This window comes from Coregonus lavaretus, assembly GCF_964263955.1.
Source record: "Coregonus lavaretus genome assembly, chromosome: 8".
Lineage (NCBI taxonomy): Eukaryota > Metazoa > Chordata > Actinopteri > Salmoniformes > Salmonidae > Coregonus > Coregonus lavaretus.
Window position 1 is genome coordinate 23,105,373 of NC_139995.1, and position 61,546 is coordinate 23,166,918.

A 61,546-nucleotide genomic window follows, 5' to 3' on the forward strand; every position below is an offset into this window, starting at 1 on the left:
ATTTTCTGGATTTTTGTTTTAGATTCCGTCTCTCACAGTTGAAGTGTACCTATGATAAATATTACAGACCTCTACATGCTTTGTAAGTAGGAAAACCTGCAAAATCGGCAGTGTATCAAATACTTGTTCTCCCCACTGTATGTTTGGTTGCTTATTTATTGATTTACCTGTTGAGGGTGTAGGGAAGGTATGAGGGGGAGTCAAATGAGTGGGCCTTTGTGCTAGACTACTACTTGTAACTAAAGCTATGGTATATAATTTGCTGAACACATTATTTATTTGAAGACTCATTATTAAGAACCAAAACACCTTTTACAGACAATCTCTTTAATGGCTTAGAATAGACAGAAATACCTGTGTTTGTTTACAATAATACTTTATTCAGTATAGTAACTGTGGACTTTACAGACTAACAAATTAATTTAATCACTTGGCTGAACATAACACAGAACATAAGCAACTTTTACTAGTCAGCCTTGAAATGTGTGATATTAGCTGTTTGAATGACAGGATTAGCAACCTTGACCTTTCCATTGTTTACCGTCACACAGCCATGCATGAATGTAACTGTGCATAATGCTGGGCATGAAGGCATGCATAGAGAATATAAATTCCGCAAATACTCTAGAGATTTCTGATTAACTAGGGAACTTCATTGTTTGCCATTGAGCAAGCAGACCATGTCCAATAGAGTATGCACAGGGTGCATTCACAAACATTTGAGCTATGGGGTGGGACGCGCCTGTTTGAGGGTGTGGATCAGGTTGTGTTACCATGAAGCCAGCGAATGACCGCTGACAGCTGGGGTTCCCAGAGTGTTACTAGAGCATTATGGGATGCATGTGTCCTCTCATCACCCGAGGGGCCTGTGTCATATCTGAGGGGAATTTATGGCCGAGTCAGATTAATGGGCATATGTCTGACTCTAATTCATAGAGTATCTATTTATGTGCTATGGTGAAGCCAACCTGGAGTCAACATGTGTTCATGTGAAAGAGCAGGGAAATGAATAGTGAAAAGGTTAGGAAGTTTGTCAAAAGAGAAACACATGACAATATCACCTACACCAGACACCTGCAGGTGCCATTCCTTCATTAATCTAGATTCACTGCAGTTTGCTGCAGATTTTTTTGCATAGCTATGTTTACCATACCATTGTCACCAAGTAAGGGAAAAAGGTACACAAACCACATACAAATAGTCTTATACTGTGATGAAATACAACCTTCATAAGACTAGAATATTTACTCCATAACATTCACAGATCTCAACACAGTGTGACTGTAACTCAACCTTGCCCAACATCACCACCATTTTAACTACAAAGTCCCAATCAGAATTACCCCCATGGATGTTCGGGTGTTATGGCCCAAATGTAGCAAGCATTTTTGTAAACAACGTTATAAGTGAGGCATTAAGAAACATACTCACTCAGTGTTGCGTGCCTCTTTACAGAAGCTAAGGGGGTGTTATAATTAGGAAATTATGCTCTAATTCATTTTTAAAACAATGTTCCTTATTATTTAACGGGTTATGTAACAGAATACAGTTCAGTAGACAACCAGCTGTAACATGATTAATTCAGTCTAATCCTTTTGTTTTGCTCTCTCCCAATTATTTCTCATTGGATGGCTAGGAATTATTTATTTGTGTACATTATTTTGACAGGGAGTCAATGCTGAGACCAAGTTTTCTTTTCCAGATGAGCCCTGTATAGCACCACAATACACATAAAAATACAATAAACACATTAAAGTACACATTCATATACACATCAAAATACACATTATACACAGCAGTACACAAAAAGCAAAACATCATAACAAATGTACACATTCTTCAGTAAAAAAAGTCCCCTAACTGTCTAAAATGCAGCAATTCCTCTAATTGTAATGTGTATTGTAGATCATTCCACACGTAAGGTGGAAAAAAACAAAAAGCAGATCTACCCAACTCAGTGGAGATCGAAGGCTCTCTTAAAGGGTAAATAGTGCCTTCAGAAAGCATTAGTATCCATTGACTTATTCCAAATGTTGTTGTGTTACAGCCTTAATTCAAAATTGATTAAATCGTTTTTTCTCACCCATCTACACACAAAACCCCATAATGACAAAGTGAAAACATGTTTTTAGACATTTTTGCTAATTTATTGAAAATGAAATACAGAAATATTTAATTTACGTAAAGTACCAGTCAAAAGTTTGGACACACCTACTCATTCATGGGTTTTTCTTTATTTTTACTATTTTCTACATTGTAGAATAATAGTGAAGACATCAAAACTATGAAACAACACATATGGAATCATGTAGTAACCAAAAAAGTGTTCAATAAATCAAAATATATTTTATATTTGAGATTCTTCAAAGTAGCCACCCTTTGCCTTGATGACAGCTTTGCACCCTCTTGGCATTCTCTCAACCAGCTTCATGAGGTAGTCACCTGGAATGCATTTAAAGTAACAGATGTGCCTTGTTAAAAGTTAATTTGTGGAATTTCTTTCCTTCTTAATGTGTTTGAGCGAATCAGTTGTGTTCTGACAAGGTAGGGGTGGTATACAGATCATCGAACCCAGCTTTGCCAGCTGAATTTAAGAATTGTATATAGGAGAGGTCGCAATTTACGCGATAAATTGGTTCATGCCAACTGCCAGGCTCTTTTACGCCCTCTTCCGAATGGTAGTTATAAATGCAGAGGTTGCGCACAGTGCAACAATATGATGAAGTGTGAATATTTCTGCCACCTACAGGAAAACGGTTCCAAATAAATGACATTATTATGTGCTCCACCACCTATGTTATCTACATGATTAAATGTCCATGTGGGCTGTGTTATGTAGGTAAAACCTCTCATTCTCTCAAACAGAGAATTACTGAACATAAAAGGTCAATCAGGAGAAACGACAGGGATTATCCAGTCGCAGTACATTTTAATGACCTAAAACATGACATTTCTACCTTTTAGATTTTGTGGCATAGAGAAAGTTAAGATATCAGACAGGGGAGGTGATATAAATAATACTCTGAGCAAAAGAGAATGTTTTTGGATTTTCACCCTCCAGACATTATTTCCTTAATGTCTTAATGATGAAATGCCTATGTGTGTTATGTTGTAAATGTGAATATGAATTAATGCCCCCATTTCAGATTACTCTGACGTTTTTCTTGCGCTGTACCCAATGATTTATGAAAACTTGCTTAGTGGGTCGATGTCCTCATTGTGGTTTAACAGACGTGTTTAATATGTTTCATGTACACACTGTATTAGAATATTTATTTAAATGCACATTGTTATATTTGGTAGCACTTACTTGTTTTCCCTAGACTCCAACCCCATTTGATGCATTGAATGGATGTGGGTGGCGCTATGTCTACATAAGGGTGCTAATTTAAAAAACTCACAAAAGCTCTGATGAAGGCCTTGAGGCCGATACGTGAAGCTTATTAAAGAGCAGTGATACTAGCAAGAGCAGTGTGCGGGTTTCTTCTTTTTTTCTCATCTTATTCAACTGTTACCATGCACCTGCAAAAACGATAGCTCAGATATGCGAGTGCCTTTTGAAGAATCTAAAATCAAAAATATATTTTGATTTGTTTAACACTTTTTTGGTTACTACATTACATTTTACATTTTAGTCATTTAGCAGTTAGTGAGTGCATACATTATATTTTTTATTTTTTCATACTGGCCCCCCGTGGGAATTTACGCCCTCATGATTCCATATGTGTTATTTCATAGTTTTGATGTCTTCACCATTATTCTACAATGTAGAAAATAGTAAAAATAAAGAAAAACCCTTGAATGAGTAGGTGTGTTCAAACTTTTGACTGGTACTGTAAGTATTCACAGCCCTGAGTCAATACTTTGTAGAAGCACCTTTGGCAGTGATTAGACTCTTTATGGGTAAGTCTCTAAGAGCTTTCCACACCTGGATTGTGCAACATTTCCCCATTATTATTTTCAAAATTCTTCAACCTCTGTCAAATTAGGTTGTTGATCAATACTAGACAACCATTTTCAGCTCTTGCCATAGTTTTAGAAGTAGATTTAAGTCAAAACTGTAACTCGCCCACTCAGGAACATTCCAGCGTAGATTTGGCCTTGTGTTTTAGATTATTGTCTTGCTGAAAGGTGAATTCATCTCCCAGTGTCTGGTGGAAAGCAGACTGAACAGGTTTTCCTCCAGGATTTTGCCCGTGCTTAGCTCCATTCCATTTTTTTTTTTATCCTGAAAAATTCCCCAGTCCTTAACGGTTACAATCATACCCATAACATGATGCAGCCACCACTATGCTTGAAAATATGGAGAGTGGTACTTAGTAATGTGTTGTATTGGATTTGCCCCAAACATAACATTTTGTATTCAGGACAAAACGTTATTTGCTTTGCCACATGTTTTGCAGTATTACTTTAGTGCCTTGTTGCAAACAGGATGCATGTACAAGCTTTTCACTCTGTCAATTAGGTTAATGTTGTGGAGTCACTACAATGTTTTGATCCATCCTCAGTCTTTTCCTATCAAAGCCATTAATAAACTCTGTAACTGTTTTAAAGTCACCATTGGCCTCATTGTGAAATCCCTGAATGGTTTCCTTCCTCTCCGGCAACTGAGTTAGGAAGGACATCTGTATCTTTGTAGTGACTGGGTGTATTGATACACCATCCAAAGTGTAATTAATACCTTCACCATGCTCAAAGGGATATTCAATGTCTTCTTTTTAAATTTGTACCCATCTACCAATAGGTGCCCTTCTTTGCGAGGCATTGGAAAAAATCCCTGGTCCTTGTGGTTGAATCTGTGTTTGAAATTCACTGCTCGACTGAGGGACCTTGTATGTGTGGGGTACAGAGATGAGGTAGTCATTCAAAATGAATGTTAAACACTATTATTGCACAAAGTGAGTCCATGCAACTTATTTTGGCTTGCCATAACAAAGGGGTTGAATACTTGTTGACTCAAGACATTTCAGCTTTTCGTTTTTAATTCATTTGTAAAACTTTTGAAAACATAATTCCACTTTGACATTATGGGGTATTGTGTGTAGGCCAGCGACAACAAAATCTAAATTTAATCCATTTTAAATTCTGGCTATAACACAACAAAATGTGGAAAAATACTTTCTGAAGGCACTGTAGATTGATCAAACTGTCTCAGGTTACATTTACATTACATTTACGTCATTTAGCAGACGCTCTTATCCAGAGCGACTTACAGGAGCAATTAGGGTTAAGTGCCTTGCTTAAGGGCACATCGACAGATTTTTCACCTAGTCGGCTCAGGGATTAGAACCAGTGACCTTCCGGTTACTGGCACAACGCTCTTACCCACTAAGCTACCTGCCGCCCGGCAGGTTGACCATACTAAACTCCTATTAGTCATAGAGGGGAAGAGATGCATGTAACACCAGGTACTTTTATTTGGCTGCACCCACAATGAGAGAGCAGCCTGGATATGGCTCTCAGTTTCTGCACTGATAGCAGTAGGGAACATGCAGTACTATCTGGGACATCAAGTAGAGTTAAATCTGTCTTGTGCCAAAAACCCATTGAGGCAGATTAAGGCAATCAGAGAAAATCCCTGTCCACATTACCCAACGGACAGGCTAAAAATACTGGCTACCTCTTTAGAAAGAGTTTAACTGTTGAAGTACCTGGTGTTATGGACTCAGGCACGTAGAGAAAGTATTAGTGTTTTGTTTTCTCACAGGTCTAAAGTTACCCTAAAGCTTGACATATTTTTTCAGACTTTATTGGTAAGCAATGTATGGTGTTGGTCCCATGTTTCATGAGCTGAAATAAAAAATCCCTGAATTTTTCCCATACGCACAAAAAGCTTATTTCTCTCAAATGTTGTGCACTAATTTGTTTACATCCTTGTTAGTGAGTATTTCTCCTTTGCCACCTTGTGCTGGGTTACAATAAAAGGCCACTCTACAATGTGCAGTTTTGTCACACAACACAATGCCACAGATGTCTCAAGTTTTGATGGAGCATGCAATTCGCATGCTGACTGCAGGAATGTCCATCAGAGCTGTTGCCAGAGAATTCAATGTTTATTTCTCTACCATAAGCCTCTTCCAACGTCATTTTAGAGAATTTGGCATTATGTCCAAGCGGCCTCACAACCGCACACCACGTGTATGTCGTCCTGTGGGCTAGTGGTTTGCTGTGTCAAAGTTGTGAGCAGAGTGCCCCATGGTGACGGTGGAGTTATGGTATGGGCAGGCATAAGCTACGGACAATGAACACATTTTATCGATGGCAATTTGAATGCACAGAGATACCGTGACGAGATTAATCCGCCACCATCACCTCATGTTTCAGCATGATAATGCAGGGCCCCATGTCGCAAGGATCTGCACACAATTCCTGGAAGCTGAAAATGTCCTAGTTCTTCCATGGCCTGCATACTCACCAGACATGTCACCCATTGAGCATGTTTGGGATGCTATGGATCGACGAGTACGACAGCGTGTTCCAGTTCCCGTCAACATCTAGCAACTTCGCACAGCCATTGAAGAGGAGTGGGACAACATTCCACAGGCCACAATCAACAGCCTGATCAACTCTATGCAAAGGAGATGTGTCGCGTTGCATGAGGTAAATGGTGGTCACACCAGGGACTGACTGGTTTTCTGATCCACGCCCCTACCTTTTTTTTAAAGGTATCTGTGACCAACAGATGCATATCTGTATTCCCAGTCATGTGAAATCCAAAGATTAGGGCTTAATTAATTTATTTCAATTGACTGATTTCCTTATATGAACTGTAACTCAGTAAAATTAATATTTTGGTTCAGTGTATTTGATAGAACAGCACTGTAAGAATTCTGCTTAGCAACCATTCATCTGTTACCTACAAACCCAGAGTATCTGTGTAGGTATTTGTTACATCATTGTTTAATTAAACTTTCAGACATAAGAACAGACCCATGCAGCTATTTGGAATGCTTTTCTGTTCAACTGTCTGACTCTTCGAAGGGGCTCTTTAGTCACTATTGTCTGTGGCCACCAATAGTGTCTAAATCAGGGAAAGAAGAGAGAGATGGTGGACGAAGGTGGGACTACAAGGTGGTGGGGTTGTCCTCAAAGTGCTGGTTCAATTAGGTGCTAAGAGTGTTCAAAAAGGGAAAGCATTCTGAATCCCCAAACAGTTTACAGTCAACCCACTGGGCACAGACATCAATTCAACATCTATTCTATGTTGGTTCAACGTAATTTAATTGAAATGACGTGGAAACCACGTTGATTCAACCCATGTGTGCCCAATGGGAATGCACAATGGAACTGGAGTGCACTGGGGTACAAAAGAAAGCATTAACAACCTATTTTGAAATGTACTCAATACTCTTTTTGTTATTTTCCATAACTACCATTAGACCAGTTGTGGAGCTTTGAGTAAACAGTCATACCCTTCTCCTTTAGAGTTTTTGGGAGTAAATAAGGACATGGTTGAGGTGAGGCACGGTAGGTCTAACATCTGTATTGATATGGCTGTAGTGAGAGGTTGAGTGTAGGGTATATTAGGTAGATGGCTACATTGAAAAAGGAAACATCCATTAGCTAAGTTTGTTGATGATTTGTGGGCCCGATGCTAAACCAGATGTACTGCTTACTTATTAATCACACAGAGGTGGTAATGATAGTACTTCTGACTAAACCCCTTAAGACCGACAATAAACTCAGAATCTGTAATGTAATGGTTTACTGTAACACCCTAATGTTCAAGATGCTCCAAAGAACAAGCTCTGGGCAGGACAGACTCCATGCTTGAAAACCAAGTCTCATGAGCTACACTACCAGTCAAAAGTTTGGACACACCTACTCATTCAAGGGTTTTCTTTATTTTTACATTGTAGAATAATAGTGAAAACATCAAAACTATGAACTAACACATATGGAATCATGTAGTAACCAAAAAAGTGTTAAACAAATTAAAATACATTTTATATTTGAGATTCTTCAAATAATCACCCTTTGCCTTGATGAGAGCTTTGCACACTCTTGGCATTCTCTCAACCAGCTTCATGAGGTAGTCACCTGGAATACATTTCAATTAACAGGTGTGCCTTGTTAAAAGTTAATTTGTGGAACTTCTTTCCTTCTTAATGCGTTTGAGCCAATCAGTTGTGTTGTGACAAGGTAGGGGGGGTATACATAAGATAGCCCTATTTAGTAAAAGAACAAGTCCATATGATGGCAAGAACAGCTCAAATAAGCAAAGAGAAACCACAGTCCATCATTACTTTAAGACATGAAGGTCAGTCAATACGGAAAATGTCAAGAACTTTGAAAGTTTCTTCAAGTGCAGTCACAAAAACCATCAAGCGCTATGATGAAACTGGCTCTCATGAGGACCGCCACAGGAATGGAAGACCAAGAGTTACCTCTGCTGCAGAGGATAAGTTCCTTCGAGTTACCAGCCTCAGAAATTGCAGCACAAATAAATGCTTCACAGAGTTCAAGTCACAGACACATCTCAACATTCAGAGGGGATTGTGTGAATCAGGCCTTCATGGTCGAATTGCTGCAAAGAAACCACTACTAAAGGACACCAATAATAAGAAGAGACCTGTTTGGGCCAAGAAACACGAGCAATGGACCTTAGACTGGTGGAAATTTGTCCTTTGGTCTGGAGTCCAAATTTGAGATTTTTGGTTCCAACCGCCGTGTCTTTATGAGATGCGGTGTGGGTGAACGGATGTTCTCTGAATGTGTAGTTCCCACCGTAAAGGATGGAGGAGGTGGTGTTATGGTGTGGGGGTGCTTTGCTGGTGACACTGTCAGTCATTTATTTAGAATTCAAGGCACACTTAACCAGCATGGCTACCACAGCAGTCTGCAGCGATACGCCATCCCATCTGGTTTGGGTTTAGTGGGACTATCACTTGTTTTTCAACAGGTCAATGACCCAACACACCTCCAGGCTGTGTAAGAGCTATTTTACCAAGAAGGAGAGTGATGGAATGCTGCATCAGATTACTTGGCCTCCACAATCCCCCGACCTCAACCCAATTGAGATTATTTGGGATGAGTTGGACCGCAGAGTGAGGGAAAAGCAGCCAACATGTGCTCAGCATATGTGGGAACTCCTTCAAGACTGTTGGAAAAGCATTCCAGGTGAAGCTGGTTGAGAGAATGCCAAGAGTGTGCAAAGCTGTCATCAAGGCAAAGGGTGGCTATTTGAAGAATCTCAAATATAAAATATATTTTGATTTGTTTAACACTTTTTTGGTTACTACATGATTCCATACGTGTTATTTCATAGTGTTGACGTCTTCACTATTATCCTACAATGTAGAAAATTGTAAAAATAAAGAAAAACTATTGAATGAGTAGGTGTGTCCAAACTTTTGACTGGTACTGTATATGTTTATAACTGTGAGACAGAAGATTAGCACTTGCTATTTAAACTGAACAAAAGCCAAAAAGGCCTCTCAAGATTAAAGTTAAAGAGTAAGCCACACACCAATATTTTCCTGACCCTCTGCAAATGCTTACTTAAATGCCCCCACCAGAGGGCAACTGTAAATCCTGTCCTAGAGCGGATATTCTCGTTTAGGTTCCACCTCTGAACAATGACACAGGCTGTTAATATATATTCAAGAATTGAGGGTTGTAACGTTGTGGTGATTTCCACGTGGAGTGGAGAAATAACAACAAGTAGGGTATTGACATGCTGTCAGTGTAGATAGCTAGCATGCTGAGCATATCTAGCTAGCTAATGATATCTGTTGTTGCTGCGTTTTTTTACTACGCCGTATTCAAAAGATTAGCCAGCTGGCTAGGCTATCCCACATGAAAAAATACTATAGTGTATACTATGTTAGGAATACTATAGTTCACTGTAGTGTTTTGCGGACTGAAGTGCGGTATACTGTAGTATTTACTATAGTGTTTTTGCAGACTGTAGTGTGCTGTAGTATTTACTGTAGTGTTTTTTTATTATCTTTGACATAAGTGGGGTGCTTTCTCCTTGAAGAAACCTACTGGAGAAATATTAAAATAACAAATGTTCCATTACCTGTAGGAAGGAAGGCAGGAAGGACTGGGGTCTGACGTTCAGTGCTTCAGCTCTCTTTTATAACCATAGGGAACACTACAGTGAGGGAAAAAAGTATTTGATCCCCTGCTGATTTTGTACGTTTGCCCACTGACAAAGAAATGATCAGTCTATCATTTTAATGGTAGGTTTATTTGAACAGTGAGAGACAGAATAACAACAACAAAATCCAGAAAAACGCATGTCAAAAATGTTATAAATTGATTTGCATTTTAATGAGGGAAATAAGTATTTGACCCCTTCTCTCAATCAGAAAGATTTCTGGCTCCCAGGTGTCTTTTATACAGGTAACGAGCTGAGATTAGGAGCACAGTCTTCAAGGGAGTGCTCCTAATCTCAGCTTGTTACCTGTATAAAAGACACCTGTCCACAGAAGCAATCAATCAATCAGATTCCAAACTCTCCACCATGGCCAAGACCAAAGAGCTCTCCAAGGATGTCAGGGACAAGATTGCAGACCTACACAAGGCTGGAATGGGCTACAAGACCATCGCCAAGCAGCTTGGTGAGAAGGTGACAACAGTTGGTGCGATTATTCGCAAATGGAATTAAAACAAAATAACTGTGGCCTAGCCAGTCTCCAGACCTTAATCCCATAGAAAATCTGTGGAGGGAGCTGAAGGTTTGAGTTGCCAAACGTCAGCCTCGAAACCTTAATGACTTGGAGAAGATCTGCAATGAGGAGTGGGACAAAATCCCTCCTGAGATGTGTGCAAACCTGGTGGCCAACTACAAGAAACGTCTGACCTCTGTGATTGCCAACAAGGGTTTTGCCACCAAGTACTAAGTCATGTTTTGCAGAGTGGTCAAATACTTATTTCCCTCATTAAAATGCAAATCAATTTATAACATTTTTGACATGGATTTTTCTGAATTTTTTTGTTGTTATTCTGTCTCTCACTGTTCAAATAAACATATCATTAAAATTATAGACTGATCATGTTTTTGTCAGTGGGCAAATGTACACAATCAGCAGTGGATCAAATACTTTTTTCCCTCACTGTATATATGGTCTATCCTTGGCATGTCAGTTTCTCACTTACGGGTGGCACAAATTGGGATATGGAGGACGGGAATGGGTAGGATATATGCAAATTGTATAATGTAGTATTTACTATAGTTAACATAAATGTGTTTTTGAGGACTGAATTATTCTGAATTATTTAGTGTTTTTTTGTGTGGATAATACTTTAGTATTTACTATAGTATTCTACAGTGTATTACAAAATTCTATACTAAGTACTACACATGATCGAGGGATAGCCTACTACAGTGTGTAGTATAGTATTTTACTTAGGTGATAATGCCCGATAAGCCAGTGTTTGGAGGATATATTGGCACAGGTGTTGTTAGGCCGGAGACGAAGTCGACGAGTTACCAACACATTCAAATAATGATTGACACATTTTCATTAAAAACGTTATTTTGATGAATTTATTAATACTATTTCATCCTTCCACAAGATATAGTCCCGACACAAATCGTTCGTTCTATCGTTTCAGTTGCCAGAGACGCGACCCAGTCGTTCAGTCTTTTTGTTCTGTATCTATGGACGCGACCCAGTCGTTCGTTCTAAATGTTCCATTGCCATACTGGCTGGCAACGTTCTTATCCCTTGCTTAATAGCAAGCCAACTACAGCTAACTTACAGTCACGTCAAACAGTAGCTGCATTTGCATTTGTTTAAGCTGTTTTCTAGTGACATTTATTTGGATACATCCAAAACAATGAGCTAATGAGGCGCGATTTCCCCTGGCACAGAAAATGTGCTCTCTCGTCAGGACACTGTTGTTCAGAGGAGCTAGCCATCAACACAGCTAACACATTCACTTCAAACTGAAGCTGGAAAGACTGCAAACTAGCTGAACTTTGTTTTGTTTTACCTTTTTTCAATTGACATTGAAAAAATGATGACAGCTGATTCATGATTTCGACTGGCTGAGAAACGCTGCCTGCCTGTCTGTCTCGTCCCGACATGTTCATTACTATGGGACAGCTGGAGATCGAATTTGAATATTGAAACAATGTTGCAGATGTCGGAGAGACAGACAGCAAGGTTTATACAAATTGCCGCTGTTGAAAACAAAATGTTAGTCTAAAAGAAATGTGAGATAATGTCTAGATGCTTTTTATAGTGGAGACCAAGTTTATGAATTACCTGGCTGTGCTGATGAGACAGTGGATTGCACAGTCAGATGGAACAGAGTAAATAGGCATTTTAACGTCATAGATTTAGCTGGTGGTAACTTGTGGAATAGACACCGGCTGGAATGCGGGTTTAACCAATCAGCATTCATGATTAGAACCACCCGTTGTATAAAGTATACTACAGTTTACTATAGAATTCTATAGTAAGTACTGTATTATTCTATAGTAAACTGTACTATTTTTTATGTGGGATAGCTGGTTCTGGAGCAGGATTTGTCATATGCATTTAGGGAAAACTTTGCCACATATGGATAAGGGAAACCAGCATCTATTGCATATATTGTGGCTGCAAATATGCCATAGAAATAGAAAGTATCAGATGAAGCTCCTGTAATATGCATAGTCTAACTACTGAACGGTTTGAACTAGTGGAATCTTCTTTCACGGGTGCCTTTCTATTATAGGATACACACTTGTGGTTTCTAGATGAACCAATCAAAGCAGTGGGCATCGTCTTTCAGCAACAACAAAAAAAAGTTAATTCCGCTCTTGTCTGTGTTTAAAGGTTCCTTACATATCAACAGGTGCTCGGGGAGTATCCATGACCCTTTGTGATACAACAGGGGGGCAAGACACATGAGAATGCATGTGTGTGTTAAAACCTCTTTAGGGAATCTACAGTACTCAGCCACCTTGATGGTTTGCACATGGTGTTGAGTGTGTGCTGTTGGACGTGTTGTGGTGAGGAAGGAAAGGGTTGAGAGCACCTCAGACACCAGCCTGGCCTCAGAGCCATACGAAATATACTTTAGATATTTCTGAGCACCTCCAAGACGTATGACACCTACTAATGGTCTAGTTACTTTAGCCATAAACGAAAGTAGGGAGGTTGGTCAGGGAAGATGGGTGGGCGTAATCCGCAATGGTCTAGCAATCCAAAGGTTGAATGTTCGAGTCGCGTCGGGGACAAATGTATCATTTTAGCTAACCCTTCTCCTAACTCTTATTCTAAACTTAACCCAATTCACCTAACCTGCTATGTAAATTGCCCTAACCTTTGTCATTTTAGTTCCCCTAACCGCCAACGTAAATTCTCCCCTTAATTCTCCTTTGTTGTTATGACGCAACAAACAACCTGGTCTCAGATAAAGATGTGCAATACTATACGTTCGCCAAGATGAATGATAAGTTACTTCATCCAATTCGTATGCTATTGTACGACCGGGTAAGACGTATGATACTATACGTCCTCTGATTCGTATGATATTGTACAACCGGGATTCCATTCATAATGTAACCTAACCTAACGTAACTTAACATATCATACTAAATGGAGTGTCACATATTTACATAAAGAATAATATGAATTGTGAGACCACGATGCAGACATAGCTTGCCCTGGCAGTATCCGTAAGACTTCATTAAACAGGAGGAATTCAGGATCAGTCTCAGTGAGCTACAGATATGTCTGTGGATAATGGGTTTAAATATGCAACCAAAACAGCAATTTGTGTCCCTGTGAATTTCTTTATAAAGCAATGTGGAAAAGAAAATTATACATTAGTATACACTTGCCAAAAGTGAATGAGGAGCGCTGTGGATGTCTGTATCTGTTGTTATTGTTAAAACTTCACTGAATGTTTAAAAGGAGGGATTTACCTTTGCTCTCTGGTCCCTGACATTTGGCCAGATGCCTTTGATATATTTTGAGCTGTAACCAACCCAGGGCATCCAATCATCCGATCACCAGTCAGTCCCTCAACCATGAAGCGAGTGTGATGCTGTATTAAGACAAAAAAAGATACACTCCAAGCAGGAGAGATAACATGAATAATACTTATCACAGGGAGAGAAAACAGAGAGGACCTTAATGTAGCTTTATTCCCCTATCTGAGAAGAACTGGGCTGGACGGATTGTGCTGTAGCTATGTCTTTCTATTACATATTTTAAAACTGCAGAGGGTAATATAACCAAAGCTCCTCTAACTACATACTTCTTCAATAAACTATTATGACTATTATTGTTATCAAGAAAACTGACATCATCCATGTTTTGTAATGAACTAAATGAAACTCTACAATATGTTATGGAAATAGTACTGTAATTATGACAGTCCAGCTGATTAAAACATATTTCACATATAAACATTACAATGGCGGTTTGTCCTTGAGAACATTTCAGTCATTCTATTATTTGAAATATGCACCAACAGCAGCAGAAAGAGAAGTTGACACAATAATGTCTGTATCATGGCAATAATGATAAGATATCAAAACAAATCACAAATTCCAATTCTGAATCCACTTGAGCCCAACCCTGCTGGACAGGCAATCGATAACAAGCTGGCAGAGCAGCAAACCCAGACACAACATTGTACCAGCCAGGCCTGGTTTCCCACATTTCGATCCCAGGCCATGCCAGGCTGACGCTGGTGTCAGTGCAGCCTATGATGGAACTACAACCTGCCCTGTGACATGCTGTCAGACATCTGTCCCTGTTGCTGGCATGTGACCTACAGTCGCCCAGCTGCAGATCCATATGACCAGATGGTGTTTGTGTTTACCTGTATGGTCCTGTCCTCATTACAAGCTCTTCTGGCTCCACCATATAGGACATTATACTGAAAATGCTATACCATCCAACATTTCAAATCCCTCAGATATCGCTTTATTCACCAAAGCTGCAACATGATTAGTGCTAGACAAGTGCATGACCTGAAATGATACTGTAGCTGTAATTAGAATAGAGGGCCTCATTTGGACTAGCTCTGAAAGTGCTGCTACCACAATCAGTTGTGGCACATATACACTGAATATACAAAACATTAAGAACACCTTCCTACTATTGAGTTAGCCCTCAGAACAGACTACATTTGTAGGGGCATGGACTCTATAAGGTGTTGAAAGCATTCCACAGCGATGTTGGCCCATGTTGACTCCAATGCGTCCCACAGTTGTGTCAAGTTGGCTGGATGACCTCTGGGTGGTGGACCATTCTTGATACACACAGGAAACTGTTAAGAGTGAAAACCCCAGCAGCGTTGCAGTTCTTGACACAAACCGGTGCGCCTTGGAACCTACAACCAAACCCTGTTCAAAGGTACTTAATCTTTTGTCTTGCCCATTCACACTCTGAAAGGCACACATACACAATCCATGTCTCAATTGTCTCAAGGCTTAAAAAAAGTGAAATCTATAAGGGATCATAACTTTCACCTGGTCAGTCTATGTCATGGAAAGAGCAGGTGTTCTTAATGTTTTGTACACTCAGTGTACAGTAGATGTGTTTCTCCACTAGGTGGCAGAATCAGCTGTCTCAACACAGTTCAATCTGATCATGCATAAATCTGAATCAGTATGACCATTGCATGTTGTGTAGTGTTGTTGTTGTTGTTGCTATGTGTGTGCGCACGTACATGTGTGCGTGCATGTGGGTGCATGTTACAGCCTGTCGCTGGAAAGTGAACACGTTGTAGTTTACAAGGCATCCCAGGTCTGAATGTTAAGTCTTAAAATTGTCTGTAAAAATGTTGTCCTGCCTGAGTACATTAGTTTTCCTTCTGAAGGGGAGCTGGCTTAGTGAAAAAGGGCTCATGTTGAGCTGTGATGACTTGTGGTGCAGAATCTACCTTAATGGGATCACAGAGAGGGGGAGGTGAGAGTAACACTAACGTACTGGGCTGAGGTGTACACTGCCCCTAAGCACTGATCTAGGATCAGCTTCATGGAGTGGTTCTCATCTTTGTTAACTTTCAGTAAACAAAAACAACTGTCTAGTCAGGATCCTAACTTACCAAGGAACTAGCTCAACTTTTCCAACTCCTCAAGGGAGTCAACAGCAACACTGACCGTGTCTCTACCCATTATCAAGGGGCAATGCTGAAGGGCCTGTCACCAGCAAGTGTCTGTCCTACTACAGGTGTCAGGTTCTAAATCAGCATTACAGGTTCTAAATCAGCATACTCTCTTGGGTAGTTCCCACTGTCTCTCCTAATGAACTTGTCCTGAATACCTCTGACAATCTCTCTGTGTTTTTACTGCTCTTTCATCTTATCAGGAGAGCAGTGTGTTAAGGGACTCCATATGACTCAGGGGGATCATGTAGGATATTGTACTGAGGCAAAGTGTCAGCCACAAGATTGATTGTGTAAGTAGAGAAATATATATTTATATTTATATCCATGGTTGAAATGGCCAATGTTGACACTGCATCCTTTCAATATTGAAATATTTAGTAAGACTATTCAAAGGGTATAATGCAAACATAATTACAACGTTGTGTAATTATCATGATATACTCACATTGTGGGTGTTGACGTGTTTAACAAAAACACAACAAACAAAAATTTGACCAACTGGTGACATTTTGTTAGTCCCCACAAGGTCAAATACTATTTCTAGGGGGTTTAGGGTTAAGGTTAGATTTAGTGTTAGGGTTAGAATTAGGTTTAGGGTTAGGAGCTCAGGTTAGGTTTAGGGTTAAGGTTAGGTTTTCGGGTTAAAGTTAGGGTTAGGGTTAGAGTTAGGGTTAGGGGTTAGGGAAAATAGGATATTGAATGGGACTGAATTGTGTGTCCCCACAAGGTTAATTATACAGGACTGTGTGTGTGTGCATGTGTGTGTGTAACTGAGTGCATAACACTGATCTCTACTGGGCCTGAGCGGGTAACCAGTCCTGCTCCTGGCGATATCAACCAGGCAATATCAAAGTTAGGGGTAAGGTTAGGGTTAAAGTTAGAGTTAGTGGTAGGAAGGTGCCATGGTTGTGTACTTCCTAGCAACCCTGCTCTCCCGTACAGAGCCTCTGCTAACAGCTTGTGTCGTCTGGGTAACCTGAGCACCCTGAGGTGTGAAACCAGAGCACCAGATCACCGGACCATGGTCCAAATCGATTTGACCAATAAAGTCCAACCTCTTTGACTCACCCCTTATTATGGGGTTAGAGGCATATATTCACTTTCTCAGGATGCTTAATAAAATCTGAGGAAAATCAAACAGGACTCTGAATGGAAAGGTCAAATGACCACTGGTGGTAATGAGACACTGGGCCAGGGCAAAACACAACAGAACATTCTAAACCCAGGTCAGCCAGCCTGTAGGCATACAGTATGGGCTAGGTCCAGTGCTTCCAGAAGGGATTTGGCCCAGGAATCCTCCAACTGGGATTTTTGGGAATTTTGGGAAAGTTACCAGAAGTTTGCAACCCTTGTACTGAGACCTGAGACCTGAGACCTGTTATAAGACAGGTTGAGCCTGTTTGGATTTGATTGTCCACTTATAGAAGCAAGGCATGAACCTCGATACACTCCTGGGGCAGGAATATTAAGAGGATAAAGTGATGGACACTCATAAGCACTGGAGATCAATACAGAGCTTACTGTTCGTTATTCAGACAGTATGAGTTGACTCATCAATGAGAGAGGGGCTTATGCAGTGTGTGGCTGTAAATATAGAGGGATTTTTATTCCACGCTAAGCTCATTTAAAACTTGACTCTATTGTTATTAGCACAGGCTTTTCTTCTTATACCATCTTAGGGAGCCCCCTAGTAATTGTAATACTGCTTAGAGCAACTCTGTTGTACTTCAAAGCAACGAGAGGGAGCAATGTGTTGTAGAAAAGTGATTATTTTCTATTATAACTATTCAATTTTACAAAAATGTATTCCATTTACCATTTAAAAAAAGAAACGTCTTTAAACATTATCATGACTGATGCCTCTATTTTGATCACGTCATGAAAAAAATATGTGTATCATAGTACATGATACAATCAACAGACATTATGTATTTTCCATGTGAGGTCACGTATTATTTGTTCAAATGTTTCATATTCACAGAACATTTTAGAGTTGGGAGTACATGAGGAACACCCTGTCCCAATACAGTGACAGAAGCAGATTTAGGAGAAAGAGATCATTTATTAAAGCACGGCCCTCCCAAAACCTCCATCCCCCTAACTCTCCATTTCCATGCAAGACACAGAATTCACCCCATACCCTACCAGTGGATTAACAGAAATGCCCCCACCCCAGTAATGCCAGGGAGGTAGTGGGTAGGTGGGGGGGACTCAAGACAGTAAGGGCCTTGTCACCACACCAAGCCTGAGAAGGCCTCTCCTAGCAACCATAGACGGCAACACAATAACCTTTCACACAGCCGACAGGGCGTCCAAAAGGCCCTTTGAATGGAGCTCAGCTCACCCCTGTGAAGAGGCTGTGCTGCAATGCTTCATTATGGACAACCAGGCCTCTGGAGCCCTGCCAGAGAGAGAGAGAGGGATAAGGAGGATGGAAGGGAGGGAGGAGAGGAGTAATAGGAGGGGATGTGGGGAGGAGAAGGATTAAGTGGAGGAGAAGCAATGAAGCAGTTACAGGATGGAGTAGAGGTATGGGGAAGAGGAGGGATAAAGGTGAGGAGGATGAAGGAGGAAGATGAGGAGAGGACTGGATATGAGTAAAAGGAGTAAGAGAATTAGAAGTGAGAGGGATGGAGGAGGAATGGAGGGGAGAGACAGACAGGACACCAATGGGAGAGTGTTTAATGTCTGCTGTCACTGTGCCAGTGGCCTTCGACTGTTTATAGACCCCAGACCGGTAATGTCCATTTAAAATCTATGAGGAGACACTAATGACGTCACAAGCATGGTGGGCAGATGTGAGCAAATGATCAGGGTCTGATGTATCGTCTGAACTGATCTCTGTCGTCCCCCCCCCCCCCTCTCTCCCTCTCTCTGCAGAAGGCATACAACATCAACCAACAGCAGCAGTGTGTGAAAAATGGAAAGCACCGGAATGGCACAGGTACGTCTGGCCCTCTAAGTGTTATGAAACAATAACAGGCCTGGGAAGTAAAGCCAAGCACCTCTGAGTTACCATTCTGTGTTATCACAGCCTTTCCATGTACATAGAGGAGTAATGGACCTGGCCCTCCACTCACCTGTCTTCTGCACACTTGGCACGTTTGACTGTTTACTGGTCTGGTTACAGTGTTTGTGTTATGCATGAAAACGTGTTTTAAGGGTCCAAATCATCAAGCAAGAACCTTAAGAGTCTTACAAGGGTCTTACAATTCAGTACCTGTGCTAAGATGATAAACCCTGATTATGTCGACTTCGTGAAATACGATGGATTTTGTGGTACTCGACAGAGACTTCAGAGTCCAACATTAAGTCAACATGTCTTCGAGAGTTTTCTTCAGTACTAAAGAGATTTTAAATGTTTCCTAATCCCATGTCTCATTTTGTTGACAAACTAAGGATATGTTTAATGAAAAGCAATATTTATAACTGTAACAAATAAGTCAGTGAACAACTTTTCTATAGTGGTAAGTAACCCTCTCTTTGTCAGGAGAAAAATATCACAATGACACTGATAACCCTATGGGTGATGGTAGGCTAGCTCATAATCTCTATGTAGCCTGGCTAATACTGTATACATTTTACATCCCCTTAAAGTAGAGGCAATGGGAAAGCCATGTGGAGATGAACAGCCCAGCGTGCTCTTTCGCATTACAGCCAGCCTGGCTACTGTACTACAATCTGCTGAGTATGAAAGCACCCGGATGACTTATGGTTAATGTGAGCATTGGGCCAAAGAGCTTAAACTCTCTGCTAATCCTACCAGCTATAGACCACTGAGGATCAGAGAGAGGAGGAGAGATGGGGGGGGGGGGGGGAGAAATAGAGAGAGAGAGAAATAGAGAGAGAGAGAGCGAGGGGGGGATAGTATAAGAGAAAGACAGAAAATAGTGAGAATGAAAGAATTGAGAAGAGAGAGAGAGTAGGGGGGAGGGAAAGGAAACAAGAGAGAGGATAGAGGAAAGAGAGAGAGAGACAGAAGAGAAAAAAATTGTAAGAGAGAGCATGAGACAGAGAGCGTGAGAGGGGGAGAGAGAGCATCTAACAGCAGGTTAGAGAGGGAAGGGAGAGGCAATAGAGAGAGTAATAATATTAGAGGGAGAGAGAGATCACAGAGTGGGAGGGAGGGAGGGATGGAGGGAGGGGCAGGGCAGTGGAATGCCCAGGGTCATGTGACTGTTTACGCTAGCCTGGGCACAGAAGTTTAAAGGAGTGCTGCAGCAGCCCTGCCTCTGACGGGCTTCTACACAGAGACATGTAGGTTTGAGAGACAGGACACACAGATACACCTGGACACAGATAGAGAGAGAGAGAGACACAGAGAGAGGCATGGCACAGAGAGTCACCCACAGCCACAGCCTGTTCCCTCCTGGCCAGTCTGGGAGGCCCAGGGACGTGCTGGTCAAGTCAGGTAAGACCCATGCAGAGCCAGACTCCACTCTGTCACTATGGCAGAACAACAGGTCTGACACAGAGTCTTCAGCAGAAGCCAGATTTTGTTATATGTTATAGACTTTGTTTATTTATGGGAAAGGGAAATTGTGCAAGTACAGAGAAGGTAGTGAGATCTGTACAGTATGTTGATAAAACAACATGGTTTTGCAAGGACACTGGGATGTATTACTGAGGTTAGCTGGAGGGAACTTTGTAGATACTATATAGATGTTGTTGTCAGTTTCTATTTATGGGGGAGAACGTGTTTCAGACAAATCTAGGAGGGTTCATTGGCAGTGCCTGGAACAGACAAACATGGAGTGAAATATACTCGATGTGAGACACAAAGAGCATCAGATCAGTTTCACAGCAAATCAGCTGTGGACAGCTAGCTATGTCTATGACTGATGAATTGGCACAGCAGCACAGATTGTCATAGTAACAGTTTGGGAACGATGTGCTGGACACACCAAGGTGTCACTAGGCTCTCTGACTTCACATGGCAAGATGATGACAGCATAGCAATTGTAAATACCTAATTTGATTATTTGAATAGAGTGTTTATTTCAGAGAGATTCATTCAGATTATTTCCAAGCAGAATTTTCATGTTTTGTACCCTTGAGAGTCTTGGGACATTAACATGTGCTCTGGGCAGAAAAGCCTTACGTCCACTGTCCATCAATTGGACAGTGCAGGACCTCCTATGTGCACTTTAAACTGATCGATGGCTGCTCTGTTGTCATATATTGCTCAAACTGTTTGAGACTTCCACCTTTCGCAACCTATTTTTCTGTGTTTCACTTGCAGTATCTGGATGTCTTGTTTATTTAAGTAGAAGAACACTGGGTTCACCTCTGTGGTATAATGGCTGAGTTGTGATCAAGTCAAATAAACTGTGCTGCCTGCCGGGCATGTTATCAGAGGGTGTGTGACTGACTGCCCTGCATGAGTATGACAACAGTAACATACTCTACTTAAACATACACACCATGTACTTGGGTCCCTTATTCAAGCAGCATGTCTGTACCATTCTGTCTGTATCACTAATTAATCTACAGTGACCCTGAGTGAATAATTAGCTTAATTCAACTCTACAGTCACAATTCTAAGAATCGTACTGTATGATTCTGATGGCCTGTCTGGTTAGGCCTAACATCTGTCTTCCTTGGCTGCTGCTGATATGAGGTTAGAGCCCTGCCTTTTTAATGATAATGACTTCATGGAGCCTCAGTCTGCATTTCATGGTGTGTCATCAATCTGTATTCACAGTGTATTCTGGGAAAACAACTCTCCCGCCCTGTCCCGTGGGAGCCTGCGTTGCCACGACGACAACCAGTGTTCTGTTTGTATACAATCTGAGAACTCTTTCACTCTGATTTTTCCTCCCAAGGTGCATAGCGTCAGAAGTAATAATTTCCCTACCCAAGCCATCTGCGTGCACTTCCTGGAATACCAGGGAAGTAAAACTCACTGAAAAACATTAGAATGTGCCTTGGTTGAAAGTCATAAGGAAATAGTTGGTGACAGGCCAAGCCATTTCACCTTAATTTCCCAAAGTAATTTATAATCAAACAATGTGTAGCCTGCTTTGACTCCAATAACCACTTACTGGGCGGCAGGTAGTTTAGTGGTTAAGAGCGTTGTGCCAGTAACCGAAAGGTCGCTGGTTCTAATCCCCTAGCCGACTAGGTGAAAAACCTGTCGATGTGCCCTTGAGCAAGGCACTTAACCCTAATTGCTCCTGTAAGTCGCTCTGGATAAGAGCGTCTGCTAAATGACGTAAATGTAAATGTACTCAGGATATGCAGACATAACCTAATAGTGGCAAAATAAAGCATTTAAAAGAACAAACAGCGACTCAAACTACATTGCCATAAAATGGTTTGCTGCAGATTGTGGGAGGATGGGGACTGAAAGGGCTCATGTTTCTCTAGCCACTGTAGCCTGAGCCTGCTCTCCTGCCACAGACACCCAGAGGAACATATGATTTCCCATGCTCCTCGAGGGTTATCAGAGAACCCTCTAAATGCATTGTCCCAATGCAACTGGATGATGGACTCAGTGCACAGAGGTACTATTAACTTACCCAGGGTGCATTGAGATGACATCTAGCTTGGTCTAAATGTCAAATCAATTCAACCACAGTCAGGATTATATGACTGAAGAGCTACTGAATTCACCTATGTGTCCGTCTCCTACGTGACACTCTGCATCTCTTGATCTTTTGAGAGAGTCTTGTCTATTTTTATGAAAGATAAGTAAACATTCCATACTGAGGATTGTGGACGTATATTGCATAACAAATGATACACACAGGAACACAAAGCCAGCACAAAATGTTGCACATACAGATGTGAATGTACACCCAAACATGCACACACACAGTACATACACAGTATACCCATAAAGACCACATTCCTGTCACTGTATGAGTGGTTGTGTAGAGATCCAGCAGAGAACTGGAGTACAGTAAGCTGCTTTAGACATCGCTGCTGCTTTAGAAACTGCCAGAGGTCGGACCAAGTCACTATTTTTCGAGTCACAAGCAAGTCTCAAGTCACAAGGTCCGAGTCTCAAATCGAGTCCCAAGTAGAACAGATCAAGACTCGAGTCAAGTCCAAGTCATGCATTCTAAGAGCAAGTCGAGTCACAAGTTTTCAAGTCAAGTCTTAGGTCAAGTTTTAAAAAGTCTATACATGCAATGACTTGGTCAACTACCAATCTTTGTCTATTTATTGACGCTACCAGATAACCCTGTTCATTATTTTGTCTATAACACATTTTCATTAGCCTAATTAGGGATATGGATCTTGTAGCAGTCGTAAGGGCATGAAATCAGCAGAAGGCAAGGCAGGTTGACATGTTCAGAGTGTAGATTTATTTACAAGTCTTGGTGATCCAATGGTGAAAGTGCCATATCATACAAAATATACAAGTAGATTTACCAAATATACACTGGCAATAGCCAAAAAGAAATAGCCTCTGTATCAGGCTTAACCTGTCCTATCTGAACAGACACAGGTAGAGGGCAAGACTGTACAGCCTCCCCTTGAGAAACCAAATCGAAACAGGTAGGCCTACATAATATAAGCACTTGGCCCAAGGGCCATACAATTTCAACCAATAAACTGGTATACAATGTAAAAGGCAATTTCCACATCCATTGTTACATTCATCTTAATCAGACATAATGATTATTAATGATATGTCAACACCATGCATACATGGAACAATCATTTTCTCTTATTCAACGTTCTGACTCCAAAGCGTGGTGCGCAGGCCGTGTAGCCTATTTCTATGCGCACTGAGGCATGCACGCTCTTATTACGCACAACCATGGATGACAGAGACATAGGACACAGACACACGGAATGTCTTGTTTTGCACGCTTTGTACAAAATAATAAAATGCAGTACGACAGGATCTTTCTAAAAGTAGCTCTTTATTAGCTATTTGTAACTGGCATGTTCACGTGTCTGCGGCCATGATCAACTGAAAATGACCTCACGATCTAGGTGGTCTTAACCAATCATAGCGCAGTATGATACGACGGTAGAATGCAACCAATTACAATTCAGTATGTTTACACATATGAATATTACACCGAACTCCGAAAATATGAACAAAGGAAACCATACATTGAATTAAATAACCAGAACTTCTACCTCATGAGTCTTGTGAACGTTCATGTGCACAATAAATATTGCGCCCACTCAGCGGGTAAGAAATGGTTGGCTAAATGAAAATGTATTGTAGGCCTATCAAACATGAAACAGAAATGTCTACCTGTTGCAACACACAGTAAGGGATGGAATTATGAAATGCTAGCAATTACTGTAATATTAGATGGAATATATAGATTTATCACATAGGGCCTATGCATTTAAATGCGTGAAAGCAAGAACAAACATTTCAACAAGAGAATAAACCACTCTCAGAGTAATAATTCATTTGTAACAAATTCCAAATGCAAGCTTCATAAGTAAATTATACATTTCAAGCAATTATTACATAACAAAATACCAGTAGGCCTATGCTAGTAATTGTTGCCCCATTGCTGATGAGCTTGCAAAGTAAACAGTTAATATTCTCTATGAATTGCATTTTCCCTGTGCTCTCCCTCTCATCTCTCTGTAGACTGACAGGCCCACTCTGATCAGCGATTAATAATGCCCTTATAATCCTCAGACAAACAAGACCTCCTGGGTCATATAGTTCTGCTGTTGTTCCTTTCAAGTTACGGCAGGTTACTGCACTGTACACAGCTAAAATGCAAGACTGGCACTGTATTTGTCAATCTGCTGTTAGTGGCATTCTGTTCAAATGAGAATTAGGCAGATGAACAAAATAGCATTTCAAGCAATGGCCTGAATTCAATCACCTGTATTTGCTAAGGCAACCCAAGAGACATATTTATTTCTCCATCTAAAATGAGTTGATGCATGTCTTACTGTTTTCAATGCCCAACATCATCTCCTGTTGGTCCCAGCCCATCAACATCCTGTCACTAGCCCTGATTGGGAAGTACTGAGACAAGACAACCACAGCTCATTTCAATTTTCTGAAATATTAAGTAGCAGAGATGGTGTCTGGTTGCACTTGAGAAAGAGAGTCATTGTTCTGAGCTAGCCTGCATGCGTATGACACCTGATCTCTCTCCAGAAAGACTCTGGCACGGATCAGGTGCCTCTTAATCTGTCTGTTCTGATGGAACAAAAAATATGTGGAAAATACAAAGGGCTGGGACATTAGGTACAGACAGTATAAAACCATGTCTTTGCTTTATGTACACTGTATATGTACAAAAGTATGTGGACACCCCTTCAAATTAGTGGATTCGGATATTTCAGCCACACCCATTGCTGACAGGTGTATAAAATCGAGCACACAGCCATGCAATCTCCATAGACAAACATTGGCAGTAGAATGGCCTTACTGAAGAGCTCAGTGACTTTCAACGTGGCACCGTCATAGGATGCCACCTTTCCAACAAGTCAGTTCTTCAAATTTCTGCCCTGCTACAGCTGCCCCGGTCAACTGTAAGTGCTGTTATTGTGAAGTGGAAACGTCTAGAAGCAAAACTGGCTTAGCCACGAAGTGGTAGGCTACACAAGCTCACAGAACGGGACCGCCAAGTGCTGAAGCGCATAGCACATAAAATGTGTCTGTCCTCAGATCCAAACTGCCTCTGGAAGCATTGTCAGCACAAGAGCTGTTCGTCGGGAGCTTCATGAAATGGGTTTCCATGGCCGAGCAGCTGTACACAAGCCTAAGATCACCATGAGCAATGCCAAGCGTCTGCTGGAGTGGTGTAACGCTCACCACCATTGGACTCTGGAAAAGTGGAAACGCGTTCTCTGGAGTGATGAATCACACTTCACCATCTGGCAGTCTGATGGACAAATCTGTGTTTGGCGGATGCCAGGTGAACGCTACCTGCCCCAATGCATAGTGGCAACTTTAAAGTTTGGTGGAGGAGGAATAATGGTCTGGGGCTGTTTTTCATGGTTCGGGATAGGCCCCTTAGTTCCAGTGAAGGGAAATCTTAACCCTGCAGCATACAATTACATTCTAGACGATTATGTGCTTCCAACTTTGTGTCAACAGTTTGGGGAAGGTCCTTTCCTGTTTCAGCATCACAATGTCCCCGTGCACAAAGTGAGATCCATACAGAAATGGTTTGACGAGATCGGTGTGGAAGAACTTGACTGGCCTGCACAGAGCCCTGACCTCAACCCCATCGAACACCTTTGCAATGAATTGGAACGCCGACTGAGAGCAAGGCCTAATTGCCCAACATCAGTGCCGACCTCACTAATGCTCTTGTGGCTGAATGGAAGCAAGTCCCCGCGTAAAAATCGTCTATCCTCGGTTTCAACACTCACTACCGAGTTCCAAACTGCCTCTGGAAGCATTGTCAGAACAATAACTGTTTGTCGGAAGCTTCATGAAATGGGTTTCCATTGCCGAGCAAAGATCACCATGCGCAACCTCACTAATGCTCTTGTGGCTGAATGGAAGCAAGTCCCCGCATCAACGTTCAAACATCTAGTGGAAAGCCTTCCCAGAGGAGTGGAGGCTGTTATAGCAGCAAAGGGGGGACTAACACCATATTAATGCCCATGATTTTGGAATGAGATGTTTGACGACCAGGTTTCCACATACTTTTGGTAATTTAGTGTATCTGTGTATGTTCTGACTGGACCATTTACATCCTAACAATGGAACCAACATTTTATGAATGAATCTATTACTTCCATTGAGAGCACTGGGGAGTGACTAAATCCCATGTGCTTCACAGATGTCACTCAGAGATTGAGTTATAGTCGCCCCACATTTATTAATTAATTTGAAATAAAAAGAAAGTCAAAGTTCGGTGAACCTGGCATTCCCAATGGGGTTTGCTTGTGTGTATGGTTTACAGTGAGCAAAGAGGGTGTAACCTAGCGTGTCAGCATCTCAACCACAGCAGAGAGGGGGAAAAGGGGGATATGGAATTACCTCGAGCTCCAAAGAGCCCAAACAGAGCCAAGTGCCTTGCGGATCACCTGCCATTGCTCAGCTGTTGCCCGGCTAATGTGTGCAAATGAGCAGGAATGTTTCCCCATCTCCTGTTCTGTGGATCCAGTGGCTCTTGCCCCTTTATGTGGAACCTATGGCCACCTTCCTGTTTCCCTCACTCAAGCCTCAATTGCTAGTATATGTTTACCCTATTTTCCTTCACAATCACTAACACTGGTATCTTTCTCTGTTCATTCATCCTGTCCCACCCTCTCTTCTCCTCTCTGCCCTACAGCATCGGCCTATGCGGACCTGCAGTGGGAGCAGCAGCCCAGGCAGGATGGGAGCCACCCACCTCAGGACTACCCTCACAGGGACCAGCCCCCATTGGCTGGCTACATCCCCCAGCCCGATTACATGGAGGGAGATGATGATCTCATCAAGCCCAAAAAGCTCCTTAATCCAGTGAAAGCCTCCAAAAGCCACCAGGACCTCCAACGAGAGTTGCTCATGAGCCAGAAAAGGTAGAACTCCCACCCAACAGAGTCCCATACAAAATATTGTTAAACTAACAGCTGATTGAGGTTATTATCCAGCAATCTAGCTATCAGTGTTTTCCAGTTATTACATGCTGTGCTTGTTTCCATGTGTATGCATCTGTGTGTGCACACAGGTCAACCTGACAAGGCATTCAGCATTCTAAGCCAAGCCCTCTGTAGTGTTTTGCATCACTAATACTCATATTGTATGAGAGGATGGATATTCCTACAGTAATGCCCCATTACAGATCCATATGATATGACATTAAAGGCACATACCATATCATGGCATTACAAAAATAAACAGATCCAGGATTACTCATAATCACAAAGTACCTAAACATGTATGGATTTACATAAAAGGAGAAGTACATTCTAAAACATACAGTGGGGAAAAAAAGTATTTAGTCAGCCACCAATTGTGCAAGTTCTCCCACTTAAAAAGATGAGAGAGGCCTGTAATTTTCATCATAGGTACACGTCAACTATGACAGACAAAATGAGAAAAAAAATTCCAGAAAATCACATTGTAGGATTTTTAATGAATTTATTTGCAAATTATGGTGGAAAATAAGTATTTGGTCAATAACAAAAGTTTCTCAATACTTTGTTATATACCCTTTGTTGGCAATGACACAGGTCAAACGTTTTCTGTAAGTCTTCACAAGGTTTTCACACACTGTTGCTGGTATTTTGGCCCATTCCTCCATCAATATCTCCTCTAGAGCAGTGATGTTTTGGGGCTGTCGCTGGGCAACACGGACTTTCAACTCCCTCCAACGATTTTCTATGGGGTTGAGATCTGGAGACTGGCTAGGCCACTCCAGGACCTTGAAATGCTTCTTACGAAGCCACTCCTTCGTTGCCCGGGCGGTGTGTTTGGGATCATTGTCATGCTGAAAGACCCAGCCACGTTTCATCTTCAATGCCCTTGCTGGTGGAAGGAGGTTTTCACTCAAAATCTCACGATACATGGCCCCATTCATTCTTTCCTTTACACGGATCAGTCGTCCTGGTCCCTTTGCAGAAAAACAGCCCCAAAGCATGATGTTTCCACCCCCATGCTTCACAGTAGGTATGGTGTTCTTTGGATGCAACTCAGCATTCTTTGTCCTCCAAACACGACGAGTTGAGTTTTTACCAAAAAGTTATATTTTGGTTTCATTTGACCATATGACATTCTCCCAATCCTCTTCTGGATCATCCAAATGCACTCTAGCAAACTTCAGACGGGCCTGGACATGTACTGGCTTAAGCAGGGGGACACGTCTGGTACTGCAGGATTTGAGTCCCTAGCGGCGTAGTGTGTTACTGATGGTAGGCTTTGTTACTTTGGTCCCAGCTCTCTGCAGGTCATTCACTATGTCCCCCGTGTGGTTCTGGGATTTTTGCTCACCGTTCTTGTGATCATTTTGACCCCAAGGGGTGAGATCTTGCATGGAGCCCCAGATCGAGGGATATTATCAGTGGTCTTGTATGTCTTCCATTACCTAATAATTGCTCCCACAGTTGATTTCTTTAAACCAAGCTGCTTACCTACTGCAGATTCAGTCATCCCAGCCTGGTGCAGGTCTACAATTTTGTTTCTGGTGTCCTTTGACAGCTCTTTGGTCTTGGCCATAGTGGAGTTTGGAGTGTGACTGTTTGAGGTTGTGGACAGGTGTCTTTTATACTGATAACAAGTACAAACAGGTGCCATTAATACAGGTAACGAGTGGAGGACAGAGGAGCCTCTTAAAGAAGAAGTTACAGGTCTGTGAGAGCCAGAAATCTTGCTTGTTTGTAGGTGACCAAATACTTATTTTCCACCATAATTTGCAAATAAATTCATTAAAAATCCTACAATGTGATTTTCTGGATTTTTTTTCCTCAATTTGTCTGTCATAGTTGACGTGTACCTATGATGAAAATTACAGGCCTCTCTCATCTTTTTAAGTGGGAGAACTTGCACAATTGGTGGCTGACTAAATACTTTTTTTCCCCACTGTAGATATCATTAGTCACGAAAGGTCAGATGACAACTGATCATATTGCTACAATGGTGTAATCCCACTTCTCAATTATATAAACCAAAGGTACTTTATTGTAACAACATAACAAACAGAAAGGATTGGGTTTAAAAAGGGTCATAATGATTTAAACAAAGTGTAACAGCATAGGCAACATTCCCATTTCTCCTCTCTCCCTCTCCTGACCAGAACCTCATACACTGCCCCTCCAAAATGCTTTCTGAAAGGGGTCTTGGTGATCCACTCACAACATAGGCTAGTAACTACACTTAAAAGTTGCCAAAATATTTAGTTCCTATGAAGCAGGATATTTTCAACATGCCAGGTTGGGTACACTCTTATAAAAAAGGTTTCCAAAAGGGTTCTTCGGCTGTCCCAATAGGATAACCCTTTTTGATTCAAGGTAGAACCCTTTTTGGTTCCATGTAAACCCTCTGTAGAAAGGGTTCAACATGGAACCCAAAAGGGTTAATCAAAGGGTTCTCCTATGGGGACAGTCGAATAACCCTTTAAGGTTCTAGGTAGCACCTTTTGAAGAACCCTTTTTTGTTCCAGGTAGACCCTTTTGCATAAAAACAAGTCGTCTATCGTTGAATGACAACACACACTTCATTGAAGAATCCCTAATGTTGACCAATGACCGACAAAGGAGCAAGGACAATATTTGTGGGCACGAACAGCTGTAAAAACCCTTGCCGAAGACCAAAACGAACAAAAACATCACAACATTTTCCAAACTGTTTCAGATGGGAAGCTTGTGGATGCCTTAAGGCATATAAAATAGCAACTACCCAAACAGGGCAGTGTTTTCTCTCCATTGAAACCTGTCGTCTGTCTGTCTCTCTCTCTTTCTCTCTCTCAACATTCAGATCTCTTTAATTAACAGGCCCATTAGAAGCCAGCTGTTGCTAGGTGACAACCCACCAAGATACTGTCCGTATCGCTGAGTTGTTGGGAACTGGGAAAATCCCCATGGCTCAAGCACTCCAACCCTCCTTGAGGGGACAGTGGGAACTCAAACCTTTAGGAGAGTGGGCAACAGAGGGCCTTTTATGCCCCTCCAGCCCTGCTGTTTTCTAGTGTTCCTCTTGTTTGTTTCATTATGCAGTTGGATTTTTATTTATAGTCATGGTTTTCAGTGATCATAAACATGAATCCAAATCTTCTCCAACATGCAAGAAGAATGTCATTATATAATGCCATAGAATGTCATAGAATGGGAACCCCATTCCCAGGAAGATAGAATGGGGCGCATGATGGTGAAATACCTCCGTTATCTGCTCTTCCCTTTCTGTAAACACTCTACAGTATGTTCATTTGTATGGTGTGTCTGACCTGTATCTGAACATGCTTACACTGTAGTGTTAGTCAGTTAATCAATTAGGTGCTAAATAGGTTATAATAACAACATCATCATACAGGAGAGCCAGACCAATCGGTCATAGCCCACTAGTCTAGCAGTACATAATTCACTGTAAAGCAAATCTGTTAAAAAAAGGACATGCATGTCTCACCTGCAGCCTCTCTTCTAGTAATATGACCCTTATTAAATATGTCCACCTTCCAGTGTTGATATGACAGAGAGTGGAAGAACCAGTACACTAAACCTGGAGTGTTCCTAGTGTGAGAAATGGGAAGAATATAAAAACATCTTTCCTCTGGGCTATGTAAGGTTATCTTTCACTGAACCTGCCTTTGGTGCTTCTGTCAATGTTCATCTAGAACAAACAGACCACCACATTGAGGGCCCATTTGTCCGTGATCAGCAGATTATTATATTTCTCTTGAGATGCACACATATGCATTAGCTTCTGCTTTTCTACAGGCAGGCAGGCAGATACTCAGAGGTTAGCTGGCATGGCACCATGCTTTCAATTAAGCATTTATCTGCAGGGCTTGGGTTGGCACTGCTACTGGTGCTAAGAGGGGTATGGCTGTGAGAGTCAAAGACCAGAAGAGGCAATCTGTGTTGGGCACCATGACAGAGAGAGCCCTAACAACGCTGGGAGATAAGCCACACCACTGAGGTGGGGGGTGCAGGAATTAGGTCATCAAACTGAACAGTCTCTCTCTCTAACTGATTGGTCTCCACTCTCTTTTCTCTAATTGCTTTTTCTCTCCTTCTCTCGTTCGCTCTCTTACTGTAGATAAGGCTTTTTGTATCATTGAGTGGCATTGATGGCTGGGAGATCTGAGGGGGTGGATGGAAGAGAAAAGAGGGACCAAAAAGCATGGACAACAACACACAGAGAGAGAAAACATGTTTGGGTTCAAATGTCACTCCAGTTCACAATGCTGTGTAGTTAGAAAGGAAACAGGAACCTATCTATGGATTTCTAAGCAGTGAGGAGGTATAGAGGAGTCAGTGGTCCCAGGGTCATGAGTATGGACGACAGAAACCAGAAAGTAATATAGTGGGCTCAGATATCAGCCCTTTTAATGTGCTATTCTTGCCCTGTGGTTGGCCAGCAAACTATACCTTCTATAGATTTCTTGTGGAAAATAGATTGTAGTCAATACTGGTAGTGTGTTTCTTTCATAAACAGGCTGCTGCTATTTACAGCAGTCTAGTAGTGTGTGTGTGTGTGTGCGTGTGAGAGTGTGCGTGTGCATGTGTGTGTCTGTGTGTGTGAGTGTGCATGTGCATGAGCGAGTGTGCGTGTACATGTGCATTTGTGCAGAGAAGAGGGTGAATGCTGATGAACACAGAATCACTCTATTTTAATCACCTCCATGTTTGTTTGTGTACACCTCCCTGACTTATTCGATGAGCACAGACAAAATTAATGAAAACACTAATCACACCTCCCATAGCAGCCCTCCCTCTCTCTGTCACATAATAAAAACCTGTGACTGCACCTCCCTAAGGAACAAGAAGGCACTACATTGATTTAATTAACAGTCTCACAGAGAAGAGGTGAGAGGAGGATTACGAAGAGACCCACTGTTTTGATTTATATTTGGTTGAGTTGTCAACGTGAAATCATCCAAAAATGTCACTGTGTCATTGGATTTAGTTTAAATGTTAAATCCACCTAGAAGTTGGATTTAGGTGAAAAAAAGACACAATTCCCTTATGTTGATGACTTTTTGCAAATCCAATAAGTTTTCCACGTTGATTCAACGTAATCACATTGAATTATTTGAGGTGAAATGACGTGGAAACAACATTGATTCAACCACTTTTTGCCCAGTGGAGAGTTCAACACCTATCTTATCCTGAGTGTAATAGCTTGTCACTCTGAAGATAGCTGATGTGGGATATCGAGGGTAGATATTGAATGAATTCTTTATCAGTTTTAGAGGCCACGTGCAGTGATTGAATGAATTCAAAGTAGATTAACAATTGAGAAGGATGGTATTCTTCCATCCTGATAGAACAAAAGTCCCACCACCAAGCCTCAGTCAGCAGTGTGATTCCTGCTGACTTTTTCTATCTAATTAGAAAAGAGGCTGCCAATTAATCTGAATGGATTGGCATCACCATAGAGATTCAGAGACACACACAGAAACACAGCTCGTGGATCACCAGTCCATAGCCCACTCATGTTAGGACTACAGGAGCATGTATCAGCAGGGAAATTAGCTTTAGGCTACTTCTATGTCTGCTAAACTGCAACATAATCTTTTCGTTATTTTTGTCATATTATTATAATAGAATCGTGAAAAAAATAAATGGTTGAGGATAGGATATCGCATGACAGAGCAAAATCTGAATTTAGCATTTAGCATGATAAGAGTGACATCTACTGGAAAAAAAAGAGGAAAACATTGAAGTTAAATTCAAATGCAGACGACCTTAGTAAATATCTTCTCTCCCTCGGGCTCAAAGGGGTTGTGTTGTTGGTGTGGAGTCTAAGCCGGAGCTGCAGCGCGTGTTGGAGGCCAGGAAGAGGGAAAAAATGATCAAGCAGAGGAAGGAAGAAGATGAGGCCAGAAAGAAGATCTCTCCTCTGGAACAAGAGCTCCTCAAGAGGAAGGAGAAGCTAGAAGAGGTAGGAGGAATCATCAAATCAAATCAAATCAAATGTTATTGGTCACATGCGCCGAATACAACAGGTGCAGACATTACAGTGAAATGCTTACTTACAGCCCTTAACCAACAGTGCATTTATTTTAAACAAAAAAAGTAAAAATAAAACAACAACAAAAAAAGTGTTGAGAAAAAAAAGAGCAGAAGTAAAATAAAATAACAGTAGGGAGGCTATATATACAGGGGGGTACCGTTGCAGAGTCAATGTGCGGGGGCCAGGGGCGGTGTGTTCATTAGGGCGATATGGGCGACGCACTGCCAAACGGGAAAAGGAAGGGATTTTTTTTCTAATCAATTATATCACGGCAACAGTAGTTATCAGTGTTCTAATCTAGACGTCTGATCTGCCACTAAATGTCCAATCAGGCTAAAGTCGTGCTTCAAATGGCCCCGCCCCTTTTGGGCCGATTTCAGTCAGGTTGAAAATCGCCCCAGAAGTCTCTTTTTTTTTTCAAATATCAGAGCTTTCAATACAATCTCTATGGGTTCCGGGAGGGCTTGCACTTACGCGCTTTCGTCATACGTAACATAACCATGAACGTAACTAAGAAAAGAGCGGGTAGCAGCGTCAATCAATTCACGTACTACTGTCAAGATGGCTAGCGTTCAGTGCAACTCGATTGTCTCTTTGAAAGAAGTTCCTTTTTGTCGGCGAACAAATCAAGATAAATTGGCAACGAAACAATTAGGACCTCCCAGACCAAATTTAATAATTCAACAGGTTTCTACTAAAGGGGGAAAGTCCTACACCCGAGGATTTTCCAAAAATTGGTACGAACGAAAAACCTGGCTAGCAGGCTGCGATGTAGCTAATGTAGTCTTCTGCTACCCCTGCTTACTCTTTCACCCTGAAGGCGGCACGGCAGACAGCACCGCTTGGACAGCGACTGGTGTAACGGACATGCACCATCTTTCAGAAAAGATTAAGAAACATGAGCTGTCAAAGACCCACATGGATAGCTGTTTGAGATTGTCTGCTTTGGGGAGAGTGAACATTGCCACTCAACTGGATGAGGGATACAGGCTAGCTGTCCGCCGCCACAACGATGAGGTTAGCAAGAACCGCCACATCCTCAGCCGGCTAATCCAGTGTGTGAAGTTTTGCGGAGTGTTTGAGTTAGCTTTGCGAGGCAAAGATGAAACTGAGGGCTCCACCAACCCTGGTATTTTTCTTGGACTTGTCAACTTTGTGGCACAATTAGATGAGGTGTTTTATGGAAATGCATATTGTTTATGCAGTGTTGAGGAATGTGAAAAAACACCCTTGATTATTTTTACTGTGATAACTTATTTTGCTTTTGTAAGCCAACACTTTTGAGATCAGTCAATAAATGCTTCTGGTATTGACTTATATGCTGCCCCTGTCTTCATGTTGTTGCTGGACATATCTTTTTTTTTAAAATGTGTGTAGGTCACCTAAATCATCAGAAAAATTGCCCCCCCTGAGAATTTTTTCAGGAGCCGCCACTGGCGGGGGCACCGGCTAGTTGAGGTAGTTGAGGTAATATGTACATGTGGGTAGAGTTAAAGTGACTATGCATAAATAATTAACAGAGTAGCAGCAGCGTAAAAAGGATGGGGTGGGGGGGCAGTGCAAATAGTCCGGGTAGCCATGATTAGCTGTTCAGGAGTCTTATGGCTTGGGGGTAGAAGCTGTTGAGAAGTCTTTTGGACCTAGACTTGGCACTCCGGTACCGCTTGCCGTGCGGTAGCAGAGAGAACAGTCTATGACTAGGGTGGCTGGAGTCTTTGACAATTTTGAGGGCAATACAATTATATTGCTATAGAGCATTTTATAAATGCTTCAGTCATAAATTGATTGAATAAACTCCCTTTTGTTTCTGATTCAGTTGGAGAAGGAGCAGGAAAAACAAGAGGAGGAGACAGTGAAAGCCCCAGAGTTTGTCAAGGTCAAGGAGAACTTGAGACGGACGTCCTTTCACAGTAATGGAGAGAAAGAGGTGTAGCGACAAACCGGTCCAGGTATACCATTGAGTTGGAATCTGCTGCTGGAGTTTGTGTATTATGCACGTGAGTGGACACAGAACTGCTGTGATGTGTTGCTCTGACTGCACAACTCAAGACCATAGCAAGGAACTTCTACCTGTTACAAGGACTAGTCGACAAGCCATGACACAATGCCTTCACTATCCTACTCAGAGCAGAAACACAGAGAGAGAGAGAGACAGAGAAGGAAGGTTGACTCTGCATTGGGCTACTGTTACAGTCAGTAACATAGGCCAAACTACAGCTGTGACATCTCAATCCAGAGTAACTGACATGATAGTGTGAGGGTCAAAGAGGGGTGCAGCTATTCACTAGTGGACGTACTGTTCCGTACTGCAAGGACTCTAGAAATGAAGCCAAGGTGGGTGTTCTTCGCCAATGTGTCACAGCAGTGGTTACTTTTCATCTTAAGCTGTGTATTTCCAAGAGTCATTCTCTAGGATACAGTATAAGAAGCACACTGTACCGGTACATACAATCAATCCAGATTGTTAACAGGAAACAATCCAATTTGCCTAATGGCACATTCATAATCTACTCATGCAATTTAAGGTCACGTATCTCAATGTGAAATCTCTCACTGAGAAAGTTCCTATCTCTAACAGTGCCTTCCTAGTTCTAGTTGCATGTCATCCTAATCAAAAAGTTCAAACCAAGGAACGCATCATTATGAAACTGTATACTATGAATAATTTAATGTAATCTGAGGCATCATATAGAGTATTTGTACAGTAAGTGTGAGTACATGTTGCAGAGACACAAGAGGCACAGATATTTATATTATCTCCAACCCTATCTAACCTTTTTTTTTCATAACATTTACATGTTTTGGAAAGTGAAATTTACGTTTTGTGCTGAAGGTGTGAGACCAGGTAGATATTCTCACATTTGTAATTGTTTCACAGCTCTTTTTAAATAGTATTATGTAGCGATACACAATTAAATGCAATCAGTTGAATAATTTTATTTAAATAAGGCACTTTAGAAATTGAAAATATGTATCTGAATATGATTTATAGTGATCAATTATGAATTAGTCATTTTTTAAATACTGTCTTTTTTAAATCCAATGATTAAGTTTTAATATGTTTTTATCCAGATTGCGTATAGATGACCATTTGTATTTTGGTGTTTTTTTGCACCACATATTGTTCTCTGCCTTTACTGACTCCTGAAGCCACTCATGATGTTTAATGGTATAAAACTGTATATGTTATAAACATGAAGACATTACTTCTCATTTATTTTTCAATCTTTTCATTGCATAAAAGCATGACCATATTAATGTACGATTATTTCAATAGCTTTTAAAATAGGACTTTTGATTGTTATTATCTGACAAGGGAGGTACAAACACCTGAAGTAAGATTGCTTTTCTTTCTAAGAAAATAAATAAAGGACTAACACTGCATTAATAGTAGCACTGTGACCATTCATTTGGTCTGAGAATGTCTAGACTCATTGGTAGTTTATTGAATGCTGTTGAAGAACACATTCATATTTGGTGAGCTACAGTGCCTTGCAAAAGTATTCATCCCCCTTGGCGTTTTTCCTATTTTGTTGCATTACAACCTGTAATTTAAATTGATTTTTATTTGGATTTCATGTAATGGACATACACAAAACAGTCCAAATTGGTGAAGTGAAATGAAAAGAATAACTTGTTTCAAAAAAATATAAAAAATAAATAACGGAAAAGTGGTGTGTGCATATGCATTCACCCCCTTTGCAATGAAGCCCCTAATAAGATCTGGTGCAACCAATTATCTTCAGAAGTCACATAATTAGTTAAATAAAGTCCACCTGTCTGCAATCTAAGTGTCACATGATCTGTCACATGATCTCAGTATATATACACCAGTTCTGAAAGGCCCCAGAGTCTGCAACACCACTAAGCAAGGGGCACCTCCAAGCAAGCGGCACCATAAAGACCAAGGAGCTCTCCACAACAAACCTGCCAAGAGAGGGCCACCCACCAAAACTCACGGACCAGGCAAGGAGGGCATTAATCAGAGAGGCAACAAAGAGACCAAAGATAACCCTGAAGGAGCTCCACAGCGGAGATTGGAGTATCTGTCCATAGGACCACTTTAAGCCGTATACTCCACAGAGCTGGGCTTTAAAGAAGAGTGGCCGCCAGAAAAAAGCAATTTCTTGAAAATAAATAAATAAGCAAACACGTTTGGTGTTCGCCAAAAGGTATGTGGGAGACTCCCCAAACATATGGAAGAAGGTACTCTGGTCAGATAAGACTAAAATTGAGCTTTTTGGCCATCAAGGAAAATGCGCAAACCCAACACCTCTCATCACCCCGAGAACAAACCAGTGAAGCATGGTGGTGGCAGCATCATGCTGTGGGGATGTTTTTCATCGACAGGGACTGGGAAACTCGTCAGAATTGAAGGAATGATGAATGGCGTTAAATACAGGGAAATTCTTGAGGGAAACCTGTTTCAGTCTTCCAGAGATTTGAGACTGGGACGGAGGTTCACCTTCCAACAGGACAATGACACTAAGCATACTGCTAAAGCAACACTCGAGTGGTTTAAGGGGAAACATTTAAATGTCTTGGAATGGCCTAGTCAAAGCTCAGACCTCAATCCAATTGAGAATCTGTGTTATGACTTAAAGATTAAACAGCTGAACCCATCCAACTTGAAGGAGCTGCAGAAATTTTGCCTTGAAGAATGGGTAAAAATCCCAGTGGCTAGATATGCCAAGCTTATAGAGACATACCCCCAAGAAACGTGCAGCTGTAATTGCTGCAAAAGGTGGCTCTACAAAGTATTGACTTTGGGGGGGGTGAATAGTTATGCACGCTCATGTTTTCTGTTTTTATGTCTTATTTGTTGTTTGTTTCACAAGAAAAAATATTTTGCATCTTCAAAGTGGTAGGCATGTTGTGTAAATCAAATGATACAAACCCCGAAAAAATAGGAACAAGGCAACAAAATAGGAAAAATGCCAAGGGGGGTGAATACTTTCGCAAGCCACTGTAAGTTACATAAACAAACACACCACTGATCCAGCCTTCTAACATCATGGCTGAAAGTTCTAGAAAACAAAGTTCCATTAGTATGCATCAGTAAGTTTGCAACAGCGTATCGAGTTTAGTGTCCCTATTGGGTCCATTTAGGGAGAGCCAGGAAGCTGTCTATTGTGCCAAACAACCAGAACAAAGTGCACTCACTACAGTGCCACTTCCCATGGAATGTTACAAACCAGAAAGTGAGATGCTGAGCAACATGGTCAAGGCTGGAATTCTGGATCGGTGACACCTGAACAGGTAAACAAACCAAAGCCTGGGAGTTAGTAGCTAAGCCTTCATTAAGATAGGAAGATGGTGGCTGTACCAAGTACATTGTCACTGAAATTCTAAAGATGTGTAAGTCTGTGACATTTCAGTTTGGGTTTGGAGCTGTCAATGTAATCAAATCAAATCAAATCAGGTGTAGACCTTAATGTGAAATGCTTACTTACAAGCCCTTAACCAACAATGCAGTTTCAAGAAAAAAAGTGTTAAGTAAAAAATTGATAAGTAAAAAATAAAAAATAAAAATAATTAAAGAGCAGCAGTAAAATAAAATAACAGTAGGGAGGCTATATACAGGGGGTACCGGTACAGAGTCAATGTGCGGGGGCACCGGTTAGTCGAGGTAATATGTACATGTGGGTAGAGTTAAAGTGACTATGCATAGATAATAAAAAGAGTATCAGCAGCGTAAAAGAGGGGGGCAACGCAAATAGTCTGGGTAGCCATGATTAGCTGTTCAAAAGTCTTATGGCTTGGGGGTAGAAGCTGTTAAGAAGCCTTTTGGACCTAGACTTGGCGCTCCGGTACCGCTTGCCATGCGGTAGCAGAGAGAACAGTCTATGACTAGGGTGGCTGGAGTCCTTGACAATTTTTAGGGCCTTCCTCTGACACCGCCTGGTATAGAGGTCCTGGATGGCAGGAAGCTTGGCCCCAGTGATGTACTGGGCCGTACGCACTACCCTCTTTAGTGCCTTGCGGTCGAAGGCCAAGCAGTTGCCATACCAGGCGGTGAGGCAACCAGTCAGGATGCTCTCGATGGTGCAGTTGTAGAGCTTTCTGAGGATCTGAGGACCCATGCCAAATCTTTTCAGTCTCCTGAGAGGGAATAGGCTTTGTCGTGCTCTCTTCACGACTGTCTTGGTGTGTTTGGACCATGATAGTTTGTTGGTGATGTGGACACCAAGGAACTTGAAGCTCTCAACGTGTTCCACCACAGCCCCGTCGATGAGAATGGGGGCGTGCTCAGTCCTCAGTCCTTTTCCTGTAGTCCACAATCATCTCCTTTGTCTTGATTACGTTGAGGGAGAGGTTGTTACCCTGGCACCACACAGCCAGGTCTCTGACCTCTTCCCTATAGGCTGTCTCATTGTTGTCTGTGATCAGGCCTACCACTGTTCTGTCGTCGGCAAACTTAATGATGGTGTTGGAGTCGTGCCTGGCCATGCAGTCATAGATGAACAGGGAGTACAGGAGGGGACAGAGGACGCACCCCTGAGGGGCCCCCGTGTTGAGGATCAGCGTGGCAGATGTGCTGTTACCTACCCTTACCACCTGGGAGCGGCCCGTCAGGAAGTCCAGGATCCAGTTGCAGAGGGAGGTGTTTAGTCCCAGGGTCCTTAGCTTAGTGATGAGCTTTGATTATCTTAGTGTTCTTGGGCACAGGGAATATGGTGGTCTGCTTGAAACATGTTGGTATTACAGACTCAGTCAGGGACATGTTGAAAATGTCAGTGAAGACACTTGCCAGTTGGTCAGCGCATGCTCGGAGTACACGTCCTGGTAATCCATCTGGCCTGCAGCCTTGTGAATGTTGACTTGCTTAAAAGTCTTACTCACATCGGCTACGGAGAGTATGATCACATAGTCATCCGGAACAGCGGATGCTCTCATGCATGCTTCAGTGTTACTTGCCTCGAAGCGAGCATAGAAGTGATTTAGCTCGTCTGGTAAGCTCCTGTCCTGGGCATCTCGCGGCTGTGCTTCCCTTTGTAGTCTGTAATAGTTTGCAAGCCCTGCCACATCCGACGAGCTTCGGAGCCGGTGTAGTACGATTCAATCTTAGTCCTGTATTGACTCTTTGTCTGTTTGATGGTTCGTCGGAGGGCATAGCGGGATTTCTTATAAGCGTCCGGGTTAGAGTCCCGCTCCTTGAAAGCGGCAGCTCTACCCTTTAGCTCAGTGCGGATGTTGCCTGTAATCCATGGCTTCTGGTTGGGGTATATACGTACAGTCACTGTGGGGATGACGTCATCGATGCACTTATTGATGAAGCCAGTGACTGATGTGGTGTACTCCTCAATGCCATCGGAAGAATCCCGGAACATATTCCAGTTTGTGGTAGCAATACAGTCCTGTAACTTAGCATCTGTGTCATCTGACCACTTCCTTATTAACCGAGTCACTGGTGCTTCCTTCTTTAGTGTTTGCTTATAAGCAGGAATCAGGAGGATAGAATTATGGTCAGATTTGCCAAATGGAAGGCGAAGGAGAACTTTGTGTGTGGAGTAGAGTTTATTTTCCTCTGGTTGCACATTTAACATGCTGGTAGAAATTAGGTAGAACGGATTTAAGTTTCCCTGCATTTAAGTCCCCAGCTACTAGTAAGCGCTGCTTCTGGATGAGCGTTTTCCTGTTTGCTTATGGCCTTAAACAGCTCATTGAGTGCAATCTTAGTGCCAGCATTGGTTTGTGGTGGTAAATAAACATCTATGAAAAATATAGAAGTAAACTCTCTTGGTAAATAGTGTGGTCTACATCTTATCATGAGATACTCTACCTCAGGCGAGCAAAACCTTGAGACTTCCTTAGAATTAGATTTTATTCACCAGCTGTTGTTTACAAATATACACAGACCGCCACCCCTTGTCTTACCGGTGTCAGCCGTTCTATCCTGCCGATGTAACGTTCACCCACGACTCGGTGAAACATAAGATATTACCGATTTTAATGTCCCGTTGGTAGGATATCCTTGATTTTAGGTCATCCATTTTTGTTTTCAAATGATTGTACGTTGGCTAATAGGATTGATGGAAGAGGCAGATTACTTGCTCGCCGTCGGATCGTTACAAGGCACCCCGACCTATGTCCATGATATCTCTGTCTCTTTCTCATGCGAATGACAGGGATTTGGGCCTTGTCGGGTGTCTGTAGAATATCCTTTGCGTCCGACTCGTTGAAGAAAACATCTTTGTCCAATACGAGGTGAGTAATCTCTGTCCTGATATCCAGAAGCTCTTTTTGGTCATAAGAGACGGTGGCAGAAACATTATGTACAGAATAAATTACAAATAACGCGAAAAAACACACATAATAGCACAATTGGTTAGAGGGCCGTAAAATGGCAGCCATCTCCTCCAGCGCCATCTTGACCAACTTTGACCAACCATGCAAATTCTCCAAGGTATCAAATAGAATGGTTTCATGAGAGTAGGATTTTTGCCCTGAGAGAATAGTGAAATGCACGAGAGAATGATTCAGACTCAGTCCCTGACCTAAGAATACTCGATGGCTATGAGTAATGGTTTTGTTAACACAGAGTCTAAGGCCTGTCTAAGCCGGGGGGAATTGTTTTAAGAAAGTCACATCAAGGATCAACTAGCTATTCTATCTCAAGGCAATCAGACTGTTAAATAGCCATCACTAGCACATTAGAGGCTGCTGTTGCTTATTGAAATCACTGGCCACTTTAAGAAATAGAACACTAGTCACTTTAATAATGTTTACATATCTTGCACTACTCATCTCATATGTATATACTGTATTCTATAATATTTTACTGTATCTTAGTCCATGCAGCTCTGTCATTGCTTGTCCATATTTGTATATATTCTTAAATTCCATTCCTTACTTAGATTTGTGTGTATTGGGTATATGTTGTGAAATTTTTAGATATTACTTGTTAGATATTACTGCACTGTCGGAGCTAGAAGCACAAGCATTTTGCTACACCCGCAATAACATCTGCTAAAACACGTGTATGTGACAAATACAATTTGATTTGATTTGATTTGGAATTTTAAGACCTCTTGAAGTATAAAAAACATATATACAAAATTATTTGATTAACATTTTTATTTGGCCTTACTGCTATTAGCCCATTCAAACACATTGAATAACAGATTTACTACATGGAACAACAGATAGTCCCCCAAAAAAATCAAAAGGAAGTATCTGTCCTATATCTGAGAGATACAAGAAAGATTAGGAAACATTTGTTATGTTTTTTTTTTCGTATTCTTTTTCTTTACATGTATTTAACCCCTTATTTTTGGCACTAAACAGTCTCCATGTATACTTCCATTAATATTTTCAACTTATACCAGGGGACCTTCAGATGAATCTTGTGAGGCCTGTGGGCATCCTAGTGACATGTACGTGGGCGTCCAACTGATATGTACGTGTTCGTGAGATTCTCACCTTTCCATAGAGGGGTCATAATAGTTTGGATGCTACAGACAATTTTGTGAGAAGACCGATTTTCGAGATGTCTCATGGTCTGACAAACACTGCTCTAGCTCTGTCACCTTTCACCGCAGATGCGGAAGTGCGATATCGGCGGATGCGGTTGATTAAGATGCATCCAATGCAAAAAAACATATCTCTAGCGTAAACTGACAGATTTTTCTGGGGATTTTTTTATTATGCTAATTATATCGACTAGGGGGTTTGTTAAGCATTGCGAGACACCATTAGACATAGTCCCCTGTGCCCTCACTAAATTCTTTGGCCCCTTAATTATGGGGGTAGAGTAATGCAACACTGCAGCACAAGAAGACTCTTTGTCCTCAAACCACTATCAACCTCCCGTGTGCTTAATCCTAAAGAATCTTCAGGATCCAATTTGTAGTGCTCCGCTACACAGGAGCCAAATTGTTTCAATGTTGCCTTGGTGAAGCTGAACTGAAGGGTACAGCGAACGGAAGACCTATAATGAAAGTGCCCACATTCAGTCCTGACTCCAGTCCTGAGTAATAGCTGAGTAATAGAAATCAACTTGCTATTCTTTACAAAGCGGCTAAATACAGCAGTGGAAGTATCCTATTTTATATTATACTGTAGAAACCGATAACTACCGATAAGCTCAGCCAGATAAGCAAGTTCTACTTTTTAAATGCAAAGACAGAAATATGCTACTTACAACTAGCCGATAACTAACGATAAGCTCAACCAGAAAAGCAAATTCTACTTTTTAAATGCAACGACAGAAATAAGTTACTTACAACTAGCCTGTGTCATAACTGGTATGGCGATGGAGATTTGCATGGATACACACCATGTTACATTTGTGTCTGCTCTTCAGTTTGTTTAGTGCAGTATTGTGTGATTGTTTAAATATATTTTTCCTTATTAAACAAGCTAATTTGACCTGAAACTAAGCTGCTCGTGGCACATCCACAGGTAAATGCTTAGAAATAGAGCACCCTCTTTGGCCCTGTTCCACCTGTCTAGAGTCTACACAGACACACACACACACACACACACACACACACACACACACACACACACACACACAATGAACGGTGTTGTTGAGGTGCTTGGGGGGCGTGGTGTTTTCTCAGGTAACATACAAATAGCTAGGGCTTTTAGAGGCATTGCACTTTGCTTGTTGAGAGGCAATGGGGCTGCGAATGGATATTGCTGTGCCACTGCTGGCTATGGTACTCATGACCTACATCTGTGAAGCAGGTAAGAGTCCATATATTATGTGTATTATAAGTATCTTTAAACCCCTAAACTGGAGGCAGCTCAGTTGCAGGTGTTTCAAGAGCACTCAGGTAGTACTGAATAGAAAAAAAATAATGGAATTTGTAATTGGATTGCCACAAAGCACTTTATAATGGCTATACAAGTATGTTATTTTAACATCTGTCTCTCTGTAAGACTCAAAGCTGGTGATCCATATCAAAGTGATGGTGTTGCAAGGATTTAAAAAAAACAAAGAAATGCTGTGGAGTAAAAATTGACTCATATTTGATTTAATATTTTTTGACTTGGTTCTATCACTATTATCACTATTGTCATCAGGTATTACATTTGACATTGCTATTTTAGTTACTTAGGACATTATTCCTATGTGTGTTAGTGCAAATATTCCTCTGTGGGTTTTTTGTTGTTTTTGTAGCTCTGCTGAGGAAATCCACAGCAGCTAACTTCCTGAGACCAGTGAGAGAGAAGCGTGCTGCAGAGTGTTTCCCTGCAGGCTGCAGCATGGAGGACAGTGAGGCTGAGGAGCTACTGGAGGCCAACTCACACTACGTGAGTTCAAACTGGCAGACACACACTGGAGTATAGACAGAACATATGGGTCAGTCATACTTATAGTATTACTCAAATTCACGTTACAGTGTTCCTCCTTTTAGGATGGCTAAGTCAAAGCTAGAACTGATTCAATCTGTTTCAACGAACTTGGTCTCTCCTAAAAAAAAGTATCACTATATATGGGCCATAGACTGTGAAACACTGCTCTGTAAGTTGATCCTCCAGGGCAGTGGTGCATCTACCACTACCGCACTCTGGCATACAAGGGAACAAAGACAGGTCAGGACATTGACCCTGACGTTGTTATCTGTTTCATTTGCACCAACCTGAAATATCACATTTCTAGTATGAGAACTGTTGCTAGTCCTGAACTTGAACAACTGTGGCTAACTCACCAACAGACAGAAATAATATGCAGTACTTTATATTTTGTAAAACAGTAAAGCCATCTACGTGTAACACAATTGGTGAGGATTACATGACTTTCTGAATTCGCAGAAGGACAGTTCAAAGATGCTGTTGAATGTCGGCACTGGGGCAGGGGTGAACTCGGTAAGTTCCAAGTTTTCCAAGTGTTTATGGAAAACAAGGTGCACAGTCCATAATATTTTCTTTTCTGTGTCTTGTTTTCAGAGCCCTGGTAGTGAGGCTACGGTGGAGGAAGGCTCAGGGATGTAGCCCTGGGATGTACTGTAGCATCATCAGGCCAACGCCAGGAGAGCTGGAGCAGACAGACAGGAGAAGCCTGGGTCTTATCTATAATGAATGACAAAATGCAAGGCCAGATATTATTAATCATTATCTCATGGGGTGGGGGGAATTATAAAAACTTTAAATACTGGAAATATAGAATTCCAAGGTCTTTGTGAAAGAAGGATTTTATTATAATATTGTTATTCTCTCTGCTTTGTCAAACCATTTGATTTATGATTTGTGAGTCTTCCTAAGATTTGTTTCACAGTATTTCTTGATTTTTAACAAAAAAACGTCTAACACTTATTCTATTAGTTAAAGGATAATATAATTGCCTACATTCTTATTGGTGCTTTGTAAGAATGGTGCTCAGTATTTCATTTAGCTAATTATCTTCGTAGCATCATAGATCTTAAACTGCATAGGTACAGTACTTTATAAGCCATGAATTGTCCAAAGGAAATATTTCCCACTTTGACAGTTAACAGTGGTAAAACTTGAACTATGAGAGGTCATTTAAGTTGATATACTAAATGATATTATGTGGTGCAATGGAAAATATTTGTATAATATTTTGACAATGTACTTTTTGAAGATTTGCAAACAACTCATTTTACAATATTTATTTGTAATGTGCCTACTCCCAAGTCAAATAGTATAGGGAATTATCCCTGACCTGTATTACCTGTATTTAAATATCCAACTTACTGATTTAGAAATATATAGGCAGGCCTACTTTTTAAATGTCTGTGTAAATATCTAAATAAATGCATATTTTAATCAATTGTTGTTAGATATCATTTGTATACGTGGTGTCCAAGCCATTACCAAAGTAGATTGGGGGAATTAAATTGTGTGCTATTAAGTGTGAGGCAATATTATTTCACATGAAGAGATCAATGGAAACAGCTATGAAAGCCTGTAAAGAGGATACATAAACAGATATCTGCAATATAGAATGAACCATCAGTACACCTGGGAAGACAAAATGTTGTTTTGACAAATGTGTAAATCTGAACAATCTGTGTATATCAAGACTCTGCTTCCCTCCTAAGGCAAAAGATGAAACCATGCTTAGAACCATGACCCAGAAAAGAACCTCACAGATTACTGATTAGATAGAATTACTATCCAAAACAACATATGCATGTAATCTTCATGTAAGAGATCACTCATTCACAGTGGAAATTCCTTTTCCTACCAGGAGAGAGAAACTGCATGTGAATCTAATTATATCTGCACCTGTCCATTGTCATCCCCAGCTCTGGCATCTCAGTGAGAGCATGTTGACAAGGGGTGGCTGGGCTGGGCCATACAAGGCTATCAGGGAGAACTACGGTATGGACACCTGACACTGTGTTCTGACACTGTTCCTACCTGTCCCTGGTGAGATGTTGTTAGGAGAAGCCAAGCAGGGAAGTATGGAGGCCTGTCAGCTGTACCGTGGGAGAAGAAACGCTCCAGCGAGTCGGAAAATTGATCAAGTCCAGAGCTGGGCTGGGGAAAGGAATGGGAGAGGGGTTGTAAGGAACACCAGAAAAACAAACAGGACACACAAAAGGTACTTTGATTTTCTATAATGTAAACTGCTGGAACTATTGTTAGCCCTCTGCTTTAGTGAGTTAGGGTATTAGTCCCATGAGATAAACATTTAAAATACAGTAATATGGACCGGAGCACTAAAAAGGACGTTGTACAATCGTTTTCTAAGTACTCTTATTGTTCTGCAAGATCTTTTCATGCTCAATGTCATAAAGCAAAAGTAAACTTTATTTTGCTATGGCTCCAGAAGAACCAATGGATGAATGTGACTGACTGGGTTCAAACCAAGGTCTCCTATGCACAACAAACATTGGGCTCGTTTGAGTGGTAAGGCTGAAGCAACCGACTGCAGACGAAAGTCGAAGAGTAAAGTTGGGGGAGGTGCATCTGCAACAGGAAAAATGCAACATGGCAGTGTTGCCGTTGTTTATAAATGTTTTTCTTTGTAATGTCAAAACCCCCATATTACACACTCACAAACTGTTAATATATGTGTGTACATTGTACTATGAATTCAATTGGTGAGCGAGCCTCAAATATCACATAAAGTTGTACATTGAAGTCAACACATGAATTGCGGCAAAGTTGGTTACCGTTTCAGTCATGTCTTTGGTCACGCTCGCGTGGGTCAAACAAAAACAACCTGTATAGAGCCTCCCATAGTTAATGAATAGCAACTGCAGAAACTTGCAGTCAACTGCAGTCAAAACTTCATGACCTTAGATCACATGGTTTTTGTAAAGTTTATGCAGTCATCATGTAGACAGAAGTTGACCATTTTTATCCCCATAATGCAACACACTTTGGAAGGCAGTGACCGACTTGACAAAAGTGATCCACTTGAACGCGCCCTTTGTTAGACTGCTGAGCAAAAGTCTAGGGCCTAGATTCAATCAGATTAAGCGGTGTTGGTGGTGGAACTGCATTGGAGCAGTCAAATCGGTGAGCAGCTGCTCTTGTGATCGTTGTCACAAAGCCACACCTGCCCCACTCGCATTAGAAGTTCAGAACGAGAAAGTGTAGGCTATATAGAAATAAATATGCTCAAATTAAAAAATCAGTAGAACTAAATAATGAGGATTTCTATCATCTTAATCGAGGTGTACATTACATCTCTCATTCCAGTGTTCAAACTTGTAAACAAGGCTGCATGGGATTTCTGTTAATGTGACTCCGTGCAGCAAATGGCAATGTCTGCTTTAGGTATAATGCCGGTAGCCACTTGTGGATTTGACAGCTCTAATGCAGTTCCACCTCTGACACCGCCAAAACAACTGCTATGCGGATGTTGGCTAAAGCGGATCTGATTGAATCAAGCCCTAGCCCTAACTGTGGGTGTGTTCGAGCGGTAAGCCTAACGAAGCCGACTGTAAACGAAAGTCAGCGAGTGAAGTCGGGGGAGTTGCATCTGCGATCAACATGGCAGTGTCAACATAGCTGCTAATGTTATAAAAGTTTTTCTTCATAAATGTCAAAATTAACTTTTCTGTACTCGCCTATATCACAAACTGAAAACATAACGTGTTATATAACATTTTATATATTTTTTCCTCCTGATATTGTATGATCTGTGTGTCGCTCCATTGGCCTGGGCTATTGTTCCACAACGTTGACATCAGCAAAACGCTCGCCCACACGACGCCATATACGCTGTCTGCCATCTGCCCGGTACAGTTGAAACCGGGATTAATTCGTGAAGAGCACACTTCTCCAGCATGCCATTGGCCATTGAAGGTGAGCATTTGCCCAATGAAGTTGATTTCAATGCCAAACTGCAGTCAGGTCAAGACCCTTGTGAGGACGACGTGCACGCAGATGAGCTTCCCTGAGACGGTTTATGACAGATTGTGCAGAAATTCTACGGTTATGCAAACCCACCGTTTCATCAGCTGTCCGGGTGGTTGGTCTCAGACGATCCCGCAGGTGAAGAAGCCGAATGTGGAGGTCCTGGGTTGGCGTGGATACATGTGGTCTGCGGTTGTGAGGCCGGTTGGACGTACTACCAAATTCTCTAAAATGTTGTTGGAGGCGGCATATGGTAGAGAAATGAACATTAAATTATCTGGCAACAGATCTGGTGGACATTCGTGCAGTTAGCATGTCAATTGCATGCTCCCTCAAAACTTCATCTGTGGCATTGTGTTGTGTGACAAAAGTGCAAATTTTAGGGTGGCCACCTATTGTCCCCAGCACAAGGTGCACCTGTGTAAAGATCATGCTGTTTAATCAGCTTCTTGATCTGCCACACCTGTCAGGTGGATGGATTATCTTGGCAAAGGAGAAATGCTCACTAACAGGGATGTAAACTAATTTGTGCACAACATTTGAGAGAAATAAGCTTTTTGTGCGTATGGAAAATGTCAGGGATTTTTTTATTTCAGCTCATGAAACATGTGACCAACACTTTACATGTTGCGTTTCTATTGTTGTTCAGTAAATTAATTCATGGTTAGATCAGAATCACTGTCATAAGCATTGGCCTGTACAGAGAATTAAGTGAAAACCACAAGTCTAAATCCCCATCTCCATCCATGGCTTAGGAAAGGGTCGATTTAGCAAGCTAGCTACTGCAGGACCTCAACACAAGCAGACCAGAAAGAGACGTTTCTCTGATGATTACATTTTGCCCAGGATTATATTTGATTGGTGTGAAGCCAAATCCAAACTGGCCTCCCTTGGGAGGTGTTTTGCTGCTGCAACCCATATATATTTTTTATTTTTTATCAAGGGAGGCCAAATGCTTGCTGGCATCAATCAATCAAATGCTAGGGCGGCAACATGCCATACTGTTTTGTTCCAGACAGCAACAGAGACATGGGCAACACATACTGAGACAGAGGGGCGCTGTTTCCCTCGCTCTGATTATTTCTCTGGTGAGATTCAGCCACTTGAGAATTGACAGAAAATTATGATAACACAGAGAAATGAAAGATAATGATTATATACTTTTTATTTTCGTATTGGTAAAATATTTGGGGAAGCCTGGCTTCCCTTGGCATCAATGATACACGCCACTGATGCCACATCGCAAATGTTATTGTGGCTTTATTATAAAGGGCCTTTTTCTTCAACAGTAAATTTAACACGCACTAAATTGCATCTTTGTGCATCGATTTGTTTACAGAAAATGAAGGTGTGCTGGGAAGGGCGGAATCCTATGAAAACCCAGAGCCCTGGCACCTATGATTTCTTAATCCAGCCCTGGTCAGGTGTTAGTAAAATTATCAATGCCCCTGCCCCTGAGAGAAATAAGGAGCAGAGGCTATCCTGGCGGTGCTCTGTTTTTACCACTAAATTACATCCTTAAGAAAATATTGTAATGCTGGCATTCTCCAGTGTGAGAAGGTGCAGAGGAATTGTTCACTCCTATAAGAATAGGCCGAACACGACTGGTTTCTTCTCTCTATCATTGGTGTTCTCCGTTTTTGACCTCTGAACAGAATGAGCCTTGTGGCGTGAGGATCTCCCCAGGACCAGCACACTCTTTTTGTGAGTCGTGACAAAGTGGAACTGACAGCGTTTTAAGTACTTTGCAGATATGAAACAAACAAACAATCATAATATCAGTTTAAAATGTGAAATTCCCAGTTTATGCCACAAAACAAACTTTATACGAGGTTTTAAAAATAAGTTACATTTGACTCAAAATTCATGATGTACAGGAAGGCATTGTTGGCAGAATAGATGGATGCAGTTCAATGCATGCTTAATATAATTCAACAATACATTTCTTGGTAGTCCAAAAAATATTGCTATCAGGTTGTAAATCACATAAGCCTGGTACATTGTTTGCTACCTCCACCCATTTGGGATGCACTGTTTCAGTTTCAATTACTCAATATTTTGGACAAAAACTAATGTAACTAAGACTGGGAATGTCAATACAATCAAACTAGCAAGGGCAATGATTACAAGTCAGTCATAATGTGGCTAATAGGCTAACGTATCTATTTATGTAGCTATTTATTTAGCAAGCTAAAAACACAGAGCCTATGTTAGCTAGCTGCTGGGAAGTTCTGAGACTTATTTCCGGAGTGGAGCACACGGCTTAGCATGTCTCTCTAAAAATAGATTGTGGCTTGGAAAAGTTGAATATTTTCAGGAGTCGGGTAATTGTTTAATTAGGGGGATTGTAGGAAAGAGAGAGGAGGTTGAAAAGACTGAGGGAGGCAGAGGATAGGTTTGAATCTGTTGAAGCTAGAAATATGTTGAGGAAGATTGGTGTCAAGTTTAAACAGAGTGACCCGGACGCCAGTTGAAGTTCTGGGGTTGAATGGAAGGGGTAGAAGGTGTTGTGAGGAGCTCGGAGCCGGAGCCTTGCATTGATGGACATGGTTATGATAAAGATACATTTAGTCCAGTGGGAGGGATATTTGTGAGGGTGGAACCAGGCCTTTTGGCTGATCCGTGGGTGGTTTCAGGTTGGGTGGAAAAGATGGTGGGTGCTGTTGAGTCGGTGAAGGCAACCCGAAGTGGACTTGTGATGTTTGTTTGTGTTTCTTCAGATCAGAGGGAGTAGGCGCTCCGTGCGACGCAACTTGGGGAAAGACCTGTATCTTGCTTTGTGCTTAGGTACAGGGAACCATTGACGGGAGAGATTTCAGGGGTAGCATTAAGTGTGGAGGTTGGAGCAATTTAGGTTGAAAATTCCTGGTGTTTGTGACGCTCTCCTTTTAGTGCGACGCAGATCCGGTGGGGAGAGTGGTGAAACAGAGATGACACAGTCTGTTCATTTGAGCTTTGATTCAGAGTCTTTACCTGACAAAGTAATGTTAGGATATATGAGTTATGCTGTTAGAGCGTTTGTGCCGAATACACTGCAGTGTTATGGGTGTCACGTTTATGGGCATGTCGCAGCAGTGTGTAGGAGGGAGATTCCAAGATGTGGGAAGTGTGCAGGAGGACAATGGACAGAGGAATGTGTAGTTTCGGTGGAACAAGTTGTGTGTGTGTCAACTGTAGGGGTGCCGATGTTGCTGGGGATCGGAGTTGTCCGGTGCGAGAGAGGCAGGTTGAGCTGGCCAGGGTCAGAGTAGTGCAAAAGATGTCATATGCTGAGGCAGTTAATAAAGTAGAGGAGGGTGGATCAGGGGTGAGGGATTCTGAGACGATCTGTTGTGGTGGCAGCTGCAGAGAAGTACTTGGGGATACAACATTTTACTTCTGAAGATTTGCAGGGTGTGTTGAATGGTAGTGTCCCGTCCTCTCAGTTCGTTGACCTGGCGTAGGATCAGATAGGGTTAAAGTAGTGGAATAATGTAGTGGGGATAGTTGGTAGGGTAATTAAACATATTTTTTATTTGATTAAGGTTTTTCCTGTTTGCCCTTTTCCCATTTTGTATCACAAAGTGTAATGGATTTATACTATAAATAAAATAAAATGTTATTGATCACATACACATTTTTAGCAGATGTTATTGCGGGTGTAGCGAAATGCTTGTGTTCCTAGTTCCAACAGTGCAGTAGTATCTAACAATTCACAACAATACACACAAATCTAAAAGTAAAATAATGGAATTAAGAAATATATAAATATTAGGACGAGCAATGTCGGAGTAGCATTGACTAAAATACAGTAGAATAGGATACAGTATATACATATGAGATGAGTAAAGCAGTATGTAAACATTATTAAAGTGGCCAGTGATTCCATGTCTACAGTGAGGGAAAAAAGTATTTGATCCCCTGCTGATTTTGTACGTTTGCCCACTGACAAAAAAATTATCAGTCTATAATTTTAATGGTAGGTTTATTTGAACAGTGCGAGACAGAATAACAACAAAAAAATCCAGAAAAACGCATGTCAAAAATGTTATAAATTGATTTGCATTTTAATGAGGGAAATAAGTATTTGACCCCCTCTCAATCAGAAAGATTTCTGGCTCCCAGGTGTCTTTTATACAGGTAACGAGCTGAGATTAGGAGCACACTCTTAAAGGGAGTGCTCCTAACCTCAGCTTGTTACCTGTATAAAAGACACCTGTCCACAGAAGCAATCAATCAATCAGATTCCAAACTCTCCACCATGGCCAAGACCAAAGAGCTCTCCAAGGATGTCAGGGACAAGATTGTAGACCTAAAGAAGGCTGGAATGGGCTACAAGACCATCGCCAAGCAGCTTGGTGAGAAGGTGACAACAGTTGGTGCGATATTTCGCAAATGGAAGAAACACAAAAGAACTGTCAATCTCCCTCGGCCTGGGGCTCCACGCAAGATCTCACCTCGTGGAGTTGCAATGATCATGAGAACGGTGAGGAATCAGCCCAGAACTACACGGGAGGATCTTGTCAATGAGCTCAAGGCAGCTGGGACCATAGTCACCAAGAAAACAATTGGTAACACCCTACACCGTGAAGGACTGAAATCCTGCAGCGCCCGCAAGGTCCCCCTGCTCAAGAAAGCACATATACAGGCCCGTCTGAAGTTTGCCAATGAACATCTGAATGATTCAGAGGAGAACTGGGTGAAAGTGTTGTGGTCAGATGAGACCAAAATCGAGCTCTTTGGCATCAACTCAACTCGCCGTGTTTGGAGGAGGAGGAATGCTGCCTATGACCCCAAGAACACCATCCCCACCGTTAAACATGGAGGTGGAAACATTATGCTTTGGGGGTGTTTTTCTGCTAAGGGGACAGGACAACTTCACTGCATCAAAGGGACGATGGACGGGGCCATGTACCGTCAAATCTTGGGTGAGAACCTCCTTCCCTCAGCCAGGGCATTGAAAATGGGTCGTGGATGGGTATTCCAGCATGACAATGACCTAAAACACACGGCCAAGGCAACAAAGGAGTGGCTCAAGAAGAAGCACATTAAGGTCCTGGGGTGGCCTATCCAGTCTCCAGACCTTAATCCCATAGAACATCTGTGGAGGGAGCTGAAGGTTCGAGTTGCCAAACTTCAGCCTCGAAACCTTAATGACTTGGAGAAGATCTGCAAAAAGGAGTGGGACAAAATCCCTCCTGAGATGTGTGCAAACCTGGTGGCCAACTACAAGAAACGTCTGACCTCTATGACTGCCAACAAGGGTTTTGCCACCAAGTACTAAGTCATGTTTTGCAGAGGGGTCAAATACTTATTTCCCTCATTAAAATGCAAATCAATTTATAACATTTTTGACATGCGTTTTTCTGGATTTTTTGTTGTTGTTATTCTGTCTCTCACTGTTCAAATAAACCTACCATTAAAATTATAGACTGATCATGTCTTTGTCAGTGGGCAAACGTACAAAATCAGCAGGGGATCAAATACTTTTTTCCCTCAATGTATTTATTTAGGGCAGCAGCCTCTAAGGTGCAGAGTTGAGTAACTGGGTGGTAGCCGGCTATTGATGGCTATTTAACAGTCTGAATGCCTTTAGATAGAAGTTGTTTTTCAGTCTCTCTGTCCCAGATTTGATGCACCTGTACTGATCTCGCCTTCTGGATGATAGTGGGGTGAACAGGCCGTGGCTCGGGTGGTTGATGTCCTTGATGATCTTTTTGAATTCCTGTGACATCGGGTGCTGTAGGTGTCCTGGAGGGCAGGCAGTGTGCCCCCGGTGATGCGTTGGGCAGACCGCACCACCCTCTGGAGAGCCCTGCGGTTGCGGGCAGTGCAGTTGCTGTACCAGGCGGTGATACAGCCTGACAAGATGCTCTCAATTGTGCATCTGTAAAAGTTTGTGAGGGTCATAGGGGCCAAGCCACATTTCTTCAGCCTCCTGAGGCTGAAGAAATCACCATACCATACATACCATACATACCATACACCATACTTTCTGTGTGGGTGGACCTTTTCAGATTGTCACTGATGTGTACGCTGAGAAACCTGAAGCTTTCCACCTTCTCCACTGCAGTCCCTTCAATGTGGATAGGGGTGTGCTCCCTCTGCTGTTTCCTGAAGTCCACGATCAGCTCCTTCGTTTTGTTGACGTTGAGGGAGAGGGAGAGATTATTTTCCTGGCGCCAGTCCGCCAAGGCCCTCACCTCCTCCCTGTAGGCTGTCTCGTCATTGTTGGTAATCAGGCCTACTACTGTTGTGTCTTCTGCAAACTTGATGATTGAGTTGGAGGCGTGCTTGGCCACGCAGTAATGGGTGAACAGGGAGTACAGGAGGGGGCTGAGCACGCACCCTTGTGGCGCCCCTGTGTTGAGGATCAGCGATGTGGAGGTGTTGTTTCCTACCTTCACCACCTGGGAGCGTCAGGAAGTCCAGGACCCAGTTGCACAGGGTGGGGTTCAGACCCAGGGCCACGAGCTTAATGATGAGCTTGGAGGGTACTATGGTGTTGAAGGCTGAGCTATAGTCAATGAACAGCATTCTTACGTAGGTATTCCTCTTGTCCAGATGGAATAGGACAGTGTGCAGTGCAACGGTGATTGCATCGTCTGTGGATCTATTGGAGCGGTAAGCAAATTGAAGTGGGTCTAGGGTGTCAGGTAAGGTAAGGTAGAGGTGATATGATCCTTAACTAGCCTCTAAAAGCACTTCATGATGACAAAAATTAGTGCTATGGGGTGATAGTCATTTAGTTCAGTTACCTTTGCTTTCCCATGAGAGCCATGATTCCGTGAAACAGAGTATGTTACAGTCCCTGATGCCTGTCTGGAAGGAGATCCTCACCCTGAGCTTGTCTACTTTATCGTCCAGAGACTGAACATAGCGAGTAATATACTCGGAAGCGGTGGATGGTGTGCACGCCTCCTGAGTCAGACTAGAAGTCCACTCTGAATACCTCTTCTCCGCCGGCAGCGTCTTGAAGCAGCCTCTGGGATCAATTAAATTGCCCTGGGGGGTACGAACAAAGGATCCTATTCGGGAAAGTCGTATTCCTGGCGTAATGTTGGTGAGTTACCGCTGCTCTGATATCCAAATGTTCTTTCCGGCTGTATATAATAACAGAAAAAACGTTCTAGGCTAATAATGTAAGAAATAACACATACATTTTTTTTTTTTAATACTGCAAAGTATACTGCAAAGTTGCTTAGGAGCTAGAAGCAGAGCTGCAATGTCTGTCAGCACCATCTTGATCTTCAGTTGGGGGCGGTAATGCAACACATTGGATGCTAACCGCCGTTAAACTCCACCGAAGAAGAAGCTAACTGCTGGGAGGATGTTATTGGAGGAGTGGGTGAGTGAACGACTTTTTCGCCATATCGTTTTTCGGAGGCTACAGCTAGCGATGCAGGTGTCATTTGGTTAGCTAGCAAGAAATGTGAATTGCTTTGCTAGCTAGCTATGCTGAACTTGAACGACTGTTATCCAGTTAGCATATCTCTTGCATTCATAAATTCACTCCGATTTCAGAGCACTCTTCTCTGAGTGTGCCAGAGTGCAGAATAACTAATGAATTATGAACACGCAACATCCACTGAATATGACCGGTGCCAGTAAACATCGGCAAATTGTTTTATTAAATTGTTGCCAGCAGCATAGTTAGTCACTAACACTAGATAACAAGTAAAACAGCCTAACCAGCTCTGCTAGGGCGAGTAAAATGGTCAGAGGTGTTCTCTCATTTGTGTCTAGAAGTAGTTAGCAATCGAGACAACTTCAGCCAGTTAGCTTGGGTGCTTGATTGCCTTTGGGAAGAATGCTCGGATCAACCCTACTCCTCGGCCAGCACGTCCAGTGTCAATAGTTTAGTGTGCGCTCTGAATTTACAAACAGACAATCTGACAAAGCTCTGAATTTATTAACAACCCAGAGCGCACTGTGACACACTGGAGTCAATTTACGAATGCACCCTTAGTTGTCAATCAAATGTATTTGGCATTTATCAAATGGGCGGGCAGGTTGGCTCCCATTAAATTGTTAAAACGTGGGTTGGGACAAGCATGCATTAGCAGGCAAGCTGCAGAAGGATGAGCAGGCAGGCAATTATTCCCCATTGTTTGTTGCAACCTTGTCTCAGAGCATTTTGTATTATTCTGTATGTTTATCGGAGACACTCCATTTAGTATGATACAGTGCATTCGGAAAGTAATCAGACCCCTTGATTTTTTCCCACATTTTGTTACGTTACAGCCTTCTTCTGAAATGGATTAAATTGTTTTTTTTTTCCCTCATCAATCTACACACGATACCCCATTATGACAAAGCAAAAACTGATTTGTAGAAATGTTTTCCCATTTATAAAACAAAAAAACGGAAATATCACATTTACATACTGTATATATTCAGACCCTTTACTCAGTACTTTGTTGAAGCACCTTTGGCAGCGGTTACAGCCTCAAGTCTTCTTGGGTATGATGCTACAAGCTTGGCACACCTGTATTTGGGGAGTTTCTCCCACTCTTCTCTGCAGATCCTCTCAAGCTCTGTCAGGTTGGATGGGGAGCGCCGCTGCACAGCTATTTTCAGGTCTCTCCAGAGATGTTAGATCGCGTTCAAATCCGGTCTCTGGCCGGGTCACTCGAGGACATTCAAAGACTTGTCCCGAAGCCACTCCTGCGTTGTCTTGGCTGTGTGCTTAGGGTTGTTGTCCTGTTGGAAGGTGAACCTTCGCCGCAGTCTAAGGTTCTGGAGCAGGTTTTCATCAAGGATCTCTCTGTGTTTTGCTCCGTTCATCTTTCCCTCGATCCTGACTAGTTTCCCAGTCCCTGCCGTTTAAAAATATCCCCACAGCATGAAGATGCCACCACCATGCCTCACCGTTGGAATGGTGCCAGGTTTCCTTCAGACGTGGCGCTTGGCATTCAGGCCAAAGAGATCAATCTTGGTTTCATCAGACTAGAGAATCTTGTTTCTCATGGTCTGAGAGTCCTTTAGGTGCCTTTTGGCAAACTCCAAGTGGGCTGTCATGTGCCTTTTACTGAGGAGTGGCTTCCGTCTGGCCACTCTACCATAAAGGCCTGATTGGTGGAGTGCAGATGGTTGTCCTTCTGGAAGTTTCTCCCATCTCCACAGAGGAACTCTGGAGCAGGCTCTGTTACCATCGGGTTCTTGGTCACCTCCCTGACCAAAGCCCTTTTCCCCCGATTGCTCAGTTTGGCCGGGCGGCTTGATTTAAGAAGAGTCGTGGTGGTTCCAAACTTCTTCCATTTAAGAATGCTGCGGACATTTTTTGGTACCCTTCCCCAGATCTGTGCCTCGACACAATCCTGTCTCAGAGCTCTACGGACAATTCCCTCGACCTCATGGCTTGGTTTTTGCTCTGACATGCACTGTCAACTGTAGGACCTTATGTAGACAGATGTGTGCCTTTCCAAATCATGTCCAATCAATTAAATTGACCACAGGTGCTCCAATCAAGTTGTAGAAACATCTCAAGGATGATCAATGGAAACAGGATGCACCTGAGCTCAGTTTCGAGTCTCATAGTAAAGGATCTGAATACTTATGTAAATAATCTATTTCTGTTTTTTATTTTTAATAAATCTGCAAACATTTCTAAAAACCGGTTTTCACTTTGTCATTATGGGGTATTGTGTGTAGATTGATGTGGAAAAAAATGATTTAATCCATTTTAGAATACGGCTGTAACGTAACAAAATGTGGAAAAAGTCAAGTGGTTTGAATACTTTCCGAATGCACTGTAAATAGGAGAGGGGTTAGGGGTTAAGGTTAGGGTTAAGTTTAGGAGTTAGGTTAAAGTGTTATGGTTAGGGGAAGGGTTAGCTAAAAGGGTTAAGGTTAGGGTTAGGTGAAGGGTTAGCTAAAAGGGTTAGGGGAAGAGTTAGCTAACATGCTAAGTAGTTGCAAAGTAGCTAAAATTTTAAAGTTGTCCGTGATGAGCTTCGAACTCTCAACCTTTGGGTTGCTAGATGTTCATATTATACGCCCACCCTCCTTTCATTTTTGCCTTAAGTAACCATCTGTCTTATGTAACCAAACGTAACATATCATGGTAGCTTAGTGGTTAAGAGCGTTGTGCCAGTAACCGAAAGGTCGCTGGTTCTAATCCCCGAGCCGACTAGGTGAAAAATCTGTCGATGTGCCCTTGAGCAAGGCACTTAACCCTAATTACTCCTGTAAGTCTCTCTGGATAAGAGCGTCTACTAAAATGTCTCGGATTTGCTTACAGAATAATACGAAATGCTCTGAGACCAGGTTGTTTATCCATTTTTGGTTGTTTATCTATTTTTGATTGCCAACTAGCTGAAACAGTTTTAGAGGGTTTATCTAATGTTCCCTCATTTAGATTTTAGCTCATCTCGCTCTGGCTAGCATTAGTTGTTAATCTTGTTGTGTGTGTGTGTGTGTGTGTGTGTGTGTGAGAGAGAGAGAGAGAGAGAGAGAGAGAGAGAGAGAGAGAGAGAGAGAGAGAGAGAGAGAGAGAGAGAGAGAGAGAGAGAGAGAGAGAGAGAGAGAGAGAGAGAGAGAGAGAGAGAGAGAGAGAACCCTTTTCATGGTTGTTTGAACAATAGGACTGTAAAGTTCTCAAATGTAAGACGAATCCCGTGGAATTTACATATTTGCAGAAATCCATTCAGGTGTATTTTGTAGCTATTGGCAAATGTGTTCTAATGATCTAAAGTCCTGCTGTTTCTACTGCCTGTAAACACACATTAAGGTTAAAAGTGAATGATGGCAGGTCCTTGTGGCAAATGGCTTATTTCCCTAAAGGCCTACTGTAGCTCTGCGTAGACTCCGGTCCTGTTCAATATTTAATGTTGTTAAAACGCTCACAGGAACCCAACACTTATTTTGGCTTGAGTGCGGATGATTAAAGAGGAAGAAGTGACATGCCCCTGTATCAAAACCAAAAAGCCTTAAGTTAAAACAGGGTAGCCTAATGCATATTGAAAATAGGCCTATAAACCCTTTGTGAAATTATATAACAGTAGGCCTTCTCTGGTCTCATCATAAAAATATGGCCTAAACTAATCACTTGTGGACAGGTCTAGTAAACATAACTGGTACTGTAGAATCTATCGGGTAGGAATGGGATGTGTGGGATAACGAGCAGCAGTAGTTATGGTGTTTGGGTTTTTTGTCACTGGTTATTTGGACAAATCACGATTTCGCAGGTGTCATTCGGCCATAGACTTGCCCGTAACTTGCAAAGAGAGAGGATGGAGCTCCTCGTTCTAGCATCTCTTAATCCCTTCTCACCTAGGCCTACTATTCTGGGTTTCATCCCTCACCTCTAAAGAGATAATCTTGGTTAAACCAGAACTAAAGACTTGCGTCATTGGTCAGCTGCTCGATTAAGTTCTGGGTCCATACGAGTTAAGAGATGATATGGGTCGCATTTCCCTGCTCAGACATTGCATGCATCAACCAATGGTTGCATGCCACATTATCGACCAGATTGCTGTAACATATGATGTGGTTAGCTGATAAGTAAAATACCTATCCAGGCGTTGTAAGATCTGGTATGCGTCAGCAATGCCTGGGGTGCAGAGGAACATGCCCATGAAGAGATGCTAGAACGAGGACCAGAACGAGGAGCTCCACCCTCTTTCTTTGCAAGTTACAGGTCTATGGGCCAAATGTCCCTTGCCCTTCCTTAATTCGTTGTTGGCTTGGTGTGGGCTGGCCCATGTTGGGTTGGTGTGGGCTAGCTCATGTTGGGCTTGGTGTGGGCTGGCCCGTGTTGGGCTTGGTGTGGGCTAGCCAGAGTTGGACTGGTGTGGACTTGATGTGAGCTTGCCCGTGTTGGGCCTGGTGTAGGCTAGCCCGTGTTGGGCTGGTGTGGGCTAGCCCAGTGGTTCCCAACCTTTTTGGGGTACTGTACTGCCTGAAGTACCCCCGTCATGCGCGTGCGACCGGCGTGATTCATAGATTAGGTGTAAATTTGACAAAAATTAGGTTTTACGCACCCAGTCAAGTAAGCCAGACTTGTTTTCAATGTCAGGGATGTAGGAGTTAAACTCACTGTTGAGTTTGGATAATGGTGAGCTTACTATTTGCACCATAGGAGCTCTGTCAGCATCACCTGTAGAAAGGTAGGTGTCAAGCTGCTGGAAACAACTAACTGTATATCCCCATTTTCACATTTCCTCTCCCAGAGTTTGATCTTCTTCATGAATTCACACACTTTGTCATACATGTTTAGAATGTGTGTGTGTTTACCTCGCAGAGTTAGATTTAGGTTGTTCAGTTTGCTGAACACATCAACAAGATAGGCAAGGCGGGCTCCCCAGTATGTGTCCTCCAACACAGCCACAAGGGGGTGTGAGTGCTCAGACAGAATATCACTTACTTCGGCGCGGCTCAAAAAGCCTCTAGCGTTTTCCCTCTGGATAGCCAACGGACATCAGTGTGAAGTAGCAGCTGCTGGTGCTCAGTCCCACTGTCATCACAGAGCCTTTCATACAGTCGGTAATTCAGAGGCCTGGACTGGATATCTGCGTCATTCAAAACATAATGTAACTCAGGACTCATTCTCTTGCTGGCCAATGCCTCTCTGTGAATGATACAGTGGGATTTACCTTCTTTATGTGGGCAATTCATCATTTCACTCTCCCAGGCATTGATGCAGCACGATCCGTGCACACA

The 61,546-nt window shown here is 42.0% G+C and overlaps 1 protein-coding gene and 1 long non-coding RNA gene across 2 annotated transcripts; both read left to right on the forward strand.

Moving 5' to 3' along the window:
* The first annotated feature begins 20,259 nt into the window (after nt 1-20,259).
* LOC311134295 (protein FAM107B-like) lies at nt 20,260-37,003 on the forward strand. Its single transcript, XM_084167930.1, has 4 exons — nt 20,260-20,479; nt 27,300-27,528; nt 33,385-33,547; nt 35,436-37,003. Exons 1-4 carry the CDS (start codon nt 20,398-20,400, stop codon nt 35,550-35,552), a joined length of 591 nt encoding a protein of 196 aa, XP_084024056.1. The 5' UTR covers nt 20,260-20,397; the 3' UTR covers nt 35,553-37,003.
* Nucleotides 37,004-40,849: 3,846 nt separating this feature from the next.
* On the forward strand, nt 40,850-46,302 carry LOC311133229. The gene is made up of 3 exons (XR_014613569.1): nt 40,850-44,881; nt 45,383-45,436; nt 45,518-46,302. It is a non-coding gene; the product is annotated as an uncharacterized lncRNA (long non-coding RNA).
* The last annotated feature ends 15,244 nt before the right edge of the window (nt 46,303-61,546 follow it).

What these genes read in the sequence shown, in the direction of transcription:
- LOC311134295 (XM_084167930.1), top strand. Translation starts at nt 20,398, where the DNA reads ATGGCACAGAGAGTCACCCACAGCCACAGCCTGTTCCCTCCTGGCCAG. An exon ending in TTGCTCATGAGCCAGAAAAG is followed by an intron (nt 27,529 to 33,384) that starts GTAGAACTCCCA and finishes TCGGGCTCAAAG; the next exon opens with GGGTTGTGTTGTTGGTGTGG. An exon ending in GGAAGGAGAAGCTAGAAGAG is followed by an intron (nt 33,548 to 35,435) that starts GTAGGAGGAATC and finishes TTTCTGATTCAG; the next exon opens with TTGGAGAAGGAGCAGGAAAA.